Genomic DNA, 56,942 nt, shown 5'->3' with positions numbered 1-56,942 from the left:
CATTCCTACGTTTATTCAAAACAAAGTTATCATTATTCTAACATGATGACAATAAAGGCTACTTATAATGAATATTCACGTATACGTGCGCTTAACTATAGGCTACTACACGTGGATACTTGTAAAGCGAGTACTTATTGATAAAGCCTGTTTTGGAAAAATCCGATAGGGGGAGCTTCCTTCGATTCAGCTCCACATTCTTCTCAGCTAGTGTAAGTCACATGACTCCCACAGTCAAGAGGCAGACAGCAGATCACTGCAGAGAGTACAAGCTTAACAGCCACCAAATGTTAAGACAGAGCCCTTGTCTTATCTTTCTTCTGTTAAATGGATTTTCTTATGACACGGAATTAGAAATGTAAGTATGCAGAACTTTAAATAATAATGGTGGATGAAGCCACGTTGCGACACTTATACATTCACATCTTAATAGCGTACAAGCTAACAAGCTAATTTGGTCATTGTTTACAAATAATGCTCAACTTAAGAAAACAGTTGAGTCTTTCCTCATAGTTCGTTCAAATGCAACGGTGCAATTATGATACAAAAGGAATGGCCCTCTGAACTAAAGTCTGGTTATGAAACTGTTGCAACGGGTCACGGTTTATTTGAACCTAATCGTTTTGTGCCTTGACCCTGGGTGCGCGTAATTAACGTATTGTAGTAACAGTGTAACTCACAATTGAAGTGAATGTCAACAGATGTGTATTTGAGCTTTTGTCCATACTTGTCTTGCTATGCTACAGCCATCGTTTATTTACCGCAAATGATCCAATTCCGGTAGGCTACAGAAAAACTTAAATAGCATTGTTTCACTTTTGCGCTTGAGACGTCAAACAGGCGTTGCGGTCTGAGAGTAAGGACTTGGTTTGACCGAAATAGTGTTTCTAATTTCTTACCTCCTGTTTCATAAGCTCCGTGTTTCATGTTAATACACTTCATAACCGTTTTCATCAGATCTTTCCCACGACACTGTCCGGCTGGGTCTACAGCTGACTGTATCATTCTTACATAACCCTTTCAAGTGAAGTGCGGCTGACAGCGTTTCCCGAGTGGGTGCGTTCCACATGGCTAGAAACAACAACAAGATGTACTGCAGCACGTGCCAGCTCCGAAGCCTGGTCAGTCATCCATGACGCCAGGGCGTGCATCCTGGTGTCATCCTAATGCAAGCGTAAACAGTATAAAAACAAAGGGTCTGTTTTGAAAAGGTTTCAAACAGAAAAACCGTCGAGATATGGAGACGTGACGGCCGATTTATTGATTAAAGGCTCACATAGGCTAACGGTAGTTCCGTGCCAGCATGTCCATATAATTCGTGGGAAGATGATCGTTCCGGAGGGGGGGCGTTGAGGGCAGTGAGTACAGTCTTGTATGAACATCGACCATGGTTTCCTGTTTCGTAGTGAGACACAAGGTGAAAGGGGACACATTGATTTGAGATCTGTCTTTCTCTGTCTTTCTCTCTGTGTCTCTCTGTCTCTTTCTCTGTCTCTCTCTCTGTCTCTCTCTTTGTCTCTCTTTCTGTCTCTCTCTCTGTCTCTCTCTGTCTCTCTCTCTCTGTCTCTCTCTCTGTCTCTCTCTCTCACTGTCTCTCTGCTTGTCTGTCTCTCTATCACTCCCTATGTCTCTGTCTGTCTATATATCTCTTTCTCTTTGGTACATAATAAGATGAGAGGTTGAACAGGAGGCTGTTGAATCAACTCATCATGTTTCAGGCATGAAAGATCATCTCTCAGTCATCTCTCACACGCATGCCCTACATGACACATCCAGCACACCAATAGTTCTAAATGCCAATACAATGTGTTCACATTCCTTGACACACTGTCTCTCCACTGCCCACTTGGTGCTCATGTTGTGTTGTTACCATGCTCTTCCTGCCCACACACAGTAAGTATGCATGGTTTTAGATACTGTCATTATTCCCACAGAATCCTGCCCTCAAATCACAAAGTTGCACTTCTCCATGAACCACACATACACACATGTACCAATTTCACAAACAGTACCGAATACTGTAACCCCCCCCCCCCCCCCCCCCCCCTTCCCCAATTCTCAGTTGTTGCTTTGGACAGCCCAACTATTCACTGCTGTGTCCATTAGAGCCTGGTGTTGGGGGGTTTATGAGGAGAGGGGGTGTATGTGTTTGGCAGGCCTGAAGGGGGGCTTTCCACATTGCAATTCCCTCTTACGCAACCAGAGTGAATTATTGATGGATGCTGGAGGAGTGGAGAGCATCCGTCCACATGTGCGGAAAAGTAGGAGCTGTCGCTCCCTTCCTGGACTGGATCGAGGATAAGACCCCCGGAGAGAGAGAGAGAGACAGAGAGAGACAGAGACAGAGACAGAGAGAGAGAGAGAGAAAGAGAGAGATGGGTATAAAGAGGACAGAGGAAGAGAGCAAGAGAGAGCATGTTTGAAAACGTGACAGTTGGAGCACTCTGTGTTGTTCAGATGGAGCAGTGTTGTTCTAACAGGTTTGCTTCTGGTTCAGCCCACACTGTGTAGGCTGGGTCACAGCTTAGGTTTGTTATTGTGCAATTCCTGAACCAAGCCTGTATTGTGGGCCTAGATATTGTTCATCTTGTAGGGGCTTGTCTAGAATGAGCACTTCAGCTTGTTGTGTAAAGTTAGATCTACTGACAGGTGATGGATGGATGGCTATCTCACTCAGTTTGTTTTCTTATGTCTCTCCTTTCCTCCTCTCCAACATGTGTTGAATGACACACAGCAGAATCAGCCTTGAACCTTACTCCCTCCTTACTTCCCTCCTTCTTGTCCTGGATGTTGTCAGTGACTCACATAACACTGCAGGTCATATCTGGGCAGACCCCCAGGACTACACCCCCCCCCCCCCCGCTCCCTCCTCCTCCCCCGCCAGGGCTCCATGTGTTTGTGCTGGGTGGAGAGTAGACTCTGACAGGACCTTATCGATCGTCTGCTACTGGCAACACTGCAGAGAAAAGAGGAGATGAGGACAAGCAGGGAAGGATGTACCACTAGGAAAGTGAAGGAAGGGGGAGATCAAATGTAGTGAGCAAAGGGAGCGAGAAGGGATAGAGAGAGAGAGTGAGTAAGGGATAGATGCGAGAAGACGAGTTAGAGAGAGAGAGTATCAGAGAGGGAGGGAGAGAGGGAGGGAGGGAGTGAGAGAGAGCTGGGGGAGCTGTATCCTCTGGTGTGTGATGCAGTCGGAGCGCTGCTGCTGCTGCTGCGTGGAGGTTTGTTTACATGCAGGGACACACGGAACAGGAGCCCAGGAAGGAACGAAGGAATCCTCCATCACATTCTTTCGTTTGATCTTTTAATGAGTACCTCTAACTAGCCCAGCCCAGTTAGGAACAGTGCTTTATACGAATCTGTGGGACTGTCTCCGGTCAATGCTAACCAACAGCAGGCCGCACTCACTGCTCCATTCTGACGTGTGTGTGTGTGTGTGGGCAGGTAAGGCTAAGCTAATACAACTTGTGTTCCCCAATCCACACAGTATAGGTTAGCATGTTAGCTAATCATGCTAAGATTCTGAATCTGAACTGTTGGAATAGGAGGCAGCCATTTTGGGAAGGTCTTATTGTAACAGTTACAGAGGTGTGCTAGCGTTGGCTGGTATGCTAATCTCAGAGAGCCTACGCAGAATGTGTCAGATGCAAAAAGGTCCACTTCAAGCGGCCATGTTGTGTGAGTGTGGCCTATTGCTGTTTCCTGTGGAGAAAGACCCAGAACTATTATGTCAGTTAGTGTTTCTTCAACTGACAGTTAACCTTGTAATGTGGTTTGAGAAGCCAGGAAACCGTCCTCGTTGCACAGGTCATATTTTGAAAGAGCTGACCGTTCGTCCTCCATCCTCGGTCTTGTTTGGAGAGCATCTCCATGCCTCATGGAGCTATCCTGTGTCTGCCCTCCTCAGAAACCATCTGCTGCCGTCTCCAGTCAACCCAGGAGCTGAGTTTGTGAGTGAGTGGAAAATCATCTTGTGTGTGCGTGTGTGCACGCACAGCATGTGTGAGGAACATTGCATGTGTGTGTACGTGCACGTCTGTGTGGATAGTGGAGCACATCAGGTGTCCTGAAACGAGTCACAGCTGGCTCTCTGGAGCTGATATCGTAGGGCAAACTGTCGGCTTGTCATACATGGCAAGCCATCTCAGTTACAAACCATAGGAAGTGCCTCACGTGATTGGACAAATCTGATGTGACTTGGTGTGGTTGGTTCTGTCTGCTAGTTACACAGCAATAACCGTGTACAGGGACCGCTTTAGACCCGTGCAACTTCCTGTGTGGAAATAAGGAAGTGAGGCTGAATGGGGGGGAACCAAGACACAGCTCACACTCACACACACTTAGATACACACACACATGTGGCCCGAACACATACACTCTTCAATAAGAAGCTACGTCCTGCTGACCTCATCTCCACCGCCTAGTTTACCTGCCTTCCTGGAACAGCTCTCTCTCTACTCCCCAGCACCACAGGGGTCATAGTAACGGCCTGCCCTTTGACCTTATGACCCCTCTCTCATCAGACGGTGTGGTGGCAGCCCCACCCTGCTTCCTGTCCTCTCCTGGCTCCTCCCCCCCCAGTCTGACCACCTGACTTGACCAGCCCTCCTGCATCCCACTCTGCCCACCACACCCATAGTGAGTATGCTCTAACTGACCTCAGGCCTGCTCTTAACCCAGAGCCTCTTTCAGAGTTGGTAGCAGTCTAAGGTAAGTATAAATGAACCAACGCAGCTCTGTTGAATAGGAAGTCAGTTTGTGTTTAGTTACTGTGATTCATGATGTACATTTGGGGTAGTCTGTCAATCTTGGTCATCGACGCTGGCAGAGGATGGAGCGGGGATCATAGAGAGGGTGTTTACGTCCCTGGGGCCCTGTTGAAAACCTGGAGGTGGAGGGATGGAAGGGGAAAGAAAGATGCGTGGTTAGAGCATTTTGGTCACAGGTTCAAATCCCTCCGTACCACCATTTGGATGCAATAGTCTGCTAAATTCATACATTCTTGTTATTATTACAGTAAGAAGGGGAGCGAGGGAGAAGGATGAAAAAGTGGGAAGGGGGGAGAGAGAGAGAGAGAGAGAGAGAGAGAGAGAGAGAGAGGGAGAGGGAGAGGGAGAGGGAGAGGGAGAGGGAGAGGGAGAGGGAGAGGGAGAGGGAGAGGGAGAGGGAGAGAGGGAGAGAGGGAGAGAGGGAGAGAGAGGGAGAGAGAGGGAGAGGGAGGGAGAGGGAGGGAGAGGGAGAGAGAGGGAGAGAGAGGGAGAGAGAGGGAGAGAGGGAGAGAGAGAGAGATCACGTGTAGCCGTGGAGGGCGGTAAGAGGCCCAGATAGGACCCTGTTAGGAACCCTCTCACGTGTGTGTCTGATGGAAAGCAGCTGGGGTCTGGAGGTGGAGGACTCATGATGTCATTCATTCATCAATCTGCACCCTGACACCTGCAGCCCTATCAGGACTGTGGCTACAGGGATCAAAGTCTCTTTCCTATATTATAATACGTTTGATTTTTATTTATTTATTTAATCCACCATTATTGTCGAAGGCAATCAGGGGGGTATTCCAGAAAGCAGGTTGTGCAACATAACCGGGTAAGTTAACCCACCAGCTGGCAATGTTGCTACAACGCTGGGTGTCAGCTGGGGAGTTAACTTACCCGGGTATGTTACATAACCTGCTTTCTGCAAAACCCATAGGGCGCTACAGATAACATTTAAAGCAGTAAATAAATCGCATTATAACAGGTTACATTCCATGTACATGAGATGAATAAATGTATATTATCTTAATTTAACCAAACACACACACATAAAAGAATGACCTTATGGTTTTACACCAGCAAGGTGTGTAGATGGAAAATAACTTTGCGGGGGAAAAAGTCTGAGCCTATCATCTTGATGTTGTAGAGGACAGAAGTTTCCATGATGGTGTTGGACCTGCTCGTGGGTACACTTCCTTATTTGGCCAGCGACTGAAAGAGTGTGTAAATACCGAGCAAGATCACTTTACTCCCAGTCACTCCATGTGTCCCACAGAGCGGTTCAGCCGGTGGAGACCCAGTCCAGGCGGAGGAAGGGCTGCTACCCTAAGTGTGTTTACACAAGCTGGTGTCTGTAAACAGAGTAAGGTGGACTGGAGAGGGAGGGAGACACTCAGACCAGGGGTCTGTACTACGAAGCAAGTTCCACATGCCCGGGATATCTTTTAGTTAGCTGGCTCCGCTGAGTCTAACAACCACTATTGTGTATTAAGCAGTGTCACAACGGTGATTATTAAGTTAATAATCACCAAGGATTTTTCCAATCAGGCTATGAGCGTGTTCACATAAAATGGGCGGTGTTTGCTCCATATGACCAATCGCAAACATGGACAAGCCTTTCAAGTTGACAAAATATTGCCAACTGTGTGAATGCATGACTTAATACGCTTATCAATATCACTCCTCCATATTAAGGCCCAAGTAGATCCACACAATATGCTAGTTGCTACAGTGTTTTGGTTGCCACAATTACGTGGTTACTGTCCTGAACTGGCTATTGTGTCATTGCTATTGGAGTGAATGGTGTCCCAGTTTGTATCTGGCTGGAGTGAGTGTGTGTAATGGTGCTTGGTTGGGGTCTTTCAGAGCAGAGGAACCTTGGCAGGCAGTCAGTCAGCAAGCTGCAGTTAAGCTTGGGTTTGCCCTTTTATGGTTAGCAGGCCTGGGTAGTGTTACACACACACACACTCACTCTTACACACACACACACTCACTCTTACACACACACACATACACACAGCTCCCTCCACATACACCGCAGCTAATGGCCTGTGTGTTTCAGTTGAAGTTATGTGAATGTGTGTAGAAATGGTGTCAGAAAGCAGCAGAGATGAGCCCAGCGGTGGCTCCCCCCCCCCCCCTCCTCGAGTGACCCAGTTCATGTGATTCCCAGGGCTACTGGGTCCCCTCTCTATATTTATATTTGGCTCTCACTTGTGTGACTTGTAATCATGGCTAATTTACAAAATGGTTGCAGATATTCAAACACTTTTGCTGCTTTAAATTTGGTAGTCCAGAGGAACAATGACTGCAACCTCCACACACACGCACACACACACGCACACACACGCGCACGCACACGCACACACACACACACACACACACACACACACACATAAGCTTACTTGAACACAAGCCAACACACCCCACCATCTGGCTGGATAACCATCACACATCAGATCTTGGCACCAAGTTGGATCGTACGGTAAGTGAGCATCATTCCTCTGTGATAACAGTAGATGGATGGCCATACTGTAGTAAGGTCCCCTCATCTCAATACACATCCTGTGACACAAATCGGAGGCCTTGTGGACTACCGCAGTGTGTAGGAGTAGAAGAACAGAAGAGTGTCTGAGGGAAAGTGGAGCAGATCTCTGGTCTATTTGAGCTGCTAGCCCGCGGTATGTGTGTAAATAGGCTAATTGCTGGTCTCCAATGAGGGGCGGAGAGGCCTGTTAAGCATGCTCCTTAGCTGAGAAGGGGAGGGGAGGGAGAGGAGGAGGGAGGCAGGGAGAGAGGGTGGACGCATGAGGGTTGTTAAGTGATGTCTAATCATCTCAGAGAGAAACGGCCGTGCCTACTACGGTTCAGCATTTCAACCTTTCGTAGTTATTGCATCAACTGGACACCCAAAACGTTTCCATGTTGGCTCGCGTGTGAGCAAGCTGTGTTCAAGAGGGGAACAGGAGAGCATAAACAATTGAGCAGAAATGAAAGCTTTGATGCGTGTTAAGTACACAATCCCTATGCCACGCACATTAACATGCGCACTCTAACCCTAACCCACACACACACACCAAAACAGATACACCAAAACAGACACACCCACACACCAAAACAGATACACCAAAACAGACACACCCACACACCAAAACAGATACAGAGATACACACACACAGACGCAGGCCAGCAGGCAGGAATAAGCTAGTTTGTCAGCTGTGACTGGGAGCAGATGAGGAGGCTGGCTGAGGGGATGGAGAGGAGGAGTGCTGCATGTTCAAAGACACGTGCTGCCCTCTCCTCCCTCCCCCTCTCTCTCTCTCTCTCCCTCCCTCTCTCTCTCCCCACTCACTGCTTCTCTCCGTCCCTCCCTTTCCATCCATCTCTCCCTCCCTAACTCTCTTTCCTTTCCTCTATCCTTCTCTTCTTTTTCTATCCATCCCTCCCTCCTTACTTCTCTCTTTCTCGCCATCCATCCTTCCCTTGTTCTCTCTCTGCTCCCCCTCTCTCATTTATTTTCTACGTCATCCCCTGTCTTTGCTCATCTCTTCTCTCTTTCTATCTCTACCACTCTTTGCATGCCTTTCCCTCTGAGTCTGTCTCTCTCTTTCTTTCTGTCTCTCGTTCCCTCTCTTCTTCTGTGTGTTCCTCTCTCTGCTGAATGTGGACCACAGGCCCCCTGTGGGCAGGAGGCCACCCCTACTGCTGCTCTACTGGACCTGGACCTGATGGAGGGAGGGTGGGAGGGATTCCATCTTGATGATTCCATCTGTTCCATGTGAATAGCAGGCCTGCAGTCATGATGGTCAAGCTATGTTTCTCTGTTCTTCTTACCTGTCCCTCTCTGTCTCTCTCCCAGTCTAGGAAGGAGGGCTGAGAGGGGGCTGTGTACACACACACACACACACCCCGGGCCATGATGGCGGGGAGGGCTGGTCCCAAGCTGCAGCGGCCGTGGTCGGTGTACCGGGCCAACACCTTCGACCTCTCCTCCGAGATGATGGGGCTGGCACTCGCAGGTCAGACCGCCCCCCTCCCCCCTCCGCGTTGCCACGGCAACACGCCCACCAACGCCGCTGTGCAGCTCACCGGCTGAACTGCCTGGATCTGAAGGCTGGTTTTTAACGTGCACGTGTGTGTGTATGTGTGTGTGTGTTCCTACAGGGAACAGCCAGGACCCTGATGAGCCAGTACTGGAATTCAGTGTGTGTGAGTATCTGATGCAGAACAGTAAACCTGGAGATCCCTACACTACTATTTGTGTGTGTGTGTGTGCACTTCTTCATTGTGTTTGTTGGTGTGTGTGTGTCCCTAGCCTGTACGGAGCTGGTGACCCCAGCGCTGGACCGTAAACCCAACAGCTTCGTGGCCGTGAGCTGCACCACCCCTCCACAGGCCTTCTGGACCAAACACGCCCAGACAGAGATCATAGAGGTGCTCCCACACAACACTGCTGCACCCACAGATCATAGAGGTGCTCCCACACAACACTGCTGCACCCACAGATCATAGAGGTGCTCCCCCACAACACTGCTGCACCCACAGCTGCCTGCTCTTCCTTCCTTTATTCCACAGACACAGACACACACACACCCACACACACAGACACACAGATCCAGACACACAGAGTCCCAGAGTGACGTGGTGTGTTGTGGTCCTGCCAGGGCACCAGTAATCCCATCTTCCTGAGCAGCATAGCCTTCTTCCAGGACTCCTTCATCAACCAGCAGACTCAGGTCAAGCTGTCTGTGTACGATGTCAAGGACCGCTCGCAGGGCACGGTGAGACCACACACAACACACTCCATCCACCTGGCCACCCAAAACACACTATCCACCCAACGCACAGTCCATCCATCTAACTCTCTCACTCTCTCTCTTTCTGTCTGTCTGTCTCTGTCTCTCTGTCTCTCTCGCTTTCTGTCTCTCTCTCTCTCTGTCTATCTCTCTCTCTCTCTCTCTCTGTCTGTTTCTCTCTCTCTTCTCTCTCTCTCTCTCTCTCTCTCTCTCTCTCTCTCTCTCTCTCTCTCTCTAGATGTATCTCCTTGGTTCAGCTCTGTTTCCTGTGAAGGAGCTGCTTCAGGACAAGAACCACAGATTAGCCCTGACACTGAGGTAGGACACACACTATACACACACACACATTACACGCACACACACACCTCATGTTTTACTACACGTCTGGCATCAAATCAAACTTTATATAAAGCTATCACACTGCTCTCTGGGAATCACAGGGTCCTTCTCTCCTCCTCTCCACTTCCTGTCTCCTCCTCTCCACTTCCTGTCTCCTCCTCTGCTCTTCCTGTCTGGATGTTGGCAGGTCAGCGGAGAGCAGCTGTGTGGGGACCATCAGTCTGGTGGCCTGGCAGATGGATGAGAAGAGGGACCAGAGGATGCCAGTGGCACGGCTACCAGACACCATCAATGGCAGGGTGTGTGTGTGTGCGCGCACATGCTTCCGTGTTTTTCTGTCTCTTCGTGTGTGTGTGTACTTTTGTCTCTAAATGTGACCTCTCCTCTCCCAGACGGTGCTTCCCGTGGATGAGAGTCTGACCGAGTCCATGGGCGTGAGGGCCAAGTATGCGTCGCTCTGCAAGGACACCCTGCTGAGATCAGGTGAGGCAGACAGACAGGCAGGCTCAAACAGCACTGTGACATCCAGCTCTACATTTCTATTTGTCATTTTGAACATGTGTGTGTGTGTGTGTGCATGTGTGTGTGTGTGTGTTGCAGTGTTTGGGGGCACCATGTCCCGTATGTACCGCTTCCCTACCACGGACGGGAACCACCTGAGGGTTCTAGAGCAGATGGCAGAGAGCGTGCTCTCTCTCCACATCCCCCGGCAGTACGTCAAACTGCTGCTGGAGGAGGACGCGGCCAGGTACACACACACACACACACACACACTCAGGTACACACTCAGGCACACGCACACACAGGCCCAGAAACACACAGGTGTTCTGGTGTGTGTTATATAGGTAGTTTTTCTGCTCGTCTTTGTGCCTCAGTAAGAGAGTATGTGTGTGTGTGTGTGTGTGTGTGTGTGTGTGTTCAGAGTGTGTGAGCTGGAGGAGCTGGGGGAGCTGTCTCCGTGCTGGGAGAACCTGCGACGGCAGATCGTTACTCAGTACCAGACCACCATCCTCATCTACCAGGAGACCATGACAGACCTACAGGAGTACAAGGGTCAGCGCACACACACGAGCACACACACACACATGAGGACACATATTAGCCATTGACTGACCTTACAACACTGTCTCTATCAATCTCTCCTCCCCCCCCAGGTCCCTGGTTCAAGGCCAGTAACCTGAAAGCAGACAGGAAGCTGGAGTTCATGCCCACCAACCTGCACGTCCAGAGGATGAGGGTGCAGGACGAGTCTGGCTTTGGTGAGCTCCACTCTGCCGACGACATACACACACGCACGTACACCCCCCCACGCACTCCCACCCCCTGTAACAGTCCCTCCCTCGTCCTGCAGACCACACGTATGACGTGGTGACCATGGGAGCTCCGGCCGCTCACTGCCAGGGCTTCAAGAACAGCGGGCTGAGGAAACTGCTGCAGAAGTTTGAGGAGACCAAGAAGCAGTAAGTTGTGCAGGAGGGAGGAGAGGAGAGAGGGAGGAGAGGGAGAGGAGAAAGGGAGGAGAGAGAGAGGAGACAGGTAGGAGAGGGGGAGGAGAGGGGGAAGAGAGGAGAAGCGAGGGAGGGACCTTTTTACCAATGATCTTCTGTTCAATCTTCTGATCAATGACATTCAACAACATACTGTCACGTGAAATTCATTTTATCAATTACATTTATGTTTGGCTCTACCGTTTATTTACCGTTTGCATGAGGCCTTTTCATAGAGTTTATCATTTGTCATGATGTTGTACATGATACAGTATAAGCTCAATTATTTTGAATTCATCTATGATTCTATCCTTCTAAAATGATTTATTTCCCGGCTTTTTAACTGCATCTTTATTTTCTAATCAGCGTTAATGAGGAGGAATGGTGAGTTGTGGTTATTATGGGGGCTTTGTTTGGTTTGTCACTTGTTTCTCCCCTGCATGGAAGTATGCTGTCACTGGGAGTCTGGTCTCCTTCAGGGAGTGTGACAATGTGTTTTTGTGCGTGCTTGCGTGTGTGCGCGCGTGCATGTGAAGGCTTGCTGATGGATACTAGTAAATGTGACTGCTGAAGGGTGCTACGTAGCAGGAACCATCTCTGTCAGTGTTGTTAAGATGGTCTGATGCAGGGCTGAGAGGGACTGGTGTGTGTGTGTGTGTGTGTGTGTGTGTGTGTGTGTGTGTGTGCAAGCGTCTGTGTGTGTCTGTGTGTGTCTGTGTGTGTCTGTGTGAGTGTCTGTCTGTGTGTGTGTGTGTGTGTGTGTGTGTGTGTGTGTGTGGGTTGGGACAGTGCCGTCCCCTGTTTTCCTGTGGGTCAGGACCAGGCATGTGCATGTGACCTTGGAGACTGACCTGCTCACACACTGTCACAGCAGGACTGGAGCTGCCTCACGCTCCTCTGACTGCTGTTAGGAAGAATCGCTCTGTGTCAGTAGAGCACAAAAGGTGTTAGTTAATGTGTGTGTGTGTGTGTATGTCGCTTGTGAAAGTCGGTTTAGCTGTGTGTCTGTGTGTATCTGTCTGTTTGTCTGTGTGTGTGTGTGTGTAATGTGTGTTCAATGCTGTTGGGTAAGCTGTGCCTGTCCTTGCCTCCAAGTGTGTGATGAGTGTCTCTTGAGTGTGTCAAATCACTGACCCCCTCCCTCCCTCCCTGCAGCAGTGCCCTGTCCAGCTGTCAGTCCATCGTCTATATCCCTCAGGACATTGTGCGGGCCAAGGAGATCATCTCCCACATCAACACTCTGAAGACGCAGGTCAGCTACTACGCTGAGCGTCTGTCCCGCGCCGCCAAGGACCGCTCCGCCAACGGCCTGGAGAGAACCCTCACCATCCTGGCCGACAAGGTGGGGGTCCGGGAACAGAACCCTGCTTAGAACCCTGGTCATGTCTGGTACTAGAACCCTGCTTAGAACCCTGGTCATGTCTGGTACTAGAACCCTGCTTAGACACCTGGTCATGTCTGATACTAGAATATGCAAGTTGTTGCTTCCTTTTCCGGAGCCCTGTTCCTCTCCTGACCCCTGCCCCTTCTTCCTGTCCTGTCAGACTCGTCAGCTGGTGACGGTGTGTGACTGCAAGCTGCTGGCCTCGGCCATCCAGGCCCTGAACGCCGCGCGGCCCGACTACATCGCCTCCAAAGCGTCTCCCTCCGCCGACTCGGAACAAGTAGTTCTCCGCAACGACCAGGACACCCTGCTGGCCAAGTGGAGCGGCCGGAACAGCCGCTCCTCCCTGCACGTGGACTGGCATGAGGAGGAGTGGGTGAGGACAGGCTCTCCGGACAACTGCATCTTTCAGGGACTCAGCGTGGACTAGATATATACGATTCACGTTACTGGTTGGTTATTTGGTTTCCTTTCTCTCTTCACTTGTCCTCTGTCCCCTCCCCCCCCCCCCCCCCCCCCCCCCCAGGAGAAGGTATGGGTGAACGTTGAGAAGAGTCTGGAGTGTATAATCCAGCGTGTGGACAAGCTCCTGCAGAAGGACAGGCTTCCCTGCGACAGCAGTGAGGACAGTACCCAGCCCGACCAACAGGGCGGCGCCTCTAAGAAAGGTAACCGGGCCTTCTGGATCAACCCCGACTGCATGCCGTCATCGCCAACGTCATCTTCGTCATCGCCCTCCTCCTCCCCCACCGCCACCATCCCTTCTTCATCATCCTCCATGCCTGCTCTGGTCTCTGCATGCCGCCCCAGCCCCCACAGAGAACCCTGTAGGTCACCTCTCCTCCTTAATACCCCCTACCTTTCTCTCTCCGTCCCTCTCTCTCCTCTGTCTCTCTCTTTTCATCCCTCCACTCGTGTAACCCTGGGTGCAGTTCTCTGATCCTCTCTATATTGGTTCAGTAAAGATATAGGTCCAGTAATGCATTTCTGCTAACATGCATACATATCATCATACGCATGTTCAGATGTTGTTTCAGCCTTGCATGGGGAATCCTTAGTCATATCTACTCTTTAAAGGTACAACATTTACACTGTATATATTATGAATGCCATCCAATACCTCCATGTTTATTATTAAGTCTACCCCGGTTTAGTTTGCCAGGAAAGTGTAGCTTTGCAAGTGAATAAGTCTCAACTGTCCAATATGGAGAAGTGTGACCGTCTGTCCTCTGAATCATGTGGTTGTGTTGTTTGTGCTGCTTTGGGTGGAGGCTGTCTCTGTGCCTAGCTAGCTGGCTATCCCAGGCATCACTGTTTATACTGTACTGTTCTGCGAGCCCAGCTTAACTAGCTAGCTAGCCCAGGCCTCACGGCTACTGTACTGTCCTGCTAGCCTAGCTAGCTAGCTAGCTAGCCCAGGCCTCACTGCTACTGTACTGTCCTGTTCGTGCGTGCTGCCATGTTGCTGGTGGCCGCCCCTAACTTGCATGTTGCACCTCCGCCCCTCCAGATGGCAATCCCAGTGGCGAGGAGGCCTTCCCAGGTAAGAGCTCTGTCCTCCCCCCTGCCCCAGTCCCCCTGCCCCAGTCCCCCTGCCCCGTCTCCCCTAAGACAGCCCCTGGCTCCCAGGTCTTCCAGCCCCCTATCCCCCAAGCCCCTTCTCTGTAGAACAGCCCCTGGTCCCCAGCCCCCCTACCCCCAGCCCCCTCTCTCTAGAACAGCCCCTGCTTCTGCTTCATGTAGGTCTGTGTGTAGGTCTGTGTTGTAGGTCTGTGGGTCTCTGTACCACACTGTCTTGTCTTACAGTCTTGTGTTGTCACAGACAGACAGGAAGATGTTTAACTCATGATGGATGAAGAGTATGTTGTTCACCAGGAGACTGGTACTGGTTACAGGAGGGTACAAATAACGGAAGAGTGCTTAAATGGATTCAGTTGAAGTTGTGTGTGTTTGTGCTTGGTTGTGTGTGTGTGTGTCCTTCCCAGGCGAGTGGAGCGAGGCCCTGTACCCCCTGCTGACCACGCTGACAGAGTGTGTGGCCATGATGGGAGACAAGGCCAAGAAGGCCATGGTGTTCCTGCTGATGCAGGACAGCGCTCCCACCATCGCTCTGGACCTCACCCTGCAGTACCGCCGCGACGTGGTCTTCTGCCAGACGGTCAGCACACACACACACTCACACCACACACACTCCCACGCGCGTGCACACACAAGCACGCACACACAATGTTGCCCTGCAGCTGAATGTTGAGTGTTGTGGTGATGCCTGTGTGTTGATGTTGTCATGGCAGCTGACCGCGCTCATCTGCGGCTTCATCATCAAGCTGAGGAACTGTCTCCGTGACGACGGCTTCCTCAGACAGCTGTACACCATCGGCCTGCTGGCCCAGTTTGAGTCTCTCCTGAGCACCTACGGTAAACAACAACAGCCTCTCTATCCCTGTATGTGTGTGTTTATACATATACGTGTGTGTATGTGTGTTTAAACATGTGTGTGTGTGTTTAAACATGTGTGTGTGTGTGTGTTTATACATATGTGTGTGTGTTTATACATATACGTGTGTGTATGTGTGTTTATACATATGCGTTTGTGTTTATACATATGTGTGTGTGTGTGTGCTCCAGGTGAGGAGCTGGCCATGCTGGAGGACATGAGCGTGGGCATCATGGACCTGCGGAACGTTACCTTCAAGGTCACCCAGGCAACGTCTAGCTCCGCCCCCGACATGCTGCCCGTCATCACGGGGAACCGGGACGGCTTCAACGTGCGCATTCCGTTGCCGGGGACGATGTTTGACGCGTTGCCGAGGGAGATTCAGAACGGCATGTTGCTGCGTGTGCAGCCAGTTCTCTTCAACGTCGGCATTAATGAACAGCAGACCCTGGCTGAGAAGTACGACCTGGGGGAGGGGACTGGGGGGGAGGAGGGGAGGAGGAGGGGAGAAAAAAGAAAAAGAAACTGACACTTGCTCTGTGTTCGTGTTTCTCTGTGTATGTGTGTGTGTGTGCATCAGGTTTGGAGACACGTCCCTGCAGGAGGTCATTAACCTGGAGAGCTTGGCCAGACTCAACTCCTACTACGAGCAGTTCAAAGAGGTCCTACCTGAGGACTGTGAGTGACAAGACTGCCCTCTCTCCTGCCTGCCAGCCTGGGTTTGCCTGGAGACATGGTTCTCACCTCCTCTCTCCTCTCCTCCTCCTGGTTCCTCCCCCCAGGCCTCCCCAGGTCTCGTTCTCAGACGTGTCTCCCTGAGCTGTTGAGGTTCCTGGGGCAGAACGTCCACGCCAGGAAGAACAAGAACGTGGACATCCTGTGGCAGGCCGCAGAGGTAGGACACACACGCACACACACACACATCACCAGCGCGGTTTGTCATGGAGATGAAGATAACACTGAGATACATTTGCTTGATTAAAAGTCTTCCCTCCACCCACTTCTCTACCTTGACCGTGTGTGTGTGTGCGCGTGTGTGTGTGTGAAATCCACCCGTCTCTCCCCTCCTCCGCCCCAGATCTGCCGGCGTCTGAACGGCGTGCGCTTCACCAGCTGTAAGAGCGCTAAGGACCGCACGGCCATGTCTGTGACCCTGGAGCAGTGTCTGATCCTGCAGCACGAGCACGGCATGGCCCCCCAGGTCTTCACCCAGGCCCTGGACTGCATGCGCAGGTACGTCCCCCCCCTCCGACAAGCCCCCTCTCTACTGCCTGAATACAGACGCCCGCCCCCCCACTGCCACCTCCCCCCACCACCACCACTGTGAGGGCATGTGCCAACTAGCTTTGTGGCAAGTAGATGACTGGACAGTCCTTTTTGAAATGGCCTCAGTCTTTTTTTTAAACCCTCTCTCCCTCTCTAAGTTACCACACTTTTCTTACTTTAGTGCTCCCTCTCTCGCTTTGTCTACCTTTCCCTCTTTCTTTCTGTGTTTCCTTCTAACTCTCTCTTTCGCTCCCTCTCACAAACCTCTCCCTCTCTCTCTCTCTTTCTGTGTGTATCTCTCTCTCTCTTTCTGTGTGTATCTCTCTCTCTCTCTCTCTGTATCTCTCTCTCTCTCTGTGTATCTCTCTCTCTCTCTCTCTCTCTGTATCTCTCTCTGTCTCTGTATCTCTCTCTCTCTCTGTGTATCTCTCTCTCTCTCTGTGTATCTCTCTCTCTCTCTCTGTATCTCTCTTGGCAGTTGGCACCTGTTCCTTCAGTGTCACTGTGTTTTCAGCCCTGTCTGTCCGTCCAGTTAGCAGTAAATAGCCACCCACGGAGCTCCTAAATGCCCCTCTCCAGCTCATCTCATCCCCCTCTGCTCCATCCCTCCGCCTCCCCATCCCCCTCCCCCCTGTTTGCTGACTGCTTGCTGAACGAGAAGAGAAGGATGAACCCCCTGTTGCGTTAGCAGGCTGAGGGACTGGCGGGGGAACACCTCGTTGACGGTTCAGTAATGAGCAACACTCGCGCTAGAACAGTACCACAGTCTGCTGACAGGAGAACAGTATCTACCGACAGCAGGAAGACCGCTCCCAGGTTCTTTGTGCATGGCTGAAGGCTCACAGCAATGACGCGAAAACAGTTCTCGTCCAAATGGCACGAGGTGGCACCCAGGCGTACACTAGGACAAAGTGTTCAGGGGCTGGCGGGCAGCCAGGGCCTTTCTCTCCCTCTCTCTCTCTCGTCTTGGTGTCCAGACAGAAGGTTGGATGTTGCAGTGGCTGGTGATCCCGATTCTCCGTCCCCACCCGGCGATGATACAGCTGTGAGGGGGGGAGGGCTCTGAGTGGGGCGGGGTTTTAGGAGCGGTTGCCGTAGGTCACACATCCGGTAATGGCCTGTGAGGTTTGGCGACTGAGTGCATGCTGGGAAGGTGGCCTGTTGGTGCTGCATGGCTGTATGGCTGGCAATGCCCTCTCCCCCCCTTCCTCCCCCTTCCTCCTCTTCCTCCTCCTCCTCCACTCTGGGCTCGGGTCAATTCAGGAGGCAAAGAAGTATAGTCAAATATAAGTCAAATAAGCTGTTTCAAATTCATGAATTTAATTTAGCTGAAGCCCCTCAGTTGACTACCCCCCCCCCCCCCTCAGGAAAGTCCCATAGCTGTGTCTTCTTGCCTGTCTCCCTTTCCTATCCCACAAAGATGTCGAAACATTTCTCTTAATTTTCTTTCTCTCTCTTCCTTCTCTTCCTCTGGAACCATGTCACGTTTTGATTCTGCTTCCTCATGTGTTCTTGTCCACGTTCCTCCGCTTCGTGTCTGGGGGGGTCTTTGTTCTCGTCTGAACTGGGTCTCATTTCACCTGTCCGTTCCGCTGGCTGTGGTCTGTGGTCCCGACATCATTCTCTAACCTCCTCTTGCCTCCCCCCACGCCCACATCCTCTCTCTCTCCTCCGCCTTCGCGGTCGTCACCTCCATTTCTTTGGATTTTCCCCCTCGCTGTCCCCACGCCCACGTCCATGCCATCTGTCTCCCCTGGCCTCGCTTCTTCACTCCCCCCCGGTCCCCCCTGTCTTCTCCCCTCCTCTCTTCGCCCCCTCCCACCCCCCCGTCCACAGCATTGGGACCAGGGAGGGGGTGATCCAGAAGAACCTGAGCGGGCTGCTGCCTGCGAGGGACCTGAGGCTGGACCCCAGCCTGCTCTACTCCCTGCCCCTGCTGGCCCTCAGCCCCAACCTGCTGATCGTCTGGCTCTTCCTCAGCGTGGCCTACCTGCTGGCCAAGCTCCGCTGCAGCTGAACACACACACCTAACACACACACACACAGGCAACACACTGGACCCCTGGCCCTCCTAGCCCCTCCCCCCCCCCTCCACCTTCCTCTCGCTCTATTTTTACTGTCTACTACTACCCTGACCCCCCTGAGCCCCCCTGACCTTCCAGTGTAACTGTCTGGCAGGCAGACTGGCAGATAAGAATGCAGGCAGGCAGGCAGACAGGAAGGCAAACGATCAGTCAGATAGAGGGATAATAGTCAGTTAGTTTGTCAGGAAGGCAGGATGTATATACTGGATGTTAGTGAGTGTAGAGTTTTACGAGGCTTTACACTGCGTCTCTCAGCTAAAATGACTGCCCCTCCGACCAATGGATGCTTCTCTTCAGCGTCCTGCCCTACCTGTCCACTGTCTTTCGACCAATCAAGTCAAAGCAGGGGGCCGGTCTAAAGGTTGTCGGTTCAGTGTGTGACTGTTGGGGTCATAGTTCTGCCTTATTCCTCACTGGAAGAACCATTTTGAACGACAGAGTTTGAAACAAAGCCACTGTATAATAGCTATTGTCGAGATGAGAGGTTATTGTCGTAATTCTGGATTTAACAGTATTGTTATAGGGTTATGATGAATATGCAACTTTTGCTATTCCAGGTTACACATGACTATAGCCCTTTTTCTTACTCTGAATTTAGGGTTTTGTTTTGCACAAGAGTTTTTTCCAGTCATGCACATTTTTAGCTAGCTTGATTGTTGATGTCTTCCATGTTATATTAGCATCCTAAAGTGCATAGGCCAGAAGAAGGTTGTGAACGGGTTCTAGATGCCAGTTAGGTTGTAGCGGCCTGTACAGTCAGTTCCAGTTCTTCCTGCTCTTACAGATGGACACTGTCTGCTCGCACTTTCTAGCTTGTTGTTCCCAATGCAGTAAGTCTCGCCAATAGACACGATTTATTATTTCACAGGAAGCAAGTCTTATGGTTGAATTGTTGGAATGTACACCACAGTGTTTCAGGCAAGCTTGTTTGAATACGTAGGCCTAATGTAATACATGAATACATGATTATTATTATTATCAGGCGCTTTTATCCAAAGTGACGTACAGTCCACGGGGATTTGAACCTGCGACCTGCAGTCAAATGCCACCGAGCTCTACCCACCCCTATAGTTATGTAACCTGCTGGGCGCAGTATCCAACCAGCAGTATTTATGTGTATTTTTCTATATTTACTATTTCTTTATTTCCCGCCGTTCTGAAAGATGGATGGAGTAGGAGAGCGATCAGAAGAATGTAAGATCTTGTGCCAAAGGCTTCAGGCAGGACTGGGAGAGACCAGCTTCCTGGTGTTATTCCCAGGTTGGTGTAGAAGCAGGGTTAGGGTTTAGAGATGACTTATGATGCAGCACAACAGAGGTTAGTGCTGACTCTAGAACTTAATCCTGATCTTCCTGTTTGGGTTCAATGGAACTACAACCTGTCCCCTGGGATGGATTCCTTTATCAGGCGCTTTGATCCAGAGCTACATACATGGGAAGATTCAAACGTGCCGTTTCAGTCAAATGCTCTTAACCACTGAGCTATACTCGGTATGTGATGAACTCTTCCTTGCGTGAATGCTGCTGTGACAAGAAGAAGACTTTGCTGCTGTTTCCTTCCAAGACAGACATATTCAGCCCAATCTAAGATGACCCACTAAAGAAATAGACCACCCAAAAATAACCTCCTTTGGGGAGGTAATCATGCTCTTCCTACACCCCCCCCCCCCCTTTCCCTGCCCCCCCCCCCCCCCCAACACTATACCTGACCTCGAGACTGTTCTGGAACATTACCCACAAAACAATGGCAGCAGTTTCCATATGCATTTGACCAGTTATGAAGACCTTTGACCTTTTCAAGACAATGGAACAGATGCTGTTTCACAGTCTTTGAGGAAGCATATGCATTATTCTTTGCTCGGTATTCCACGTAAAGTTTTTTGGAATATGTTGTGTATATTTAGAGTGATGTATAGAATTATTCCATAACTATCAATCAATTACGCTGATTTAGAACTACCTCTATCTTCCCATGACAAGATGTTGGGGCAGGGATGAAATCAAAGGAGCCATGATAATAACATGATTAAAGCAATGAGGGACTTCCTCCTTCTGTCAGTAAGCAGTGACAAAGACCCTGAAGCTCCCCCTGCTGTTTAGACAGGGAACTGTTAAACTAGCAGCCCTGTTTTCAGAGGGTTAGAAAACTGTCCAGTAACAGAACTATAAGAAAAGGATCCAAATGAACATTTCTTTCTGGCTCCAAATATATTTATTGTAGTCCACGTAGCCAGGTTGTTAAGGCAGATGCTTTTATTCCTATTTAATAATCAGCTCCTAGCTTCTTGCTTTTTCTTTCTAACCAAAAAGCTTTTTCTTTCGTTTTTGGGAAAGGGAAAATCCCCAAGAGAGCACTATCAAATCGATAGAAAATATATTTGTATTGCTGTAAATAGTATTTTAAAATGCTTATGTGTCAATCCATATACATTATGTTTGCTAAAAAAATATTTATTCTAATGCAGAGTATATATTGTGATTATGGTTCTTGCATAATCTCCCTGCTGTTGTCACTTTATAGGAGCTGAGGGGGGTGTTTGTTTTCAGGTGTCTGTGTTAGACAGTCAGTATGAAGAGTCCTGTCGTGACCACACTATGCTCAACCTCTCTGTCTCTCATATATCCCTCTCTCTCTCTCACCTGTCTCTCTCCTTCTCTCTGTCTTGGCTCTTTTTCATCAATGCTTCACCCCTGGAAGCGCAATAAGTCCCCCGCCATGCACCATGCGCCATGCGGCCTGAGCCCTGCTATGTCGTAGCCACGTGTCGCACCAACAATGATCATCGAGAAGCAAAAGCTCAGCGCTTTTAGATGGGACGTGTTTGTAGCTCCTTCCTCCATGTTTACAGGCCAGCAGCTCGTTAGTGTTTCACAGGCCTCAGTGTCTCTCCAACACCCCCCCCCCCCCACCCCACAACCCCCCCCACCCCACAACCCCCCCCCCCCATCCCAGTCCTCACGTAGTGTGTGTTACTCTCACTGCCATCGGGTTTTTATTTAGTCTCGTATTTTAACAGATCCAATTTTTTTTCTTCGTTTTTCTTCACTTGCTGTCATCCTTTCTGTGCTCCCCCCCCCCCCACTCCCTCCTCTCTCTCCTCTGCACTCCCTCCCCCCCCCCCCCACTCCCTCCTCTCTCTCCTCTGCACTCCCTCCCCCCCCTCCCTCTCTCATTTCCCAGTGAGGGCTGCAGAAGGGAGAACACAATGAAGAATGTCGGATGTCGCAAGTACGCGTTTAACTCCCTGCAGCTCAAGGCCTTCCCCAAACATTACAGGCCTCCGGACGGGACGTTTGGGAAAGTGGACTCCTGATGAGGAGCCGTGCGTCCTGTAGCTACCGTGCGTCCTGTAGCTACCGTGTGGCAGATACCTGTAGAAACCCCCCCCACCAGCGCCGTACTCAGGAAGAGGCTGTCCAGAGCTGCGCAGCGTAGAGCCAGCGTGGTTCTGTCTGTCCTGATCGCGTTGCTTCCTCTTGAATAAGCCCCAGATGTGTATATCTAGCCTGTGCATCCGTGGATTAGAACGGCGTAGACATGGTATTTGTTCAGTTGTCGGTTAAGTCTCACGTTCGGTAATCCCGTGTTCTGAATCTCCTTTAGCTGTCAGTTTTGAAGACCTGTAAGATACCATGTAGATGATGTTACCATGACATGGAAAGGTGACATTCAACTTCTGGCCTGAAGATGCACACAGCTCAGACCGCCGACTACTTGTAGATAGATCTAGACGCACTGTCCAGCGTAGACACTGCTTTTAGGTCACTTACGGTAACACTGGATCACTGATCTTAACGTGCACTGAGCTACTGTCTTGAGGAGGCTGTAATGAAGCGGTTTTCAAGTATTATGATTTTTTTTTTTTTAAAGCGCCATGCATTCAGATGTAACGAATCCACTCCAACCGGGACCCAGGCAGTCTCTGTTAAAGCCGTCGCAGTGGATGTACCCGTTTTAGCCATCGTATCCCACCTGCACCCTGGTCATGATCAGCTTTGTGTCTATATGCATTTTAAATGGTTTGATAGTTTGGGTTTTATGTCCCGTTTATGGGGACAATCCTGTTTGTCTTGTGGACTGTGACCTAAGAGCTGCTGTTTGTCAATACATTTTTACTTTGGGCCTTTTATTTTTGTTGTCTCTTTTTGTGCCTTCCGTCTTCAACCCATTCCTTCACAAACTCGACGTTCTTGGAAACCGCGAAACGAAAAATGATCTTCCTTATCGGGAACACGGGACTGGACGCACTTTCTGTTGCAGGTGATTGAAAGCCAGGTAGCAGGAATCTGTACCATAGATATGACGCGAGCACAACCTGTATTTGCAGGTCTGTCTAGGAAGCAGTTCTCAAACCCGAAAATGTTGCTTTTTCGTTTGGGTGCCTATTAGTATTCTCTGCTCATGGAAAGCAGTTGTAAGCCTCTTCCCCTCCCTGCCTTCCCTCTTTCCCAGGCACCTCATGCAGCTTTTCAACCATGCATCTCACTGTCTTCTCTCATTTAGAAAAAACAGACTGAATTGCCATCGGCACTGAAGAAAAACAACACAGGGATTCATGTGTCTCCATCTTAACGTCATGTGTCGCCTATTAGTATTTAAAAAATGTTCTTCAATAAATGTATGCATTTGTTGCAAGGCTGTTTTTGAACTTTTTCCAGAACTGAAATTGGTTGTGCCATTCCAAAAGAGGAGAAAGGAATGAGATGAGATTTGTAAGGAACCATTACCCACAATGCAATGTATCTTCTGACCACAAGAGATCACTGTTGTTCATGTTTCTGCTGCACAGTCTGGGGATTTCAATGCAAACAACTGTTAAAAACTTCACTTACAGAATCCTATTCTCTCAGAATACTCCTTTGTGTGCAGATAAAAGCTGCACATATAGAGGTACTTTTAACAGGCAACTGTGATCCACTCTCAAGTTATTTGCAAAGTTGGCCAACAGTGAAATCACTGTGTTGTTCTGTACATTGTTGTGTCTGTCTGCATTTTACTGAACATTATAGATACAACTTTATTTTGCATCTATGTGCTTTCTCTACTATAGTTGCCATTCCATGTTCGGATTGGATACATATTTATTTCTATTGTAATGAGCGCATTTATTTTACCATGCACAAAAATAGGATATCTGTAGTCCTGAATATTGCGATCAATTGTGCTCTTATCAATATCTGATGCTAATAAAAGAAAAAGATTTGTGAATTGTTTGTGTCCCATCACGTGGTAGTCTTATTGCATTTCAATTTGTTCTATTACATGAAGGAATGCTCTAGGTGCCAGTAGATACATTGTAGCATAGATTTTGGATCAAGCTATAGTCAGACAAATTGGCAAATACAGAACCACTCGTGAAGTTTCTAGGGACCTGTGATTAATTTTCAGAGGAAGGAACTGGAGGAAATATTTGCAGTAAGCAGCTGCTATTAATACATGTAGACAACTACGTAAGAGAGTTCAAACTAAAAACGGTGTTGTTATATAGCCTATCCACTGTAGCCTGCAGATCACGAGTGTGTTTACTGCATTAACCTTCTGAGACGTAACTGGATCCACAACTCATGTGAAAAATAAGAAGTATGGACCCATTTTACCATATTACGCAACAGGCAGACTTGCAGCCTTTATACAGAATCTTGATCAAGTCTTGACTAATATTGGACCTCAAATTGATCTCAACGTACCCGCTGGGGTATCACTGTGTTTGCGATTTGTAAAAAGTAGTTTAATTCGTCGTCCTTTTATAACTTTATTATCCTACATTGTTGGAGCAAACTGAAAAGTTCGATTAAACAAATTGGAAGCGGACTCTTTTTTTGCTATCCATAAGGTAAATAACTCGTTCAGCCCACGGCTATCGTTGGCCATAACTATTTGTCAATTCTAACCAATTGTTTTTGGTTAGATTAAGTGATGTGTATAACGACATAATGAAATGCTTTTACGCTGTATATCTGTGTGGTATTCATCCCCAACCGTTTTAGGGGCAAGAATGAAAAAACTGCTTACCGACGTGGACACTGGCGTAGACGACGCGCAGGCAATTATGATGGCACTTGTGGCACCAAATGTAGATATATTGGGTATCACTTGTGTCCACGGCAACACCTCGTTGGAGAATGCTTGCAAGAATACGCTGCGTGTCCTCAAGGTTTGCGGACGACTTGATGTAGGTTTTAAACTGTTGGTCATACAATAATAATATGTGTTCATTTTGCAGACGCTTTTATCGGAAGAGCGAGATTTGAACCAGTGACCTTTAAATATGCAGCCAAATAATCTAAAACTGAGCTATACATTCCCCATGGGCACAAAAGGTTTGTGGGTTGTCCAGACACAGTCGGTAGAGAAATGGGCCTATTTATATATTTAACTGCGTAAAAAACTGTGGAAGATTCCAGTGTTCAGAGGAGCGGCAGAGCCTCTGTTGGGTTGTCCCGTGGATGCAGCGGGGTTCCACGGGGCGGACGGACTAGGCGACGCCCCGGACCCAAACGCACCTGGACTGGAGATGCTCCAGAAAGAAGGAGCTGTAGAAGCCATGATCCGCATAGTGAACCAACATCCCGGAGAGGTAGGCACCATGTCTGTGCATATTGCCCAGGGGCGACATGTTCCACCCACTTATTATTGAGAAAATTAGCCTATATTTTATGGCCGCAACCACATTTTTGCTTTCACATTTTTTGGGTGGGGACCTAAGACTTTTGCACAGTACTGAATGTTCCTGTTCAGGTGTCTCTGGTTGCTACAGCACCCCTGACCAACCTGGCCTTGGCTGTGAAGCTGGACCCCAGCCTTCCTCAAAAGCTAAGGGGCCTTTACATCATGGGAGGCAACACTAACTGTGAGGTCATATCCTGTTTATATACGCCACATTTTCAAATATCAGCATACAGTGCTTTTATGATTATAACCTTGTATTTTCACATCTCAACATACTCTTATAAACCCCATCTGTAATGTATATATGTGAAGGCCGACATATGCAGTGCATATACTGTATGTGTAGTTAGGCCATATGACTTAAATTCTCTTTCTGCAAGTCAAAGTGAAGTTTTGTAATACTGCTGTAGACACTCCTGATGGGTCAGCGTGCAGCCTGCTCGTGACTGGGCTGACTTGTGTTTGCAGCGAGGGGAAACACCACAGTGTGTGCAGAGTTCAACTTTGTGGCCGACCCTGAGGCAGCTTACATAGTGCTGAACAGATTCACCTGCCCAACACACATCGCTACATGGGAATTCGCCTGCGAGAACATGCTACCATGGGTAATTCCTTAGAAACGTCCACACATCCTAAACACCATTATGACCTATCAGTCATTTGTACACATCATCACGATGTATTGTTGGTGTGTGTAGATTAAATTACTGTTGCACATTGTCTGGTTACTTGATAAATCAAATGTCAATGGAGAACAGATAGCTCTCCCCCCTCTCCCCCCTGCCAGTCCTTCTGTGAGCCCTGGCTGGCCCAGGACTCTGACAAGGCCCGCTTCATGAGGAGGATCTTCAGACACACCATGGACGCCACGCGGACGGAGCGCTACCAGAAGGAGATGGTGGCGGGATGCGGCTTCGCCTCCTGCGACTCCTACGCCATGGCGGCGGCCATCGACGAGCAGTTTGTGACGGCCAGCGAGCAGGTGGCGGTGACCGTGGAGCTCCAGGGTACCTACACCAGAGGCATGATGGTCCTGGACACACTGGGAGTCCTGAAGAGCCAGCACAAGATCTCAGTCATGAGGAAGGTGGATCTGGAGAAGTTCAAGAAGATGTTTATGGACTCCCTGATGTAGCAGGGTTTGTTTGATGTTCATCTGTTGCGTCCTTGCGTTTGAATGTGGGTTCACATCGTTGTTAGCTGGAGAGTGGAGGTTCTGCTCCTGCAGGAACTGGATTTATCAAGGTATATTCAAACTATTTTAAGCAGTATGTGGTTTTTAAAACCCAAACTATGATAACCAACCAAACTTTGTAACGATGTAATCGTGTACTTAAACTTTAGTATAAAAAATTGAATATGGACTTACTGACTAAAAACCTAAATACAAAGGAGATCGTATTAAGATAAAACGTGTTTTATTGAAAGTGCTAAGGAATGTACACTCCAAATGTCCCAGCAAAAGGCTCACCAAACTATAACACTTCTCTCACATTTTCAACAAACAGAATTTAGTATTTCTTTTCTTAAATCAAAAAAAAAAAAAAGGAAAAAAACAAGATTCAACAGAAACGGAACCAAGATATCCTCTTTAGAAACAATGCATCATTTGAGCATCTTAAATCCGGCGTACTATTTACAAAGTTTACAAAACATATATCCACCCCCGCATTCGCCTCCAGAATGAAAACATTCAGTCCTTGTGAGTCCCACCTCCCACTGCAGCCCCCAGCGACCCATCTGGGACAGTGGGCTGGGGGGGTGGCCTACTGGACGCGGTACTTGTAGAACCAGCACAGGCCCCGGGTGAGGTTCCAGCCCAGAGACAGAGACAGGACGTAGCCCAGGACCAGCAGAGCAAAGGGGTAGAGCAGCACCACTGTGTTCTTCAGGAAGGGCAACGCTGTATGGGAGAGATGCAACCACGTTTACTGTTCTCCTCTAATGCTTACAGTAAACAGCATCGCTAATGGTTCTGGTTAGAGGAGGGTAAATCTCCAACCTAGAGTGTCTCTGTGTTAAGATGATCAGAATGTACTACTGGGTAAAACCTGTATTGGTCACCAAGGTAGAAACCAGGACAGTGCGCCCTCTAGTGGCTAACGTGTCTAACATCGAATATCAGTTTAAGACATTATGGAGGTCTGAAACGGTTCAATTATGTTTAAAAATCATCTTCAATAAAAATTTAACTATCCACACACTTTCAGTAGTAATTTCAGTAGTGATTCCAGTAGATGTAATAGCTTACCGTTATAACCCAGGAAGGTAATGTAGATGTAGTAACTAATGGCCAACAGCCACATACTGTTCCCTACAAAGTATCCCAGGAACCATTCTGAGTTTATCACCACGATATCTGGAACACACAGCAGAGAGAGGGATCAGTCTTAAAAGAGTGAATGAACGGTTGTTTATCCCAAAGTCTAATGTTTCCTGCTATACGGAACAGGTATAACTCAGCAGTGGAGCATTTGAATGTTTAAATAAGAATTGAAACAGCTTTGAAAATAGTTTGGAAAGGTTTGAAAAATATCCCCCCCCCTCAAAAAAAAAACATTAAAAGGTTGAAAAAAATGTTTGCATCGTTGATGAGTACTTTGTGAGGACTTCTAATCTACGAGCCCTGGTGATACAGTGTCATATTCCCGGTATTACCTGCACAGGCCTACGCTATTAATAGATATTTTGTTGGGCATTTTGACTCGTGTTTCTTCACGTGATGCTTACGGTTGATAAAGAAGAGCTGCAGGAAGTGTAGGATGACGAGCAGGGGGTAGAAGGCATTGAGGTGCACGTCGAATGCATATCCCCACTCCACATCAGAGTCCTTCCCAGGGTGCTTCAGCAGGTACTTATTAGTAATTACCCTAGAAAGACAGTCATTCATTTAGCACGCACTTTCATCCAATGCGACATACAAATAGTGCATTTAGAATGTACAGCAGAAGATCGTAGATCAGAAATGCATAGTACTAACAGAGTTTTGGGGGTCAGGGTCAAGGAGCGGTGTGTATTGACCAGGCCCAGTGCACAAAGTAGCCACATCTCAGCTACGAGTCGGAAAAAAACGAAATCCAACCAGTGTGGAAACGTGTGGCATGGTGTCGGTGTGGGCTGTCTATTACACAACATAAACTAGGAAGCTCAGGACACACCAGGTGAGGAGAGATGTCAATAAGGGATATGCTCCTTCCACTGGACCAGATGTTAACAATCATTAACCGTGTGAGGATGGCTTAAGAACCAAACAATTTCACACGACAGAGGAGCCAAAACAGAGCCCAGCTGTTTATAAACACTGAGTCATAGAGTTTGGAATGAAACAGGCATACGTTAGACTGACAAAGGGAAAAACAGTACGACGCATTTCCTCACCACATGAGTGTGGAAATGAGCAGGCCCACCCCGATGCAGTCGATGAAGACCACCCACAGAAGGAGCTTCAGGGTCTCCACAAAGCCCATGTCTAGAACCAGGCCGAAGCCCACCGTGGACACTGCAGAGGAGAGGGTACACAGGAGGAGACAGATATGTCATCAAACTGCGTGGGAATCCTTAGTACAGTGAAGGGATATTATGGGCCCACCTACACAACACCTCACTCTTCAGTAAGAGGGACATAGTTCAAAGTTCACGTCTGGTAACTGTTGTTCTGACTTTTGCTCCTCAAGGCTATGAATATTTAAATTTAAGATTCCTATATGTTTATTGTATGCACCTTCCTGCCAAAACAAATTCCTTGTCTGTTCAAACTTTCATGGCGAATAAATCCCTTTCTGATTCTGAATCTACAGACTCATAGTGTACAGTCATAACTATGCATCACATCCACACTGAATTTCAGAGTTCCTAAAGCTACTGACCACAAAGCCAAATGCTGAGAAGAACCAGGAAGGCGGGATCGTCTCTGGCCCACTGGTCCTTGGTTTGTTTCCTGTAGTGAAAGTTACGGTAAACCCGCTGAGGAGAAGTAAATAGGTACAGCATCTGCCATACGGCGAACTCAAAGTCCATCTGTTTAAAACGCAGCAGCCTCCGCAGGTACTTGTACCGCTTAGCGCCCGCCGTGTGTCTGGCTGCATCGCGGGCGCTCAAGCTACCGTTGCCGTGGCTAGGCGGCGAGGTAGTCGGCAACATAGCGCTGCAGAAGACAAGAGTTGTAGGTTTGCTACCGTTAGTAATGGCCAAAACACTAGCAAGCTAACTATATATGGTGAATGCTAGGCTTTCTAAGCGAGTATGGTGATTGTACCACACTGTGGTGACGCACTCTATTGAAAACTTAGCACGTTTGTTAATTAAATGCCAACTAGCTAGCTAGCTTGGTTGATACATATAAGTCTCTTATACATGTCACAACATGATCATGTTTTTATTAATCATTTGTTCCAAGCCTTGACAAATTGTAAACAACCAGCTACCAAGAGCTAGCTAGCATAGTAAGGTGGAGTTCTTACTTGAGATACCACAGTAATCAATTAATCCTAGCCATTATGTCAGGAAGGGATATCTGCATACACATATTGACCGTTAGGGCAAGTTACGATTTAAAACAATTAATAAAGGAAGCACATACCTGCTGAACCACCTATTTTGAAAGCTCTGACTGATCGAAAATGCCCAAAACCCTTCCTGTTACATCTGAACACGTAGAAACTTCCGGTAGAGCTGTCTGTCTGTTGTCATCTTGTAGTCCAAAATCATCTTCCGGTTCTAAGGGGAAAATACAATTGGTTACATTTACTCAATTAAGTATGTGACTAACATATATGCATACGTTTGTATTTAAATATAATCTATTAAAGTTTAGTGAGCATGTACTGTGTATTTACTAAACTGCAGATGCAGTTATCGTTTTGGCGCGGACGCCACTAGGTGGAGCTGTGTTCTATGGCGCTTCATAAACTCATTCAACTCTGACCTGTCACTCTCCTAGTAGTGACGTTACTGCATTCACAGTCGGTCAGGCTGGGTAATCCCACTGGTTGGCATACTATGAGATAATACAGTGTATTAAAAATGAGAACCCCCTAGATTAGATTGATCGATGATCACAATTCAATTCGATATTTAACTGAGAGGAACATGGCTGAGTTAAACTCATCTTTGACTAAAGAGGGCTGGTGGGTAGCCTAACAATATGTTAGCTAGCTAGCTTAGCCTACTTTCAGCTAGCCAGGCTAACTAGCTATTCTTGTTTAGCTTCCTAGCCATCAAGTTCTGCAAGCGATGTAGTTGTAAAACACAATGTAAAGCAATAGTGCATGTGTGTATAGCCGGTTAATTGTAAGTTAGATAAATTCCTTTGACTTGATGCCATTTACTTTTTTGCTGACCCCATCGGCAAACCTCACCTGCTAACGCTCAATAAATAGGCATGTTGCTAACCAGTATTCAAATAGTAGACTAGCTAGTACATTATGCATCTTAATATTTGCATTTTCTTTGCCTTTCTCCTTCAATAGGTACCTCAGTGATGAGGGGATAGAAGAATTAAAAGGCACTGTTGAGAAAGCTTCGGCACATGACATCATCCGTATTGCACTTAATGTAAGTCACATATCTAGATACCAAGTTCTTATCGGTACAATTTAAACCTACTTCACGCAGACGACTATTAATGAGTGAGAGACATTTCCACCTCCACTTGCTACTTGTAACACATAGAAACATGACGTGCACACATTACATGTGCTACGTCTTAACATACTTTTTTATTTATTTATGTATCAGCAGCATATGTGTATATTGTTTCACAAAGTGACAATATCTTAACCAAAGAAACCGTGCTCGTGACTTTCAAATAATGAATTTAAAGAATGTGGAAAAAAATCTGGTATTAAAACATGGGTTACCTAACTATATCAGTAACTCCAAACCAAATACAATGACAAGTGGGTGGTATGTGTGTTTGAGTGAATGACTCATTATATTGGTCTGTAAATAAACCATATTCAGCACTTACCTGTATATTACTTCATGTGCTACCTACAAAATGACCTTTTTATGATGTTGTATTTGAGATATGATGTTGGACCGTGAAGGGTAACACAGACGTCATCAGCCACAGGAACAGTGTTAGAACTGACTTCTGGTCCTTGATCATCTGCTGCACTCAACCAACATGCATGTTTACACTCCACTTTAGATAAAAGTGCCTGCTAAATATTGAAATGTTATATTTTGGCAGAGTGATTTGAGGCCAATCGGAAAGAAGTACTTGCCTTCAGAGATCAACAGTGGACGAGTGGACAAGGTGAGGCTATGCATGTGTCAGCACAGGTGTGGTCGTGGTACATTAGTCCACATTAGGATTTCACAAAGTCCTCATCAGTGATTGACAATAACTATGATACAGCGAAGGTCTGAATTTTGTTTATGCCCCAGTCAATTCGACAGACAGTTCCCACGTAGACCACTAGATGCCACTAGCACGCTGCTTTTGAAAGAACGTCTGTTGACTCGGCCTGTTTTGCAATTACTGGGAAATGTCGGGAAATGTCACAGATTATGGGAGGAGATAATGATTTAATTTTTTATGTGAGTTTAATGATAATCCCTCAGGCGGAGAATATGATATCGTACTGCTGTCAGACACAATTCCTTCTCTGCGCTGCATCTGTAGCATGAACAGAGCCACCAGAATCGTGGAAAGAAAGTGTAACTCTGCTAAACAATGCAGGGACGTAAAGAAACAACTTTCTGTCCAATTCCCAGCCATTAGACTGATCCTTCCTTGGCAGCTTAGCGTTCCATTCCAGATTTTAATGGCTGTCCGTCGAGGAAAACAGTTTCAGAAATACAGCCAATATGCTAACGTCCACATGACACAAGCAGTCTGATGCAGTAGAAGACATAACGGTAGTTCAGTAACTTCGTTTAAACGCTTAGTGAATAAAAAAAGTTGACCTTTTACAGGTTCACATCAGGAACACCAATTTTCCCTCTGTTCTGGGTTCTTCTTGGTTGTATTGGTCTGTCCTCACAAAGAGACATTGGACTTTGCCCTCTCTCTCCCTCGCCCTGCCCGCATGCCCAGCTGGACGGTCCCTGCGTTCTCCAGGTGCAGAAGATAAGGAACGTCTCGGCTCCCAAGGACCATGAGGAGTCCCAGGGCGCCTCCAGGATGCTCCGGCTGCAGATGACGGACGGACACATCACCTGCGTGGGCTTGGAGTTCAAACACCTGTCCAAAATCAGGTACAACTGCATCCAAATCCAGCTTTATCTGTGAGGGGTTTGATGTGTGAGATCAGACCCAGATCAGAGCAAGGTGGAGGGTTCCAGGGACCTTTTCTGACTACGTACAGATGGAATATGAATGTCTTGGAGTAGATTTCATGTTTGGAATACGCTTTTACAATCAAGAGACCACATTGCAGCTGGAGAACTGATCTGATTATGCTTATAAAAACTACCAGAGAGAGAAATGGCCTTTAAAGTTCCTAGACCTATCAGGGGAAGCTGCAATTATTTCTCTTGAGTGATTCCCGAGATATGGTCAATCTTCATTATGATAATGGTGATGTAATAATTAGCTATGTTTGCCCCCTGTAAAGGGCCTCTCCACAATCTCTCCTGGTGGCTTCTTTGATAATCACATTTAATTGGCCGATGAAACAACCTGTCAGCTTTATCTCAGGTAAAGAGGGCTTAAGATCAAGTTTGTTTTTTCTTTTCCTTGAGCTTAGCCAGCCATTTGACTGAATACAGTTCTGCAACCAGATTAAGAGCCTCTGGCATTGTTATTAATTGGCCACGTGGAAAGAAAGCCAATCCAGTACATTTACATTTAACATTGTATTCATTTAGCAGATGCCTTTATCATAAGTAACCTCCAAATACTGCAGATAAAAAGCACTGCTGAAGATCAAATATCAGAAGTGCAGAGTTCCAACAGTATGTTGATGGTCCGAGTCAAGGAACGGTAAAAGTCCAGTCAAGGTTTCTGGTTGTCTCTGTAGGGAAGTGGACTACATTACCCAGTTCTACACTGAAGTGTGCTAGACTGACTCTATCCTAGTCGTGGGAGCCTATCAGGGAAGGGAGACTGCATGATCTGTCGCTAAGCGCTAAACCCACACTCTCAGACCCCTCCCTCTTAATTAGGGCGGATTTCAATGCTTCTATGTTTGTAAAATCCCAGTCAGATTAAAGGAACATCTCTCTGTCCCCCATCTGGATCTCCCCGTGCCTCTCTGGCCACGTCGCTCAGCATCAGAGACTTCTGAGACAGCTTCACCTGGGAGCAGCATATCCTGCCAGACTCTCCCAGCTCCTGCCCTGCCCCCCTTCACCCCCCTTCCCCCCTCACAGGCTCTCTTTGGTCTTTTTCCCTCCTCTTCGCAATTTTCACTCAGCCCAGTCTGTTCCCCCACCAATCCCCCTTCTTTAATTACATCTCCATCCCAGCAGCGCCGGCAGCAGCGCCTGCTGCCATGGCAACCGGCCAGGCCGTACAGGTGGAGTGGCCGGAGAGCTGGTGATGGAGAGGGAGAGAGGGGGGGGGCGACAAACAGACCCCCCTTTGTGAGCCCTTAGAAACACACACACACACACATTTATCAGGGCAGCAATCAACGGTGGTTAATGATGGGGTTTGTGCGTGTGCGCCGAATGTGCGTGCGTGTCTGAAAGTGTGTGTGAGCGAGATGGATTACAGGCAGGATGGAGTGTAGCGCTGTGTGTGTGTGGAGGGCCTATGTGAGGGACACAGATGAATGAGAAGGCCAGTGTGTCTCTCGCTGGCTGCGTGTTGAGCAGGGGAAAGAGATGGATGTGTCGGAGGGGTTGAAAGTGTGAGCAAGTGTGGAAAAAAGAGACCGTCGGAGGGGGGGGGGGGATAAAGAGAGGGTGTGTGTGTTTGAGTGAGTGAGTGGCATCATGGATCTCCCCGCACAGCACCCAACCCAGAGGACTCGTTGGTGCTGGCTGCTGGGTGGGAAGTAAAACCAGTAATTGCTGCTTTGGTGTCCCGCATCAATAGCTGGAAAATCCCTCTCTAAGTCTCTGCTGTTTTAATGAGAGGAGCTCAGGGTTTGGAGGGCACCAGGGCTGTTAAATTAACATGAACCAGGGTGAGGGGCAGGATTATCCTTGGGTGACACTACTCTCTGCTAGTCTCTCTCTGCTTGGCTCCTCTAGACTGCTAGCATCCAATGCTAGCAGCATTGATTTACTGTAGCATTATTGGGTCTTATTCTTCTTATATCGATAAACTTGAAACCTTTTTTAATGATCGTATTATTTTTCATTATGTTAGATTTAATAGCCTTTGAAAATAATGGTTCTCTTGTTTTCATATTTATTTAAGATTAATTAAATTAACTTAACCCCCTTCCAAACAGTTTAAACACTCCTCCTGGGACCAAGGTGAAGCTACTTGGTACAGTCCTAGTGAAGAATGGCATTCTGTTGCTGGACGATTCTAAAATCTCAGTTCTCGGAGGGGTGGTCGATCACATGGTGGAGAAATGGGACCTGCAAAGGGTGAGAAACGGTTAAAAGCCAAACCTCCTTCCCTCTCAAGGAGAATCCTAATGAATACATAAACGTTACATATACATAAGACATTCTCATTGATCTGTATTTAACCATGATTTAATTAAGCCTAGGGCAAATGTGTTTTATGTAAATGGTTTGGATTTGCTGTTCCCCTGAACTGCCCTTCGTGTGACCCTTGACCCCAGAGCTTAGCCAAACACAACAGGAGCAACATCGGTGCCGAGGGCGGACCCCCTCCCTTCGTGCCATTCGGACAGGTAGAACACACTGCGCACACACACACATCACATGCACACACCACACACACTGTGACCTGTAGAACACGCTGCACACACACACACATCACATGCACACACCACACACACTGTGACCTGTAGAACACGCTGCACACACACACACATCACATGCACACACCACGCACACTGTGACCTGTAGAACACGCTGCGACACTTCCCCACACTGTTCCCACATGCAGCCAGATGAACACAGGAGTTACGAGTGTTAGTGGGCGGCCTGCAGCTTGGCCCCGCCTCAGTGTGTCCCTCTTGGCTCTCTGTAGAAGTGTGTGAAGAGGGAGGAGGTGGACAGCAAGGAGCTGGACCAGAGGAAGACTCTGCAGGCCACCGGAGTCATCAAGACCGTTGACGAGAACGACGAGTTTGAGAAGCAGAGGCTAGCGGTTATCGCTGAGGTGGCCAAGAGCAAAGAGGTGCGTGTGTGTGTGTGTGTGTGTGTGTGTGTGTGTGTGTGGGCTTGTACTAGCTCGGCGTCTGGCCCTGCCGACAGACATGTTGTGGAGGTATGATCACCCCAGCACCTGGACACCCCTGGTGCTGTCAGGTCGTGAGGGAGCGCTCGTTCACGTCTCGTCTCTTTCATCTTCGGCTGTCCTGTGAAGGGGCCTCGGACGTTTGGCGGCGGGGGCAACGCCGGTGGTAACCTTAGCAACTCTGGCTCCTCCTACCGCGGGCGAGACTCCTACCAGTCCAGGAGGAGAGAGGAGAGAGCGGAGCCAGCAGACTGGAGTGAGAGCCGGCCTCAGGGCAACTACAGAGATCTGGTGAGATCCTCTTTACTATCTCTGTACTATCTCTGTACTATCTCTGTACTATCTCAGTACTATCTCTCTGTACTATCTCAGTACTATCTCGGCCTAGGGTGTTGAAGGGAGGGGCCTAACTACATTTACATTTAGTCATTTAGCAGACACTCTTATCCAGAGCGACTTACAGTAAGTACAGGGACATTCCCCCCGAGGCAAGTAGGGTGAAGTGCCTTGCCCAAGGACACAACGTCATTTGGCTTGGTGGGGAATCGATCCGGCATCCTTCTGATTACTAGTCCGACTCCCTCACCGCTCAGCCATCTGAATCCCGTAACTAGGGCTGGGGTGTTGAAGGGAGGGGCCTAACTAGGTCTCTGTGTGGAAGGGAGGCTCTGGCTAGATGTGTGTGTTGATGGGAGGGTCTGGCTAGACGTGTGTGTAATGGAGAATCTTTTCTTCAGAAACAGTGTGTATTGTGGGTGTGTACCAGATGTTCAGGTGAAGTCACCAAATCATATAGTGTAACCCGAACTTTCGCCTTCATGAAGAGGTTTAACAAGGGCCTGAGGCCATATGCCTGAGGTCAAAGATAATGGTTATTGTTCTCGTGAATTAGAGCCCATCATTAACTAGCCCCCTTCCCTATAAGACACTGACCCCCACCCGTCCCCTATTGTCTGGGATACCAGATTAAATGGTTAATCAGATGAGTTTTAATCTAAAATCCGTTGTGACGTCTCAGTTTAATCTGCCTTGCGAAGTGATGGAATATGTATTGGCTAGACAATCTCTGACCTTAATTCTCTTAACACTTTCTCTTGATTATTTTCCTCTTCCTCCTCCTTTTCCACTCTTTCTCTCACCTCTCCTCCTCCTCTTCTCTCCATCTCTCTCTCTCTCATGTCTGTCCTCTGGTCATCACTGCTGGGTTCACTCATGGAACCCCTCCCTCCTTCCTTCCTCTTCTCATCCCTCGCTCCCCCTCTCCCTCTTGGGTGCAGGTGGATGAGAGGTCTCTAAGGGACATCATGGAGATGGGTTTCAACAGGGAGGCGTCCCGCCAGGCCCTGCTGGACAGCAACAACAACCTGGAGGTGGCCCTCAACTCCCTGCTGACCGGGGCCACCCAGTGCCCCGCCCCCGCCCCTGCCCCCCCCGAGCCCAGCAGACCACCCCCGAGAGGTGACACACACACACACACACACACACACACGTGAACTCATTCTCTCACTCATGAACACACACTCTGTCTTGAATTTCTTCCAGGATGAATTCAAATTCAGTTTGACTGCATATATTGAAGTGTACAAGGCTCTTGGGTAGCTGGTGATCTGGGTGGAGATTATTCCCGTGCAGTATGTCCAGTGATATGGTAGCATGTACAGTGACACGGGTGTTTTGGATCCCGCGCAGGGCGAGGGAGGGGCAGGTCTCGGATGGAGGATGACGAGGGGGGGGTGGGAGGGAGGCCCTCGGGCCCCAGCACATTGTTCGACTTCCTGGAGTCCAAGATGGGGGTGTTTTCCATCGATGGTTAGTGCACTTAAATTGATGTTTCTCCTCTTTTTCAGTTATATTGTCCTTCTAAATGGTAGAACATGTCACTGTATACGTTTGGTGAGGATATGAATCTAAATACCCTTACTGTGTTCCTGTCAGAACCAAAGAGCCAGACTCCCCAGAAACGGCAGGATGTCCGAGGAATTTTCCCCACCAACGACTACTACTCCAAAGAGCCAAACCAGTCCAGGTTCCCCTCCCGCAGCGACAGCCGGCAGCAGAGGGGGGGCGACCGACCGCCCCGCTTCCACAGGGACACCGACTTCCCCAAGCCAGGCCAGGACGCCCTCGCTCCAGCCCCTGTTGTATATCCATCCCTAGGCTCCGGCCCAGGGCCAGGGCCAGGCCAGGCATGGAGGGGCCAGGACAGGGACAGGGGCCAGGACAGGGACAGGGGCCAGGACAGGGACAGGGGTCAGGACAGGGACAGGGGCCAGGACAGGGACAGGGGTCAGGACAGGGACAGGGGCCAGGACAGGGACAGGGGTCAGGACAGGGACAGGGGCCAGGACAGGGACAGGGGTCAGGACAGGGACAGGGGTCAGGACAGGGACAGGGGCCAGGACAGGGACAGGGACCAGGACAGGGACAGGGGTCAAGACAGGGACAGGGGCCAGGACAGGGACAGGGGCCAGGACAGGGACAGGGGCCAGGACAGGGACAGGGGCCAGGACAGGGACAGGGGACAGGAAAGGGGTCAAGACAGGGACAGGGGTCAGGACAGGGACAGGGGTCAGGACAGGGACAGGGGACAGGACAGGGACAGGGGACAGGACAGGGGCCTTCGTAGCGGTGGGTCAGACAGGTGGCAGAACGACAAGAGAGGAGAGACTCGGAGCGGACATGCGTCCTGCTTCTCCTCCTCCACCTTCCCTCGACCCAAAGAGCCCAGAGATCACACAGAACCTTCCGGAAGTCTCCACCAGGGTTCCAGAGACGGCTCCGGTTCCGTTGGTTCTGCTTTTAACCAAATGGCGCGAGAGAACTCTGTCCCTGAGCTCTCCAATAAGAGAGGGCCCAAGGACAACGGCCCGCCCCTTAAACCCGCCGAGTCGGCCAATAGCGTGCCAGACAGCAGGGCAGCCCACCAACCACAGCGCAGCGACAGCAGGAATCAGGAGCCCGGCAACAGGAGGAGGGGGAAGTTCGACCGGCCCAACTCCGACAACTTTGACTGTTACTCAGACAACGGGCTTTTGAACTTGAACGTGTCGGGTGGGGGCAGGGACTGTACCACAATGCCCCCAGACAGGGGGGTGTCCCGCGACTCCCGGCCAGGGAAGGGGGGGCCCCCACACCTGCAGAACGGGGAAACCGAACACAGACGGAGCGGGCCAATCAAACAGCAGAACTCCTTCAGCCACGCCCAGAAGGAGGAGTTCCCCAACAAGATCCCCTCCCAGAACCCCGCTCCCAGGAAGAGGTCAGGCCAGATCAAAGGTCCCAAAGGGTCAGAGCAGGGTCAGGGTCCGGCCATGGAGTCATCCTCTCCAGGACTGGCCAGTTGGAAACCAGGAGACCAGTGTCTGGCTGTGTACTGGGAGGACAACAAGGTAGGCCCACTCTGACATCACAGCAGTGGGGGTTTTGGGGCTGGTTGTTGTTGTTGACATGGTTTTGAAGAATGAATGTTGTATTCATTTTATTATTACAAAATCTGGTCATCGGTGAACTGGATGAAACTAAGACTGTCAGATGGGTCTTGGTATGGCCTAACAGGTTGTGTTTGTGCGTGCGTGCAGTTCTACAAGGCCAGGATAGACGCGGTGCATCCGTCGGGTACGACAGCGGTCGTGGTCTTCAGCGACTACGGGAACTGCGAGGAGGTGCTTCTCCACAACATCAAGTCGGTCTCCATGGACTCCTGGGTAAGGAGGCGTGGCCTGGACGAGCCTCGGGGTCATTTGAAGGTCACCGACGCTGCAGTGGGGGGCTGCAGCCCCACACCCTAATACTGCCCTCAGATTGTGTGTTCCAGGATTCACACACTAACATATAACGTAGTCCCCATCAGGGTTGGTGTCACGGTCAGTAACAGTTCACTCAGAGCGGGAAGTAAATGTAAAGAAAATTATAATTAAAAAAAACAACATTAAATGGCATAAAAAAATTCTATAAACATTAAACGGCATAAAAAATAGAAAAAAATCTAAATCTGTGATTGGAAAAAACCCAACGGCTGTCGACAAGCACCCAAATTCCCCCCTTCTCGCGTTGGGACCGAGTGAACGACAATTGCTAGCTGACGCCAGCCCTGCCCGCCCGCCAGCCTGTGACCTCCTGTCCGCATGTCTCACGGCAGGAGGACGACGATGGTTACTATGACAGTTGGTTAGAGTCTCGTCGAGGGGGAGACGGGCAGCCTAGAAGCACTCGGCCCACTCAGCAGTATTACCAGCCTCCCAGGGCGCGGGACTGAGGCGGGCCCTCGCCACGCCAGGTAACGCACCCCTGCCTCAGCCTGGCCTCACCCTCACCTCCACACCCGCGCAACGGGAGACAGGACAGACACCCACCCACAGCCGGGCAGAAAACTGGGGGGGGGTTTAGGATTAACACCACCTCTTTTAGAAGGGGTGGGGGTGTGGGGTGACGTCGTGACGGCAGAGAACGACTCGTTCATGTTTCCATCGTAGTCCTTCGCAGGCCCCCCCCCCCCGTCTGGACGATAGGTCACGTCAGACGCCACACTGAGACACTGGGGAGCAGCTGGTCCAGATCACACAGCAGCAGCTACCAGACCACACGGAGGAAGCCTGTCAGACTGTTACAACACCTGTTTGTTGGGTTGATGATGTGGCATCCTGACGAGGCGTTTGGGAGACATGCGGAGAGTGTGAGGCTGGTGGGTGTGTGTGTGTGTGTGTGTGTGTGTGTGTGTGTGTGACTGGTGTGTGTGTGTTTGTGTGTGTGTGACTGGTGTGTGTGTGTGTGTGACTGAGACTGGTGGAGTGTGAGAGGGTGTGTGCATCTGGCTAACTGGTGCTGTGTGACTAGTGTGTGAGACTGGAGTGTGTGACATGTGGAGAGTATTGTGAATGGTACTCACCTGTGCCATGTCAGTATACGGGTATGTAGATGTTTGTTTTCTGTAACTTATCCCCCTCATTGTGTTTTTCCCTCAGACTGATTCATCGAAAGACCTCCGACGTCATAACTGACTCTGCTGGCCAAGATCCAACAGCTTCTCTGCTCTCCTGTCCAGATCCAGAAGTGGGAACTTCTCCAAAGGGCTTGCACAAAGATGCGTTCAACAACGGACTCAGATGAATTTTGTTAAGAGTAGGACCGCCATGCTGCACTGTAAACGACATGAAGACGATGTAAAATAGTTGATTATACAAAGTAATAAAGTCGCTGCTGTACTATTTTTCTGTGAGTGTTACAGCTTTGTCTATTGTTGTGAGGAGTATTATCCTGCTGTGAAAATGTGAAGTCGCAACTGTTCTCTGATTATAGTCACTTCCGGGCAGCATTGGTGATTGATTGGCGCAGGTACTGGCTGTTTTACTGGCTAGGTTTAATAAGATGGGCCTGCCTTATCACAAGCATGCCCGCTCCCATCTCAAAATGGAATCATCCACCCTGTTCTTCCGCACAGTCGATGCCAGCCCCAGCTCATTTGTAGTGTTCACTGAAGCAACCCCGAAAGGTAAGACAATCTCATCCGCTTGTAATGGAGATACCCGGCTTTGGACAGATATCATTTTGCACATTACAATAGAAACCATCGTTAGCTTTTCAAGCATGGCACACATTTCACTGACTCCCACAGTGCGGAGACACGCTTCTTACATCAAGAAACAATCTGCGCCTCCGCATCAATTTCAGTTTCGCTAAGCGAAGGGGGGTAAGTGGACAAAAGGCGCAACGGTTCACAGGACAGGTCAGCCAAGCGTTCGGTATCGTCAGTCAAAGCATTTGCTTCATTTGTAGTGAGCTGGCATAGATGAATAATTTAAAATAGCAGCGTATGGAAACCTATCTGATAGAAAGGTCTGTAAGGGGAGTTGTGACAGAACAAGCTTGGAACTAACCGGAGGTTACAGCCTAGCAGTTTCACTAAAACAAGATTGGATTTAGAAACCGCGGTGGTAGGCCACCTAAAGTTAGCACAGGTCTGGTCAATTGTTCGACTTCAAACACCCAATAAACCACAATGGGGAGGGATGATGATCAGGCACTTAACATTTTTTTTCTTTGGCATGCCTCAAACAAACTAGCCAGTTAGATGTTCTCTGCTTGTAGGTCAAAGGTTCAAAAAAATATATATACCTAAGCGTGCGCCAAAAATTTACTCAGAGATTCAGACCCAGTTTTATTTTGAGCGATCTTTGAAAACTGACGTTAACAACTAAATACAAAAGGAAGGCTACTCACACAGGTAAACGACTCAATCGTAGTCTAACAAACCTTTGCCAAGTGTTCTTTTTTATTTTATTACAAGTGGTTAAACCCAGATCTTTTTTCTTCTATGATGTCTTTTCGAAGCACTCGTGATTCATCACAGGGATAGGCCTAAATGTCTTTGATAATTGACAATTGTGTTAATGTATCCCTTTTGAGCATTAGAGGAAGCCCCAAAATGTACATTCCTACAGACACAACACTTCACCAGGAAGCCTTTTTGGGTAAATATGAAATGTGAATTGGGGTGTGTTGTACTCTTTAATGTATGACACCATATAGATAATGATTTTAAATCAAATTATTGACTTCCATACCTGATGGAGTTGCGTATACCACGGTTTATGCCTTGTTTTTCCTCTTGTGACAGGTTTCCCTCGTCTACTCTGAATGTTCAGTCGAATCTAGGTTTATTTGTTGGCAACTGCATGAGACATTACAAAGGCTACATACATTTCCGCCTTAATACAGGCCTCGGGACTACTGTCATGTTTGTTATCTTCATTTCTAGTCTTACATAATCATCGTAGAAAGGTGAATTGAAAATAAGCATGTGTGGCTGGGTTGGATTTCATCAGGAAACGGATTTGGGTCCTGCGTTTCCTGGAAGCGTAATAGACTATTTATCACGTTCTTTACTCCCTGGGCACGACAACATGCTTCCTCCTACCAGCTTACTGTCCAATCAACCACAATACATTGCTGAACTCCAGCAGCCATGACTGTTGTGCATGCACACACACACACACACACATATATTCCTTCATTCAGCTCCCTGGGACAAAGCAGATCATATTTAATCATCCTAACTGTACCGGCTTCAAAGCCGCTGCAGGATCTCACAGAGGAGCGCAAAAGCCCAGAGTAAAGGAACTCTGAACTCCCGGCTGATTGGCCAACTTTCCTCCGCTCAGAGCATCTCCACCACTCCCCAGAGCTAACATCAAGCCTCCTCAGCAGAGGAGCTTTCTCTGTGTAGATCTGGACTCCCTGGGTTTCTCTTCTGGCTTGTGCGGGGTGTTCAGTGACAGAGCTCCCAGGCTGCCCTCTGTGTTTGTGAGAGCAAGGGGGGGGGTAGATTTCTTAATAGAAGCTCTCCAGTTTCTGCTCTGGCTTTCCCATACTGTGAGCCCCCCCCCCCCCCCCCCCCCCCCTCTCTCTCTCTCTCTCTCTCTCTCTCTCACACACAGTCCTGTCTCTCGAAACCCAATAAGCTTAGGTAACTGAAGGAGGAATGCTTTTCTGGTCTTGAGAGGAACGCCCCCCCCCTCCCTCTTGCCCTGCACTCCCCACCCCCCACCCCTCCATTGGCTACTATTATTCGGCTCAGCTTGGCCCTCCTCCCTCTCTTTCACAGCGGCGCAGCTCTATAGTACCTGAACGACCGTGACATCTGACCCCTGTGATCTGGTTAAAGGACAGCATTCTCCACCTCCACCCTCTCCACATCCCAGGTGGCTTTGAGAGTGTCTAGTGGGGGTTAAGGGTGGGTGTTGGGGGTAGGGGGCGATGTGAGCAAATTACTCGGACTGTGAATGAAAGGCCGCTTATTGGTCCGAGGCCTTGGTGGTGTGTGTGTGTGTGTGTGGGGGGGGGATGTTTGATAGTGCAACACGGCAGGTTTCACCTCTGACCTGCCTGTGTGGCGTGGGACTCTGATGAGACCGTTCAGACAACATGAGAGACAGGACCTCACACAGACCCACACCCTGCCTTTTCAAATGCTGTCTCTGCATTGGGTGTGTTTTTAGGCAAGAAGTTGACATATATTTAGACTAAACGATTTTGTACCCAGTTATTGGTTACAGCTAAAATTTGATTACAAATAAATAAATAAAATTAAAAAATATATTTTTCACTACTGGGACGTTTCTGATCTTTACACTTTGCAGCCTGTTCTGACCCCTGACCATTTCTGTTGAATCTCAGAGACACATGATACCAGTAATCCTCAAATCTGATGAGGTTAAACCAAGACATGGATCTATGTAGCGTGTATGTGTTTAAAACTGCAAGGTAAACACATGGCAGCGTAATATGGCCAGTCTTAAAAAACCAAATCGCAAAGACATTTCAGAGCGAGAGAATTCCCTCCAAAGACGACACAGAACAAGGAAATGGCGGTTTAAGTGCTTTTAAAAAGATTAAGATTAAGGGAATTATCAGCACAGGAAATTGAGAGGCCTGCAATCTACATCACGGTTTGTTTGCACTAAGTTGGATGTTCACAGCATGGCAGGGCTTGTGTTTGCATGTGAAATTGAAAGGAATCCAAAGATAAACATCAGCCAGCATCTGTTGCCTATTCCACAAACACGCATTAGAAATGTCACGGTGAGATTTGTTTGGAATTGCATATGAGTTGTCTCATCAACCTTTTCTCCCCTGTACCGTAAGTAGCCTGTCAGAGACGTATCCTGCAGAAATGGAGAGTTTAATCACAAGAAGATTCTGGCTTAACCACATGCTAATCCAACATTGATGAAAAGGCGTTGAAAAGTGATCTTATGTAGTGTCAATAGACTGCAGTAATACTGGGCTCAATATGTCCAGTAATACTGTTAAAATTATGGTGGTGATTTGTAGACAGGAAGGAACTTTGTGGCGTAAAGGTGTTGATTTGAAATGCCAGTTGCATGATCATAGGACAAGTCTTTCACAGATTGTGAACCTCCTAACCTCTCTGTATGTATGTTTGTCTCCCATACTGAAAACGAGCCCCCTCAGGGCTTTGTAAACTGTTGTTGGCATCGCATGCTGCGCCCCGTGCCCCCCTGAGGTGATTGGATTAGGCCAGCGCACCGACTCGTGTGCTTCGTCTCGTTGCTGGACAAGCGCTGCAGCGCCTAGCAGAGTTTGTCAGGGTTTGGGGGAAGGAAAAGGGGCACATTCGTGTCTGATTAAGCCTTGAACACACACATGAGCACACACGACCATTTACGGAACAGCCCGGCTTCAGTCACTTCTGATCCTGACGCCGAGGAAGGAGTTCCAGTAGGAATGACCGATTCGCCCCGAGGGCTCGGATACCGCCTTACCCTCGTGTTGATTAAAGTGTCAGCGAGACTGCTATAGTATCAATAAGGTCTGAAATAAATTGGTTTCTCTCACACCCAAATAAGGTTCTAGTACAAAAAGGGTTTCCTTCCTTTTTTTTTTCGTTGTGCGTGACTACCTGGCAGGGTGTATCACATGGGCTCGGGCCAATGCAAATGTGAACTCTCTGGCACACTTCACCAGGAATGAAACACATCAGGACGCTTACCGGATCAACTACAAGACTTACAGCTACAGCTACGTTAGAGAGAGGAGACTTAGGGATTGTTTAGGTCATCTATATACATTATAGAACCCGTGAAATGCATGCTACCAGCTATGTGTACGGGGTCTGATGTTTGAGATGTTTCAAATATTGCGTTGCTGTGAAGAAGACAGTGTGTTATTTTGTCGGATAGTTTGTTTTTACTTGTTCTATCATTTCAGATCTTATCAAATGGCAGGAAGAGGATTGTCTCTCATCTGAAGATGAGGGCTGGACCCTCACTTCTGAACCTGGGAACCACTTCAATGCAGGCTTCAAAAGAACTGTCACAACGATCTGTTGTGCTCTGATTGAGTGCCGAATCAAAACACACATTTCATGTGTCGATTCTGTGAAGTGGACGAAAATATCGTTTTTGACCTTTTAAATCTACTGTCACAAATCACATCAAATGAACATTTGTGGGTAACATATACAGCTAAAGAATTGGCAGCAGGTATTTCTGTGAGATGAAAAGAGGCAGATCAGAGGGGAGAGGTGAGCAGGAATGTTTATAATTCATACAGGGGAGAGACGGGCTCTGTGAAGGAGCGCTGCTGAACTTGAGCCGAACAGAAGATCCTTATCTTGTTTGCAGAGTGAAGCCTGACATCTGGAGGCATGTATTCGGGCATGTCTACATGGACTGAGGAGAAGAGCAGTTGTGTGTGGCGGAAAATGCCACTTGACCAAAACAATGTTTCCATTTGTACAGCCATATCATTAAAAAAAAACGAAGAACATTTCAAATGCGATGCTCCCTAACAAGCCAATTTGTCCACTTAAGTTTAGACAAGAATAGAAAGGATGTTGGCTTTGATGTGGTGAGGTTGCTCAGTACAGCATAACTCTCAAGGTTAAGGTCGGGAGTCACATTAAACTAAAAGGGATATTTTCTCAACAAGATTCCATGCATTAGTTAAGCCTCTTATATCTGTCATTCTAGTCAGCTAGCAGACAGGAGGGAAAGAGGAAGGGAAATGACCTTGGCTTTGATGTCTGAGTGCATCCTCACTTCAGAATAAGGTCAACAGATAAACAAACCTAATTGAGAGCGTCAATTATTTTTCTTCCTTCAAGCACTTTAGAAGAATGAGCACCTTGACAAGCATCACTGACGTCCACATGAAAAAAGTATTAAAAGAATGCACACGTACAGAGATGAACTTGACCTCACGAGTCCATGCCCCTGTTGACAGGGCATTTCACTAACAGAAAACCGATTTATCATTCAAGGAAATTGAGAGATAATTGTGAAGTTAGACGGCCACAAATACTTAGATCCAGGTCGGTGACCCCCAGCGTGTTCCTGAGGAATGGGGGGGGGATCAAGCCCTCTGCTGTCTCAATCACACCTTTGACTTTAGGCTGGGAATGGTGCCTCACTGCTCCTAATCAGATTACGGCCAGACTTTTGTGTCAGGAGCTCAACAGAGAGAAAGGCGGACTGGACACTCACCAGAAACCCCTAAGTGTGATGTGCTTTACGCTCTGTTGAAAATGTCATATTTGATCTCAGCGCAGCCGGCTGGAGTGGATGAATGTCAGGGTAGAACGTTAACATGTACTATTGGACGGCATAAGAGACACAGCATGTACCAACTGGATCAGAATAATAATAACAATGATTACTTTCTTTTTAAATTCCTCAGTGCAACATTCTTGGGTGTGTGAAAGGTGCTATATAAATCAAAGTCACTGTTATTATATACTTCAGGACAGCTTATGAAATATGTGTCACCTGTATGAGTTCACAAATGCCCCCTGTTGTTTGCAGGTAAAATAATTACCAACAGATAACTAATTATATTTCAGCAGGAATGCTACAAAAACTGCACCACCAATGCTCATCAGAAGTAGAACCAGAATTTTTTTTACTTCAATACCATTTAGATCAGTGTGCTTTTTGTATCAAGAGCAAAGGATTAGTACAGCTGTTTTTATTCCGTCTTGGTGTGCCGGACACTCCACGCACTGTCTCCCTTTTCCAAACGTCCATCAGTCACTGAACGCCTCCATCACTGAGCACAGCACACGTCAATTAAGCAGACAAATGAAGCAGTTCGTCTGGAACCAGCGACGTCAAGTGTACGAGTGTAAGAGATGAATAACTTGTGTGCATTGATCGTTTTCATTCCCACCTGCTGTGCCACACTCTAAATGAACATATGAGGAGTGACTTTTCTTGAGAGAGACAGAGAGAGGAGAAAGGAAGAAAGAGATAAAAAGAAAGATCTGACAGCAGAACTACCCTCATCTGACTGAGCCAGTCATCCCTATAGTATGTGGGCGCTGTTTGCAGTAGCCTGACACATATGCAAATACGACCGCACTTTCTCACTCAAATTCTATCCAACTTCCCCGCAAATGTGTACATGTCAGGGCCATAGCCATGGGTAGGCCTGGGTAGGCACTTGTTCTAAGGCCTACCCAAAAACGAAGATATCTCTGAAGAATTATGCACCGGGTGCACATTGCAAAGTACATAAGTTAAAATAAATATGAAAAGATGCCTATCCATATTTTTCTAGGTCTACCCCCCAAAAGAATTCTGGCTACGCCCCTGGTACATGTGTGTATGCACACACACACACACACACACACATACACACACACTAGAGGCCTCTCCCCTCCAGACCACTGTAAGCAGTCACAAGGCTAGCCATGTCTCGTTCCAGTGTTGGCTGTCCTAATGAGAGGATGGTGTTTAGGAAGGTGTGGATGGTGTACCAGAACAACCTTGTTTTCCCTATCATAATAGGAAGTACACTTTGACCTTCAGTAAACCTAAAACAGGAACTACATTCTAAATGTTATTGCCTGCTACCAAAGCAATATAAGTTGAAGGAGCCTTGCAAAGCTTAAGTACAGATTTAAGACGTGGTTATGGTTGTTGCTTCGTCACCTGCTATTGAATGTCTGATGTAATCCAGTCGGATCCACTTTTGGTTTTCGTGAGAAATCACTGTCAGTGCAAAATCACAAATGCTTTTTTTCTTGTCCTATGCAATTCAATGATTTGTGGAGTTTGTATGGTTGTAAATACTTGAGTTTCTGTTGCACCAGTGGACTCCAGATTCTTTTCTTCCCCTCCCTATGAGGAGGTTCCCAGATAACAAGGAGCAGCTAATGATACACTAGGTGAGGAAAGAAGGATGTTTGGCAGGTTTGAGGCGTACTTTTGCAGATAAGCACATTCTGATGGGAGTGACAATGCTACCTTTTTTTACAAAGAGTTATTTGCTGTTTATTCAGGCTGCTAGCCAAAAAGACTGGCATAGTTTGATTAAAACCTCCGGTGTTTCCACATCGTTTTTTGGACACCTTCCATTCAAAACATTCAGTTCTGCCCACATCCGTGTTTTGAGAATGTGATTTCTACTCTTTGCAGTTAACCGGTATATCTCTCACGCAACACACACATACACGTCTGTCTTCACCTCCAACACTTACTCCCTTCTGTTTGTTTGTCTTCTCTCCTTCCTACTTTCTCTCCGTTGCTACCTCTATGCCTATTTACTGGGAGGAGGGGGTATCAAGTAAAAATCGCCGCCTTCTCCAACTGCCCTCATTTACCTTGACACCGTCTCTGCATTCCGGCCTTTCAAAGCTACTAGCAAGTTGACTGAAACCACAGGATGGTCTGGCCTCACCGCCCTGCCGGCTGGTTCTGTTTGCCGGGCTGCAGTTAATCTGAGGGTGCCGAGACTGAGCCATATGGCCGGCGAGCAACTGTCCTCCCCAGCTGTAAAACCTGAGACAGAGCCCAGAGGGGACGTCGCTGGCTAGCCACATGTCACAGATACTTATTTCTTCCTCGCTGGCTTTGTCTCTCCATCCATCTCTTTCTCCACTCTCTCCATCCCCCTCTCCATCTTTATCTCTCTCTTTTTCTCCCTTTCTCTGTTGTCTTTCTCTCTCCTCTTTCCCCATCTATCCTTCATCTCCTCCTCGTCTCTGGCCCTCTGCTATGTCTATTAATGGGATTGCTCAATTTCGTTCCCCAACTGACTGAGCAGGTACATCAGCTTTTACAGATGAGAGAGTGTGTGTGTGGCTGTGTGCGTGAGGGACTGTGTGCGTGAGTGACTTGACTTGTGTGCAAGCGAGTGTTTCCTCATCAAACCGTGGCCGCATGTTGGTTCTGTGAGGTAGCGGGACGACACAGCTGACAAGGCCTGTATTTCTGAGGAAGCTATCGGCCATCTCCAGAGCTGGACCTGTGTCCCCTGAACAGAGCTGGACCTGGGTCCCCTGAACAGAGCGGGACCTGTGTCCCCTGAACAGAGTTGTGTCCCCTGAACAGAGCTGGGTCCCCTGAACAGAGCTGGACCTGTGTCCCCTGAACAGAGCTGGACCTGTGTCCCCTGAACAGAGCTGTGTCCCCTGAACAGACCTGGACCTGTGTCCCCTGAACAGAGCTGTGTCCCCTGAACAGACCTGGACCTGTGTCCCCTGAACAGAGCTGGACCTGGGTCCCCTGAACAGACCTGGACCTGTGTCCCCTGAACAGACCTGGACCTGTGTCCCCTGAACAGAGCTGGACCTGTGTCCCCTGAATAGAGCTGGACCTGTGTCCCCTGAATAGAGCTGGACCTGTGTCCCCTGAACCTGACCTGAGACCCTCTGAAAGGAGACACACTGGCCTGAAATGCATCAGTGGGTGAAATTAACAAGATCCTCTTACCCAGCGCAGAGCTAACCCAGCCAGACATGGTCTCCACGTCTGGCCATGTACGGCATCACTCGCTTAAGCCCTTCTCCCTTTTTTTTTGCGGAGGGGGGAGGGGGGAGCTTTAATTGGACAAGAGGACGACTGACCCCATTTGGAGACAAGAGTGTAGAGAAAAAGAGTGTGTCAACTCTTTTCAAAAAGCACAGAGCCTTCCGGGCAGGGCCACAGAGCGGAATGCTCTCTCACACAAGACGGCCAAGATGAAGAGGCAGATTTCTGAGAGCTTCACCCAAGCTCCCGTCTCTATTGTGTTTGTCAAGTAGCGGACATACCATCACGATCATTACTGCAAAGTTCTTCACATTTGTCTTCTCCCCTTGTAAAAGGCTCTGTTTTGGCCTTTGTGGCCCTCACAGGGGCAGGGGAACCAATCACAGTCTAGCATGCTCTAGTCCGGCACACAACAATCTTAAACTCAACTTCCCATTGGCTGTTGCGGTTGTTGCGAGAATGACCATAACCACTAAAAACACATCACTGGCCCTTTAAAGCAGCCCAACCTTGCAGATCTAATTGCTAACAGTGTACTTGGAAGAATAAAATGTGTGATCTATATCCATCTGAGAGAAAGTAAACTTCATCATCATAAATCCTCAGTTTGTTTTGAGTGTGTGCTTGAACCTTCAATGGAAGAGAGTCCTTCTCTGCTTCTGTTTCTATCAAACGGTTCACTTATTTTCAATGAAATCGTATGGTGGAAGATATGAAATATCACTGTAATAACATTATTTTATCAGATTCATTTTTCTTCTCTGGAAGGCCGGCTACCAGCTTTTATTAAAGGCACAATTGTCTAATTGGAGAGGAGAGTTGAAGAGAAAATCCTTCGGGATTGTAGGAATCTCAAGAATGAGCTGGCATCCTGAAAAGACAGAATGTGAATATGAATGGTAATTCAATGATTTGTCCATAATGCACATGTTATGGAATACCCAACATCCATTCACGCCATCTGACATTCAGAACCGATAAATACTTAATACTGGTAACTGAAGAAAACCCTTCAAACCGTCAAAGTCCTGATTATTAGTTAAATGAGAGGTGACCCCTGTGTCCTTCTGAGCTAGAGTACACTTTCTGCCCATGTTGTCTATCTTACATTCTCAGTGATGTATGTATGATCACATACTGCCAACTGTATTCTGTAGATTCACAAATATTAATCTTATAGGCTTGAAGATTTTCCACTCAATTTGGGATGATAGTTTATAGGCCAGTTGATCGGGATTTATTTGAAAGTTATTTTATATTGGATTGGATTGTCTTTTTGCTTGTGTATGTATGTTGTGCTTGTGCACTTCCACTGTTGTCATAGAATCCGGTGGCAGCCCACAATGGACAGCAATTACTTTCAGAGGATCAACTCAGTTGTATCACTGTTCATATATATTGTATCTTATTTTATCGCATCATATCTGTATAATATCGTATTGGATCATTCTGCCTCTCTTCTTTAGTGGAGCATAAACCCTCTCATTGAAAGAAGCTACACCACATTCTCCAGAGAACAGACTACTGTGCTCCTCGCTCAGGGACTCAGCCTTCCCAGGTATCCCTAGACATCTTCTCCAGAGCATCACATCTCAACCTCTTCTATCTCAGCAAGTCTGATGGGATTCTGGGTTCAACTCTGGCTGTGGGTTGTCAGTCCTATACAGAACTGGATCAAACTAGATTCCCCGACTGGCAGCCCTTGGAGATGAGACGATGGGGGAGCAGAGATGAATATGAAGAGAGCGACGGAGAACGAGGTTCAGGACTTCAGGGAACACATTACAGTGACTCATTAAAACATCTCCAATTATTAAAGAATGAAAACATCATACAGAACAAAGTGCAAACAATGTTTTAATTAACTGACAACATTCCGAGATGCCCTTTGAACTTTCATAGGACTCTTTGCAGTGTAATATTGCTCTGACCGGAAAACAGCCATTAAAAGATAGCTAAACTGCTCAGCACGTCTGATGTTTGGTCCCGTGCTCTCTCTGAGGAAATCTGGTGCTCTGTTCTGTGTCAAACTCTCTGCAGGGCAAAGATTCAAGAATCCTCAGGATGAAAGACTTGCGAGTAGGGAGTGTGTGTGTGTGGGTGTGTGCTTGCGTGTGTGTGAGTGCATGCGTCCCTGTCTTAGTATGAGTGTGTGTGTGTGTGTGTGTGTGTGTGTGTGTGTGTGTGTGTACATGTGTTTGTGTGTGTTGGGAAGTTGAGGCTGTTGGCTAATCTACTTTGATCACAGATGCCGACGTTCCAGCCAAGTCAACAAACAAGGAGCCAGAGAGCATTATTCCATTACCCCCCCCCACACACACACACACACACACACATACTGTTAAGGACGTGCAATAAGATATGATATAAAGGTTGTAACACATGCATACACACTCACACACACATACAGTACACTCTCACACACACACCCTCAAACCTTCTCTACATAACATTGACTACTTCATTTGTCTTAACCACATGGTCCAAACCCCTTTCTTCACTACGTCCGTAGTTTTTCAAGAGCCTAGTTCGGATGTCATCGCAGTGCTTGTTTTCCAAAAATAATTCATGCAGACACTGAGGAAGTGAATTTGTTCTTTTTTGACACTGATGAATAATGACAATTATCTACCGTACAGCAGTTTTAACCCCAACATTAACACTGTCCCTGAGTGAACAAACAGAATTATAGCTTTGGAAACTTCCATCACACTGCTGAAGTCCTGTGCCCTACCATCCTATAGGACTTCACTGGAATAAAACGCTGAACCTGCTTTGTATGCAAATATTTTCCCGTCACACAGGATGAATATTGTTTGATTGTTGTCTTGGGAACCCCCCTCTCTGAATTGATTGGATTAGCGGAGCACAGAATGAGAACATGATCCTAACTTCAGTAAATAGACTGAGTCAGATCAATACACAACCCTCCTCACACTGTCCCCCCTCACACACCCTCATGCTCAGCCCCTCTCACGCGTGATCAAACACACACATCACGTCACTTAAACAGATCCTGTCATGTGACCTGACTGACAAACAATGGAGCCCACTGTCTCCGGGCCAGCACCAGACCATGTCAGAGCCACAATGCCTTTTGTGAAGTGGGTCAGGCTGGGACTGAGCTTGGTGTGTCCGCTGTGCCGGGGGCGGGGCGGGGCGGGGTGAGGGGCGGGTGGGCGGATTGGGCTGAGGGGAGGGCTAGGCTGGTGCTCCAGGGTGGGGTGGGGGTTCCAGCGTGGTAGCAGCTATGACAAGGGCTTAGTGGGATCTGGGCCGGGCTGACCTGGGCGGCGGGAGGTGATGCACTCTCACCAGGGGATTAGAGAGTGAGGGACAGTTCGAGGAGAGGGACAGGAGGAGAGAGTGCTGGGAAACGATTTAAAGCCCCAGACAATGAACCACTGGACCTGATGTTCAGTTAATGTGTCCTGCTTTTACGTGGGGTCATGATGTGGGATGGTCAAGGATTTACGCTCCTCTACGTGCTGATCCTGTGTTAAAAATTATAATATATATGAAATATGTATAATTTTCCAACACCATATTTACTATGTAATCCAGTTCATCAATCAGGATTGGAAGTTGTGAATGCAAATTTGAAAGACAGGGATCTAAAGTTGTTCGCAGACCTGAAAAGTGATCACATTGACCACCAGTCAGCATCTCTTCTTTTCCAGAAGTTGAAATTGAGGGAAATCCGGAGGGATGGGGTTGAGGGCGCAATACAAGAGATCTGTAACCTAATCCAGACAAGGGGATGAAAAGGGACTGGGACTGGATTATATTCTGTTGCATCACAGCCATTCAAAGACCTTTTAGATCAAAGGCAGAGATTTTCAGAGGGAGAATAATATTGAGATGCATTATTGAAGTGGTTGGAGCAGAAGCGAAGGGGGCGGTGTAGGATGGTGTGAGGGGGGTGTAGGATGGGGTGAGGGGGGAGGGTGAGGAGTATTCAATGTCATAACCTCTAGAAACTGTAGTCCCACTCCATTCACTAGGCCGGCTGTAACCAGAGACCTACACTCCCTCAATGGGACAGCATTTGTTTGAATTCGAGTTTGAGGCGTTACAATAAAGCCAATCTGGAAATGGGATAGGCCCAGGACTGATAGTAATTACTAGCTGTCTGCACTATTAATAATGCACTGTAATTTCAGATCGACTTTCCAGAGATAGAGAAAGAGAGAGAGAGAGAGTGATGGACAGAGAGAGAGAGAGAGAGAGAGAGAGAGAGAGAGAGAGAGAGAGAGAGAGAGACAGAGAGAGAGAGAAAGCAAGACAGGGGGTCGGGGGTGGGTTGGGTCGTTCGAGGTGTAAGGGTTAGGCTGGTTTGCAAAGTGTTACACACACACACACACTAAAACATGGGTAAACATTCTTTCGTAAACCCAGTTTCGCCCTCTAACTTCCGAGGTGCCAAGATCTGCAGGAAATCCTTCCTAATCGGGAGAGGAGAAGCAGTGCCTCCGCACAGAGAGAGCTTAGAGGCATCGTTCCTCCAGACGCCAGGGACTAGATCTGGTTCAGAGATCAGAGTTCAGAGTTCAGAGTTCAGAGATCAGCGCAGGATCTCAAGTCCAGGGGGTCACACGGGGTGCAAAGGGTCCCGATTGGCACACACACGACCTCCATCCCCTCTCTGGCCCAGCATGTGTGTGTGAGCTTGTGTTATTCCAGTGTGTGAGTGTGTGACAACAGTGTGTGTGTGTGATCCCAGTTTGTGTGTGATGCCAGAGTGTGTGTGATGGATGCCAGAGTGTGCGTTTGATTCCAGCATAATTAAAGACAAGGATTACTAGGTGATGATCAGCCATGTGGAAAAGCTGTCTTAGTCTAGGTGACCTTCCCAGCTGGTTACGATGTAAGAAGAAGGTGTGTGTACATGTGTGAGTGTGTGTGTGTGTGTGTGTGTGTGGGTCTGCTTCAGTGAGAGTGCGAATGAGCGAAAGTGTATGTGTGTGTTAAACACCGGTAAAGCATTTCTGACACTCGACCTCAATCCCTTCCACCGCGAGGCAGGATGCTAGCCTAGGAGCTGAAGCGACCAAGCCTGAGTTTGTGTTTATGTTTTTGACAGTAAAATCCAGTTCACCGCACCACCAGCTAAGATTTGAATCTACATTCCCAGAACCAAAACTGTGAACATGTTCAAACAGCATCATATTACACTTTGCAAATCTCGTTCAGCATCGGTGCAATGCAAATCAGTTAGGATTCATCACTGCTCCCGGCTTTATCTTGCTTTAAATATGAACAAAACTCCACACAAAATGCTTTGATGTGATCAGATTGAACATTACAAGGGTAAAACGAAACTTGAAGCATGTGAGAGCAGAAACAAGGCAAGGGTGAATACCAAGAGCAATGAACACAGCTTAAACACCAAACCATGACGTCATGCCGGCTATGGTTCCACAGCCATTTCAAAACATATTCCGTACACCTCTACATTTTCACTTGTATTAATCAGAATCAGTGTTTGTTATTCCAAACAGATTCATTATCCGTCAAAGTAACAGCTGCGATTAAAGCTTTGTTGCCACAAGGTTTGTGTTACTGTTTGCTTTGGTCCCAGTTGACCCAATGTGTGTCAATTGTAGCACCAACTGAGAAAAACAGTCCATATTGTCAGTAAGTAAAGTTGAATTGTTATTATTGTAATTCATCATGTGTACTAATGATTTGGCCAGTAACTGTGTGAAAACAGATGTAAATGTGTAATGTCCCAGAAATTTGAACATTATATGAACATGCGTTTTGTGTCACAAAGACATTTTGCAGTGCTCAAAAAACACAATTAATCAAACAGACATGACCCCGGTGACCAGAAGAAAATAAAGACCTGAGTGGAGGATCTGCAGGCCTTCTGGAATGTTCATCCTGGTACGTTCACAACAATCAGCCAGATACTGCTAGGAAAGTTGGAAATTGAACCTAACCAAAATTCTACGCAATAAAAAGCCACCGAAAATCACACTCTACCCCAGAACAATTTACATCTGTCTTTTTAACACAACCAATGAATGTTAGTATTTGCTCATATGGAAATCATTCAAAACTCGTTTCTGAACCAAATGGCAGCAATGTCACATTGGCTGATAGCACGTCATCGGCCACACACCTGCTGGGACAACAGTAAGCTTCTTATTGAGTTGGGTCATTGCCAGGGTGATGACCCCCCGACCATACATGTTTGCTAAACTCTGCAGCAGTGTGAATGAAACCGTCTAGGCGGGGTTAAACACTCCCTGGAGCACCATGAAGTGGCACAAAGCAACAGAGGTATGCTAATCTCTTGGTTTCTGCTTATTTGTTTGTTCTCTGGGTTCTTTTGTTTGAGTCGGTCCTAGACAGGTTTGCATTGAGGAGAGAAACCGCAGCACTTCAACGTGACTAAAGCTTCACGAATGCTGGACACGGACGCTGACTTCGGTGGTTAAAGAAAGCCGTGGAACTTCCTAATCTGGCCAAACACTCCCTTCCTCAGTTCAAGCATTTTGCCTTTTAAGTACTTGTTAACGCTGCAAGTGTCAATGTTGTCAATGGATGGAAGTAGTATACAAAGTGTTGAATTCAAATAACTGACATGTTGGATTAAGATGTAGATCTAGAAGAGCATGAGAAAGGGAAGATTGATAAAACAGGATAGAAAAAACATCCTCAAATCATTGCCTTTTAGCTGAATGACTAGTCCCTCAACTATTTACTAAAGTGATAAAAGACAATACTTGTGAAGGTCCAAGAGATAAAACTGAAAAAAGTCAACAAGCAGATGCATCGTAGCTCATGGGATTCCACAAGAACGTAACAAATAATAAGAGTAGTGGGATGATAGACATTTCCATCAATTTACCTTAAAGTTGCCATTGACTACCAAGTAACTTACTTGGCAGTATCGAAAGTAACAACTCTATAGTTACATAAGAACTTCTTTGTAGCTACACTTCATATTATGCCTCATTATCGCAAATAATGACATACAAACTTGGGACGTGTGAAAGAAATGTTGGGCACAACAGATGGGGAAGGTGTGGCTTTCCAGAGAGTGCTAACTCTTAATCCTACTTAATTGCATGTTGACCCATGTTCCTACAAAGTTTTACTATGGTGTTTCTAAGTATACAAGATGGTTGATTTAACCTTAATCTAAATTGTTGCCCAATTTCCTTCACGACAG

General features: G+C 47.8%; 4 protein-coding genes across 10 annotated transcripts; 3 read left to right on the top strand and 1 right to left on the bottom strand.

The window, feature by feature from the left end:
- Positions 1-212: 212 nt before the first annotated feature.
- On the top strand, positions 213-23,744 carry LOC124474516 (inositol polyphosphate-4-phosphatase type I A-like). 5 transcript variants are annotated; one of them, XM_047030737.1, is made up of 24 exons: positions 213-358; positions 4,527-4,641; positions 8,614-8,773; positions 8,919-8,963; positions 9,070-9,188; positions 9,419-9,535; positions 9,789-9,868; positions 10,077-10,188; positions 10,282-10,372; positions 10,490-10,637; positions 10,812-10,942; positions 11,044-11,148; positions 11,241-11,349; positions 12,532-12,718; positions 12,921-13,136; positions 13,287-13,428; positions 14,271-14,303; positions 14,746-14,918; positions 15,052-15,175; positions 15,386-15,653; positions 15,775-15,872; positions 15,977-16,089; positions 16,273-16,427; positions 21,725-23,744. In XM_047030737.1, exons 3-24 carry the CDS (start codon positions 8,671-8,673, stop codon positions 21,855-21,857), a joined length of 2,802 nt encoding a protein of 933 aa, XP_046886693.1. In that variant the 5' UTR covers positions 213-358; positions 4,527-4,641; positions 8,614-8,670; the 3' UTR covers positions 21,858-23,744. The 5 variants fall into 5 exon arrangements, with proteins under 5 accessions (XP_046886693.1, XP_046886691.1, XP_046886692.1 ...); XM_047030735.1 differs by having other exon boundaries at positions 13,287-13,587; XM_047030736.1 differs by lacking the exon at positions 21,725-23,744 and adding an exon at positions 18,297-20,203.
- Positions 23,745-23,978: 234 nt separating this feature from the next.
- On the top strand, positions 23,979-26,856 carry LOC124474544 (inosine-uridine preferring nucleoside hydrolase-like). 3 transcript variants are annotated; one of them, XM_047030783.1, is made up of 6 exons: positions 23,979-24,377; positions 24,768-24,864; positions 24,942-25,121; positions 25,302-25,394; positions 25,682-25,818; positions 26,001-26,856. In XM_047030783.1, exons 2-6 carry the CDS (start codon positions 24,813-24,815, stop codon positions 26,346-26,348), a joined length of 810 nt encoding a protein of 269 aa, XP_046886739.1. In that variant the 5' UTR covers positions 23,979-24,377; positions 24,768-24,812; the 3' UTR covers positions 26,349-26,856. The 3 variants fall into 3 exon arrangements, with proteins under 3 accessions (XP_046886739.1, XP_046886737.1, XP_046886738.1); XM_047030782.1 differs by lacking the exon at positions 24,768-24,864 and adding an exon at positions 24,532-24,716 and having other exon boundaries at positions 23,980-24,377; positions 25,283-25,394; XM_047030781.1 differs by lacking the exon at positions 24,768-24,864 and having other exon boundaries at positions 23,979-24,716; positions 25,283-25,394.
- unc50 (unc-50 homolog (C. elegans)) lies at positions 26,615-29,956 on the bottom strand. Its single transcript, XM_047030784.1, has 6 exons — positions 29,793-29,956; positions 29,080-29,357; positions 28,592-28,712; positions 27,944-28,083; positions 27,465-27,572; positions 26,615-27,116 (listed from the first exon to the last, which is right to left on the bottom strand). The coding sequence occupies exons 2-6, from the start codon at positions 29,351-29,353 to the stop codon at positions 26,980-26,982; spliced, it is 780 nt and encodes a 259-aa protein (XP_046886740.1). The 5' UTR covers positions 29,354-29,357; positions 29,793-29,956; the 3' UTR covers positions 26,615-26,979.
- A 191-nt stretch (positions 29,957-30,147) lies between these two features.
- On the top strand, positions 30,148-40,695 carry tdrd3 (tudor domain containing 3). The gene is made up of 16 exons (XM_047030785.1): positions 30,148-30,339; positions 30,682-30,766; positions 31,407-31,472; positions 32,256-32,416; positions 34,564-34,705; positions 34,906-34,977; positions 35,280-35,429; positions 35,619-35,780; positions 36,767-36,947; positions 37,179-37,298; positions 37,425-37,630; positions 37,840-37,865; positions 38,086-38,878; positions 39,068-39,193; positions 39,628-40,170; positions 40,451-40,695. Exons 1-15 carry the CDS (start codon positions 30,302-30,304, stop codon positions 39,742-39,744), a joined length of 2,445 nt encoding a protein of 814 aa, XP_046886741.1. The 5' UTR covers positions 30,148-30,301; the 3' UTR covers positions 39,745-40,170; positions 40,451-40,695.
- Positions 40,696-56,942: the final 16,247 nt, after the last annotated feature.

The sequence above is a fragment of the Hypomesus transpacificus genome, chromosome 12 (genome assembly GCF_021917145.1).
Source record: "Hypomesus transpacificus isolate Combined female chromosome 12, fHypTra1, whole genome shotgun sequence".
NCBI lineage: Eukaryota > Metazoa > Chordata > Actinopteri > Osmeriformes > Osmeridae > Hypomesus > Hypomesus transpacificus.
Note: the sequence above shows the minus strand (reverse complement) of the source record. Positions and strands in the feature narration are given on the sequence as shown.

Bases quoted from the DNA above. Each gene is read 5' to 3' on its own strand.
- LOC124474516 (XM_047030733.1), top strand. From the start codon at position 8,671: ATGATGGCGGGGAGGGCTGGTCCCAAGCTGCAGCGGCCGTGGTCGGTG. The intron at 10,189-10,281 runs GTGTGTGTGTGT...CTCCTCTCCCAG, and splicing joins CAGACACCATCAATGGCAGG to ACGGTGCTTCCCGTGGATGA. The intron at 15,873-15,976 runs GTGAGTGACAAG...TCCTCCCCCCAG, and splicing joins AGAGGTCCTACCTGAGGACT to GCCTCCCCAGGTCTCGTTCT.
- LOC124474544 (XM_047030781.1), top strand. From the start codon at position 24,483: ATGCTTTTACGCTGTATATCTGTGTGGTATTCATCCCCAACCGTTTTA. The intron at 24,717-24,941 runs GTAGGTTTTAAA...AAACTGTGGAAG, and splicing joins AGGTTTGCGGACGACTTGAT to ATTCCAGTGTTCAGAGGAGC. The intron at 25,122-25,282 runs GTAGGCACCATG...GTTCCTGTTCAG, and splicing joins TGAACCAACATCCCGGAGAG to GTGTCTCTGGTTGCTACAGC.
- tdrd3 (XM_047030785.1), top strand. From the start codon at position 30,302: ATGGCTGAGTTAAACTCATCTTTGACTAAAGAGGGCTG. The intron at 34,978-35,279 runs GTAGAACACACT...GGCTCTCTGTAG, and splicing joins CCTTCGTGCCATTCGGACAG to AAGTGTGTGAAGAGGGAGGA. The intron at 35,781-36,766 runs GTGAGATCCTCT...TCTTGGGTGCAG, and splicing joins AGGGCAACTACAGAGATCTG to GTGGATGAGAGGTCTCTAAG.
- unc50 (XM_047030784.1), bottom strand. From the start codon at position 29,353: ATGTTGCCGACTACCTCGCCGCCTAGCCACGGCAACGGTAGCTTGAGC. The intron at 28,084-28,591 runs GTGAGGAAATGC...CTGTCTTTCTAG, and splicing joins CTCATTTCCACACTCATGTG to GGTAATTACTAATAAGTACC. The intron at 27,573-27,943 runs GTAAGCATCACG...TGTGTGTTCCAG, and splicing joins GCAGCTCTTCTTTATCAACC to ATATCGTGGTGATAAACTCA.